This window comes from Mixophyes fleayi, chromosome 5 (assembly GCF_038048845.1).
Source record: "Mixophyes fleayi isolate aMixFle1 chromosome 5, aMixFle1.hap1, whole genome shotgun sequence".
Taxonomy (NCBI): domain Eukaryota; kingdom Metazoa; phylum Chordata; class Amphibia; order Anura; family Limnodynastidae; genus Mixophyes; species Mixophyes fleayi.
This window is the reverse complement of record NC_134406.1, coordinates 176,492,612-176,564,700: the sequence shown is the minus strand read 5'-3', so window position 1 is coordinate 176,564,700 and position 72,089 is coordinate 176,492,612. Positions and strand designations below refer to the sequence as shown.

Sequence of the window (72,089 nt, the reverse complement as noted above, 5' to 3'; positions counted from 1 at the left end):
AAATCGGTGAGTGAATCTTTACATGCAGAATGCTACAAATCACAAAGTAATATTTGATTCTGAACCACTGAATAGTATATTGCCATATTAATGATATTTAACCATTCTTTTGATGGATCTCCTGTTAGTTACGATCAATTTTCCGGCTACTAGAGTAGTGCTAGTCAATTTCATACACTTCAGGGGACTTATGGTGATCCCCTCTAAACTTCAAAAGGGCCGTACATGATCTTTAATCTCAGTAATAAGTTAAAACAATTATTCAAAGAAAGAGACACCTATCTGCGGAATTTGTGTTGCCTTACAAATAAACAATGATAATGACATCACAAACCTCCTACACCACACAGAAGCCTCACATCATAATTGCTGTTAACCTTTAGATGCAGAGCCGGATTTAGACATCATGGGCCCTAGGCAAGATACTGGTTTGGGGCCCCCTCCCTATAGTTTGTTAGCATAACATATACCCCTATCCAGGGGCTGGTTAGCAGACTTTAGCCTGGGGGGCCAAGCATACAGCATTGGCCCACAAGTAGCGGCCAATTTTTAAAGGGTTGTCTCAATGTCGGCCCTGGGAGGGCCCTCTTGGGACCGCTGGGCCCTAGGCAATTGCCTAGGTTGCCTAGTGGTAAATCCGGCCCTGTTTAGATGCTCAGTTTGGTTACATGTTGGCCTAGCCCCTGCCACTTCAATCTTACCTAAATATGAGCTGAAATATATTGTGCTGCTGTTAACATTCTAGTGATCCATTAGGCTACAGGTTGTTCTAGCCCCAGCTGCTATATCCTGTCTGTTGGTGTGTCCAGTTTTGAAGACCGATGAATAGTTACAGATATATTATTGCTCTTAATAGATAAATGAGACACCTGTTCATATGTATAACTAAAAGAGCATTAATTTTTGTATGTTATTAGCCACACCCTAGATTACTCCCCAGTGTAGAAATGACATATATTTCTATTATAAATGTATTGCATGGAGAGCTGTGCTGTCTTGGTATTTGCTCTCTACTTCCACTTAGGTGGCCTGGAGTTTATAACTTAAGCCACAAAGACAGCAGTATCTGGGAAAGATTCCCACCAAATGATGAGTCAAGTAAGTAAGGTTCAGTTTCATATAAGGATAATATGCAAATAAGTATCACACTTCAAAGCAGACTCCCTAGTCTTTAATTTTGGATTTAAAGCTACATCCATATGTTTTGAATAAAGACATGTCTTTCTTTATTTTTAAGAAAGGGTACATGTAAGTGGGATAGACATAGGGCATTATGGTATGTAGTAAAATATAGCGTTACGTCTCCTATATTGAAGATAAGCACAAGTCACAGTCATTTATCAGACTATGTTTCTCAGGCCTGAAAAACTTCTGCAATTATCCAATAGGATTAGACCATTATTCAACTAATCCCATTCCTAAAGGAAGGAGATGTATTATTATGAGTGCTTTAATATGTCTTTCATGCAAAATTGTAGCTTTTGTTCTGACTTGTTGAAAAAATATCTTGGGCTCAATAGAATATGAACCTATGGGGCATAGTGATGAGGTGGGGGCTAAGCTTCTGTTTTAGTGTGTGCTGGGAAGGGAATTGTAGTTTCACCTGCTCGTTTCTAATTGTCATGATTAGGTCAATTGATTTAACCTGGTCATGACATGTCATCTGGTGAAAAGAAAGATTTGCAGTATAGAATTACACAATCTGACACTTGGGACTTTGTTGGGTTCCAGCTGTTGCTAATGGGGAGATTAGATAGATGGATAGATAGATAGATAGATAGATAGATAGATAGATAGATAGATAGATAGATAGATAGATAGATAGATAGATAGATAGGAACATGACAGTAGATCGATAGATAGATATATGATAGATAGATAGATAGATAGATAGATAGATAGATATATGATAGATAGATAGATAGATAGATAGATAATAGATAGATAGATATTCTACTATTTTGTAGTATATGGGCTAGAATGGACGGTGTGTCCAACATTCTTATATTCCATGATTTTAAAGGTGATTTTCACAACCAAGTAATGAATTCGGCCACAGTCATTGCAATTGGAACACAAGAACAGGAACATACCACCGTGTACTAGGGGTAATGCTGCCGTATATGGTTATAGTCGCTTTCAGATATTCATGTAGATTACAAATTAATTGATCTATTGGCAGCCCTGCATTGAACAGCGAGAAGATTCACGGATGACGCATGGATTCATTACAATTAGATTTCATGCGTGATGGATATGTGCATCATAAAATCTTAAGGGTTTAATGTCAGAAGCTGTGGTTCAGACATTAGCCGTTGTATAGATGTGAATTCTATTGTAAATGGTCACTGTAAACATTAATGACTGGTAACAAAATAAATGGCAAATTATTAATTGGGAGGTTGATGAAACGCAGGATTCAGTGTATGGTTTGCAAAGTTTACATCTGTACAAATGTAATAATGCTCAATACTTGGTATACATTTGAAAATAAGGTGAACCTAAATACAATTTAGTAATCCAGTACAATTTCCTTGTATTACTAGTGAACATTTGGTATTTTATTTTAGACATTTTATGGATTTGGTAGCATTCAGCATTTTTAAAGAAAATAATGTCATGATTGTTGTTGCATATATAGTCTGCAAACGTTTTCATGATAACTTTATATTTTCTGCAGAAATTGCAAAACTTCCCAATGTATGCCAGAGATGCATATATTTGTGCTGTGGGATTTTATTGCTATGATTAAAGTGACATCATTATTCCTAGCAACTGTATGTTTTAGGCACAGTGTTTTTAGGAGTAATTTGTTAATTTGACTACCATATTAGCACCAATTAGAGGGGCTATTCCCGCGGTTTTTCTGTTAAAGTGAAAATGAATTAAAAGTGATACGATTTAGCATTACCGCAGTGGTGCCAATAAGAAATGGAGTCTGTGCTCTTGAGGGAGAGAAGGTTTTTTTCTTTTCAGTACAATTTATTATCAGACTGCTATGACATTACAAAGTTGATTTAACACCCACTAAGATCCATTTTAACACATGGACTGCCATCTAGTGGCCAGTTTTATTCTCTGCAAATTGTGATAGCACACTGAACTGAAATGTGTTAGAAGCACAGGATGAAGCTAGGATATGTATATATCTATATATAATATTTGCCGATACCACCTTGCAAAATTGTTCAAGCTGCTAAGGTTAATTGGGGAGTGATGATGAACAACACATTTGAGGTGCCATGTGATTAAGGTCAGAATCCTCTGTGCTTTAAATGGTTGTCCTGTTACTAAGACAAACTTCTTCCCTAGTTTGAGCTTTTTAGTAGAAAGAAAGATATCCATGATTTGTCTGTACTGTACACCATAAATGTTGTTTTTATATTTCTACCATGCTCCAGGACCTTACAGAGGTATATACAAAAGAATTGACAAACTTCTTATGCAGGTGTAGTCAAATGCTAGACTTTTGAGGTAATACATTGAACATATATTTAGCATCTTTAAAAATATATATATTTCTGTTTTTAGTTTTTGGATAGGGTGTTTAATATGTATGTTGATTCAGGGTGGTACTTTCTGAATCAGTGCCAAAAATCATATTTTAAATTCAGAATCTGCAGCAACAAGAGTTGATAAGGGCTAAAGACAGACAGATCAATTAAATGGTAATTGTAAACATCACTGATTGGTAGATAGATTGACTAATGAAAACCAAGCGATGACGCAGTGGTGTAGAGTGTGATGTCCTTGTCCAGATATAATACAATTAATACAATTAGAAGAGGGGCATGAAAATAGTCTCATTAGGGAAAGACACAGTTATCAGTCAACCAACTGGTCAGTTAAAAGTTTGTAACTATAAATGGTTGTGACCCAAAAAATATCAGTCAAGCATAACATATAAGCACGAGCTGGGTGCTCTTTCCGGTTAGATCTGCCGAATCTTCACTTGAAACACATTGATGTACTTTTGCACTGGTATTACAAATGAATTAACCTATACTAATCATTTCATAATAAGTTTGATACCAATAACCGCTTAATTTAGCCTATGATAATTTAATGGGGAAATACGAAAGAAAACTGGTATAACCTATGGCAAAAATGTTGTTCTATTTAAGCAGATTTTGTGATGGAAGTCTTCTCCTTCCTTTCCAAGCACTTCTTATTACTGATTTTTCTCCCTTCAAGATTAACGGATATAATTATCAAGTTTAGGATTAATCTGCATTCGGACACATTAGCACCTCTGCTCTGGACACCAAAGATAGCCTCCATACTCTGATCCACATAATCATATAGTCCATACTTACTAATTTTTTACTGTTTCCTTCTGAGAGATCCAGAAGGGAGGTGAAGTGTGAGTACAGAAGGGGGTGGGGAACGTCAAATCGTGAAAGCATCATTTGGCCAAAGAGGGGCCAAATTTACGTGATTCACTGTGAATCTCGTCATTGAGTCTCCCATCCTGCCCACTTTCCAAGGAAGTGGGCAGAATGTTCTGCTCTCACGGAAGTCCGGTTGACCTACCCAGAATTCAGGAGCCTCCCGGACATTCTGGGATAGTGGCCAAGTATTGTATACTCACAGAATAAATGTTATTTAAAGAACAAAAAGAGGGGCACACACAGTGCAGTGCAGCTTTTTTGTCTTTTGCCCTTTCCCCTTTTCTTTTCCCCTCCCCCTACACAGAAGCCTACAGAGCACCCGCAACCATCAGGACCCCTCACAACTATTCCTTATCCATCCACATCCACACAAAAAAGTTTAAGTAACACTACTTACTCTCACAGCCTGCCATGTATGTGTAAGCCTGTGTTAGAGCCTGCCAAGTATGTGTAAGTATGTAGTAGACACAATCGAAAAGTTAAAGTAGGTTCTAGGGCGCATAGAGGTATTGTGTATTGTGCCAAAGTGAACCAATATGTTGTTAGTAGCAGGAAATAAACTTTATTAACAATCATAGTTTGTTATAGCAAACATAAGTAATGGTTCTATTCAGAACGTGACTCAAAATGATAACTGGCAAGCTTAGATGACACAATTGACAGTGTAAATGTGTTCTGGTTCTGTAACGAGCTATGCCAATCATAAGCTGTACAGGATAAATAATTATGCACATATGAATAAAAGTGTTTGCATGGAATAAAGCAGTCCAAGTTGGAAAGTCTCATAGGATATAGTCTAAAGATTCACAATACTGTCTATTCAAATACAAGTAAATCCGGTAGAAGATGCCAAACAAAATATAGAGCATTCAATAGAAATTCAATAGCTTAATAATAGATAGTTCCAGACATTGAGGAAACTTGACCGTTCGAGTCAAATAAGTCCAGTTGTTAGTGTGGGAAATGGTTCCCAGTAACTCATGTTTGTAGGGTGATGCAGCTCGTGAGAGCTTTGGGGCTTCTCTCTTGTAGTACGGGCACTCCTTTCCTCTCCGAATGCGGGTGGTGTCCCTTGCTCGTGGGTCCTGTAGGAGACATGCAGTTCTGAAGGGGTGGTATGCGCAGTCTGCCTTGATGCTCGCCGGCTAGTCTGATGGTAGTGCCGCGACTAGTGTTGAGCAGCGTGTGTGTGTGCGGACAGTGGTTGAGTGAATGTAGCCGCTTCTGATGATCAGTATGAAGCTGATTGCAAGTTTGTGGGTATCGACAATAGTAAATAAATTATTATATCCAATAAATTTCGCTCCTCATAAGAGTCTGGACTTCCTCAGGGATGCATTTATGCAAACTGTTCGTCCATACCAGTATTTATATCAAATAGCACTGATTGCAGGTGTGGGTGGTTCATTGTTAATCAATGTAATTTGTGACATGGTGAAGCAGCTGGGTCCTATAGAGGCTCAGTTCCTGCTGCTGGCTTATCAGTCTTATAGTGGAAAGAACAGAGTTGCTTGTTTTCACACTGGCACAGTAGAAAGTTGTTATCAATGGTAGTTATTAATGGTCAAAATACTTTCACACAATATAATGAGGATAGGTTGCATTTAATAAGATCAGCAAATCTTCCATCAACCAGTAAACACTGGAATTGTATTGCACAATCTGCTGTGTTACAAAATGATATTTGCATAATAGGATGTGTGTGAATGGAGATAATGGCAAGATGTATTATGAAACAGCTGATGTGCATTCAAAAAGGTGTTTTTTTAATCTTAAACCCTGACCCCTAAAGGCCTTAATGTAGACTTCGATCTGGGCTATTTTCTGAATACCTGACATTAGCTACACTGCACAATTCAGTACCTATAAGGAGCGCCCATACTACAGGAGAGAAGCAACCTACAACCTACTTCACCTTTTCGATTGCATTTATCTCTGGAGGGTGGGGACTCTCCCCTTTTATCACACAGGTTCTACGAAGTGGCTGCAGATATATTCACAAGGAAGTGCGGCTTCACCCACAGCCACTGTTCAAGTCTGTGGTAGAGCCTGCCGTCATGTATCTGTAAGTCTGTGGTAGAGCCTGCCATCATCTATGTGTAAGTCTGTGGTAGAGCTTTCCATAATGTATGGGTAAGTCTTGTGTCAAAATCTGCCATGTATGTGTAAGTCTGTGTTAGAGCCTGTCATGTCTGTGTCAGAACCTGTCATGTCTGTGTCTGTGTTAGAGCCTGTCAATTTGAGCTTTACAGTTTGTGCTCAGCTTTTAGATTCTGTATGATCATGCTGTGATTTTCTTAGGTGTCAAAGAAGTAATGGAAGAGATGCAAAAATTATCAACACTCCTATGTACATTTACGTCCTGCTGGCGTCTAATGCATATCTGTCCATGGGGATAGCTCCCAGTGAAAGGTTAGCCTAATTCCTTATCTATTCCTGCTGCCTAAATTAAGAAAAGCCTAAAATACAGAGACTCAGGAGAAAACAAAGCTCACTAACTTCAGCAAATTTGCCCATGGCCTTTTGCAGGATAAGGAGAATCACAGCTCCCTCCTCCCATTATCAACCAATGACAAACAAGAACCTGGTAGGAAGTATTAAACCTATTTCCTGTTGATCTGATTGGAAGGTACAATCAATCCCAGCTCAGACACTGCCTTCATAATAAACTCCTTGCCAAGTCTTTCTTGTTGCAACGTCTGGCCCTAATGGAAGGTTTTTATTCTGTTTTGTTGCTCATTTGTTAATATGTATTAGAGTTGTTCACTGACCCCTGTGTTTTGGTTTTGGATTTGGATTAAGTTTGTGTTTTGGTTTTGGAAAAACCGCCCTCGAGTGTTTTGGTTTTGGTTTTAGATCTGTATTTTTTAGAAAAATTGCCAAAAATGATAAAATCACACAATTTTTCTCTTTTTTTTGTTCCTACACTAATATTACCCTCAATAACACTGATTTCCAGTCAATTTTGACCACCTCACAGGTCACAATATTATTTTCATACACACAGGCAGTTCATAGCACATGTAGGAAACATTGCCACACAGCAGTGGCAGAAAAAAAAGAAAAGTGGTGCAAGGTGGAATTGCCCTCCCACCCATCCTATTGAAAAGGACATGTACAGTTTAACAGTTTAACAAACTAAGAAATCCAGCGACAAGGCTGAAGTGCTTGATTTGCTTGGGCCCCAACAAAACAAGCTGCCAATAGCTTAGCTGCATTAAGCCTAACAGTGTTGTCAATGAACTCTACATTATTAAACCATGTCTGCTTGTGCTGCATCTTTAATCTCCTTCTCCTCTGTGGATACCTCCCTCTCGTCACTGAAGAACTGCCAAGCTTATGTAGGCACAGGAATGGATATTATAACTGGAGTGGCATAAGATCTGCTTCAGACAGACTGTGACATGGAACATGTAGGCAGCATGTAATCCATGATGTTGAAATACGCTGCATTGAACTGAGATTTAAACCAATATATAGACGCAGTTGAAGAGACTGTACTTAAGTTTAAACGTGACCCACCGGATGAGATCCCGGATTTAAGAAAGCTTGTACACAAGAGATATACTGCGCTTCAGAAGAATCATACAGAGGAGGCCCTGAGACAGGACGATATATATGTCCAGTTTAAAGAACAGCTAAGAGACCCGAGAAAACAAATGGGTGTGTCACGGGCCCCTGCAGATGAAACTTTGGAAGATGAAGAAGAGGAAATCACTGTCACCCAGAGTACTCCTATAACACAGTTGGAGATGGTGATCCATGTGAAAAACAAAGTATGTGGTCACACTTTAGAGAGAAAAGCAATTGAAAGGATGATTGAAAACAAACTTCAGAAGGGTAAATCTGTCAGGTGTCCAAAAATTGGCTGTGATCACTCTGACATAAGTATATCGGATCTTGTTCCAGGCAATGCACTAAAAAGAGCCATTGACATTCACAGCAAAAAGCAAGGTTATCACTGAGCTTCAAATCGGTGCCAATCCCAAACAAATTAAAATCAGGCAAGGTACCTTTGATGGAAAGTGCAGATTACAAACACTTTGTGCAATACTGATGAAACAGCAGCAAAGCGGACGGTTTGAGTATCGTATATACTCGTGTATAAGCCGAGTTTTTCAGCACATTTTTTATGCTGAAAAAGCCCCACACGGCTTATACACGAGTAAACTTACCTCTCCGGTCCCTCAGGTCTTAACTACCACAGTGGAAAGTATGTGCGTTCCACAGAGAGGAAGTTTGGCATTTGGAACGCAAACTTGCGTTCCAAATGACGAACTTCCTGTCTGTGGAACGCACATGCGTTCCACTGCGGAAGTGATAGTCTGAAGATCTCTCTCTCTTTCCTCGACTGCTGTATTGGCGGCTCTTATGTCTTGGGGGTGAGTTCGGAGCCAAACTCTCCTTCTTCTCTTTGGGGACACCCTGCTTATGATCGCTCCTTGTGTAGTGTCTTTTTAAGGGTCTTCAATACACCAGGGTAACCGGAATTTCCAGCTTGGTATGCCAACTGTTTAATCCCAGTAAGTAAGTAAAATCAATCTCTCTCTCAAAGAGATTTTGTGTACCTGTTCTCCAGTTGAGCCATGTTTCACCTTAATTTCAAGACATTTATAAACACTCATCACATGTAATAAACATCCATGAAAAACACATATCTGGCCATGCCAAGATTCAAAGGTCACAAGACAATTCATCAAGAATGACCCCTCTCTCTCCTCCACACCAGATTAACATTTACTGATAGTCTCTTATTAGCTTACAAACAGAGATTTAATAAAAAAATTGTGTATTTATCTAATGCATTGAAGCCACCCCCCAATATTTTTAGTTTTGAAATTTACCAGTAGCTGCTGCATTTCCCACCATAGGCTTATACTCGAGTCAATAAGTTTTCCCAGTTTTTTGTGGTAAAATTAGGTGCCTCGGCTTATATTCGGGTCGACTTATACTCGAGTATATACGGTAATACATATACACATCTATTTAGACATCCATTCTTATATTACTTCTGCAAGCAACGTTGTTCTTTGTTAATAAAACTGTTGTCTTTATACCGTTAAAATAGGAATAAATAATCCAGCAGGGCTGCCTACACAAAACGAGAAAGAAAAGGGATGTTGAAGCTATTCTTAATAAGGAGTCTCATCTCCCTAAGGAACAAGTTGGGTTCCTTCTTGAGAGTATTCTATTTGTGCTGGAACACAATTTCTTTTGGTCTGGGGGGTTTTGCTATGAACAGGTTCGCGGAACTGCTATGGGCGCAAAATTTGCGCCTATTTATGTGAACCTGTTTATGGCATACTGGGAGGAATTGTGTATTTGGGACAATAACCCCTTTCTTGATAAAATCCACTTTTGGCAACGTTATATAGATGATGTCATCTGTATCTGGAAGGGTGATAGGAAGGAATTCATCACCTATATTAACCAGAATTCATTGAATATCAATTTTACATATAATGCGAGTACAGAAATAGTGGAATTTTTGAATGTGGAGATTTATATTAGTGATGGTCAACTTAAAACTAGAACATTCCTAAAGCCTGTAGATTGTAATTCCTATATACCTAGATCTAGTAATCATCATAAGAATTGGTTAATTAATATCCCTAGGGGACAATTCATAAGATTAAGGCGAAATTGTACTGATCTAGAACAATATAATATTCAAGCCCCTATTTTAATTCAAAGATTTCTTGAAAGAGATTATGATAAGGATTTAATAGAGAAAGCTTGTATACAAGTCAGGAATACCAGAAGAGAGCAATTTTTAGAAAATTCAAACAAAAAAGGAATTGACAATACGCTTCAAACTAAGGAAGATAGTAAGATGCCATTTATCACCAAATACAGTAATGATTTTAGAAAGGTTGAAGGAATTTTTAGAAAGCATTGGCATATTCTCCTTGAAGATGCAAAGTTGAAAAATACCCTACCCTCTAGAACAGGCCTGTCCAACCTGCGGCCCTCCAGATGTTGTGAAACTACAAGTCCCAGCATGCCCTTCCAGCTATCAACAGGTTTTCGACTAGCAAAGCATGCTGGGGCTTGTAGTTTCACAACATCTGGAGGGCCGCAGGTTGGACAGGCCTGCTCTAGAACATACTTTGTTTACAAAAAGGCGGATAATTTGAGGAGACGATTAGTCAACAGTACGATACCCCACAAGAAATGGCAAAGAAAACGATGATGGTTTCTATTATTGTAATAGATGTGTTGCCTGTAAGACCAGTAAATGTCAGACTACTATAGCTATTAAACATTTCAAATCTAATATAACGGATGCTACCTATGACATTAAAGGTAAAATCACTTGTGATACCACAGGAGTTATTTACCTTTTGGAGTGCTCCTGTGGTAAACAATATATAGGTAGAACAATCAGAAAATTAGGAATTAGAGTAGTGGAACACCAAAGGAATATCAAATATCGAGTAGAGACTCATAGTGTTCCAGAACATTTCCTAGAATTCCATGATCACGATCCATCCAAGTTGAAATTTGTGGGGATATGTAAAGTGAGTAAATCCTGGCGGGGTGGTGATTTTATAAAGAAAATATCACAAGAAGAGACTAAATGGATTTTTTATCTAAAGACTCTTTTGCCCAATGGCCTTAATGTTGATTTCGATCTCCACACCTTTCTTTAATTTAATTGAATTTATATTTTTTATTTTCTTTTACAATCTTCCCTTTTCTTTCTTGTTTTGTGTAGGCATCCCTGCTGGCTTATTTATTCCTATTTTATAAATTTTTATTTTTATTTATATTTATTTTTAATATTTATTTTTTATTTACAGATTATGTTTTTTTCATTTTTATATTTATTTTTATTGTTATTTTTACTTTGATTGGTATTCATACTTATTTTCATTGGCTACATGTATGACTTGTTCTATATATATTTGTATATATATATATTTCACTGTTAGGTAGGCTACTGCTTTATGACTTCTGAGTCTGAAGGACATTAAACCACCATAGACCTTTCCCTCTAGTTATTATATCTATTAAAACGAGGGCGGTCCTTTAATGGAATCAATCAAGAGACTTTTATACCTTTTATAAAGAATGGTATCACTTTCCTCTGATTCATTTATACTACAGTCATTCACTATCCCTGAGGAAGCCCTATAGGGTGAAATGTGTATGAAAAATCTGTTAATTTATATAGTATTTCACTTTATTCATCATCAGCTATATGCTGAACTTTGCCGTACTGTTTTGCCAGTGCACTACAATTATCAGTTCATAGGTCCCGCGGCTGAAACTCCACTACTGTTATGTCAAAACAAGAGCAAGTGACAGGCGATTACAAGTTGAACAGCTGGTACATCAGCAATCCTTCTTTGCGCAAGTGCACATTGTTGAAGAGGACGGAGCGATTTCCGACACAAGTGTCCCCTGATCCAATGATAGGAGGTAATAAGTTGAATCGTCAGGACCTCTTCTGAGTCGAAAGTCCACCCTGCATTACTCTCTGTGGGTTACCTGGACATTATCCACTGCTCGTGGCTGCGAGGATCTACCCATATTTAAAAGTGTTTACAAACTCTCAGCATCCATTATACTTTGCATAGGCTTTATGCCAATCACGAGTTACCTGGACTTTGTTTGGTACACCTATTTGTACTTACGATGATAGACTGTGTCCTTTGTGTGGCATACAATTAGTGCCACAGTTTTGCGAGACTGTGACCTATTATCGATTGTGTACCCCATGTAGTTGTTTACTCTATCAGTTTATTTGCATTTTAGAGATGTAAGGCTATTTTCCTTATGTTGTATTACATTCACATGGGTTCTTGATACATTCATGTGGATGCTATTATATGATTGTTTATCTACGTCCGGAACTAATATATTTGTTTTTAAGGTACCATGTATTTTGGGTAGGTTTATTAAATAAATATTTGTACTCTACTGCTTACCCCTATTTTACTACATATTCATCTCATTTGCGCATGGGAATTTTAGTATCTTATACAGTTTCCTCTAATGCCTTACTGTTTTCTTCCAGCTGGGCTTTTACACATAAAAGTATTTGGGCACCACTTTTTGAGTCAGAATGACAAGGTCTTGCAAAGTCATGACTGACCTTACAAGAAGATGCCTCAGTGACAGTTGCAGAGCAACTAATATAGAAAGACGAAGGCCTGATTCTTTACTTGCCACTGCATGTGTAGAATGGCATGTTGGCAATTTTATTTTTTTCTGCAGTTAACTTTGCCTTGATTACAGCTATTTATTTCTTTACTGCTTTTTTATTTTGTTTTTTTAAATATTTTGTGTTTTTTACATTATTGTTTCCCTGACTTAAAAACACTATGCACTTTAACATAGACTTTAGCAGATGACGTAGAGGGATTACTATCATCATGACTCGTGCCAGCAGTTGCTTGGTGCTCCTGGTCTTCTGTGGACTGATGTGAATCCATTTTGATGACACAGTGCAATGTGACTGTAGACTTTAAGGACTCTGCCAGCCCTATTATTTCTGTTTTGGCGCTGACAATGAGCAATGGCACGTTGACTGTAGATTGGCATGAACATTGGCACCTCTCCTGTTTCTGTGCGAGATATAATAACACAGTACAATGTGACTGTAGACTTTTAAGAACACTGCCAGCCTTATTATTTCTCTTTCAGCGCTGACAATGAGCAATGGCACATAAACTGACAAGAACACTGGCACCTCTCCTGTTTCTGTGTGAGCTATAATAACACAGTACAATGTGACTGGAGACTTTTAAGAACACTGCCAGCCCTATTATTACTTTTTCACCACTGAACACTGCCACCTCTCCTCTTTCTGGGCGAGCTGTGGCACAGTAGTATGTGACTGGAGACTTTTAAGAACACTGCCAAACCTTCTCCTTAACTTACATTAATGATGCTGCCCAACTAGAGACTGCCAAGAACCCTGCAACACCTTCTGTGTCCCTCTGTGAAATGGCGCCAGATCTCAGTGGAGGGCGGTATTTCTAAAATCCAAAACTCACGAGTTCCGAGTTGGCTCAGTTTGGTACTTGAATCTCCAATGTTTGGGTCAGTTTTCGGGAAACATTTATACCTATATATATATATATATATATATATATATACAGTATATATATATATATATATATATATATATATATATATATAGATAGATATAGATATATAGATATATAATTGTATTGTAAATGAGAGTGGGTAGAATTTAATAGATTTTCCATCAAAACTAAAGAAATGGCGGCATAACACTATATATACACATATATGTGTGTATATATATATATATATATATATATATATATATATATATATATATATATATATATATATATATACACAGTTTTTGAAGTGGCCTGATATATAGTGTTATGCTGCCACTTCTTTAGTTTTGATGGAAAATCTATTAAATTCTACTCCCTTACATTTTCCATACCGCCACAATTCGACCACTAATTATATAAATAACAGATCATAAAAGTAACAGAAATGCACTACTGACGTTTTCTTCATGTCAGAAAAGGTTAAAAAAACATTTTAGTTTCTCTTTAGTATATGCTACAAAACTGCATAATGCCAACTATTGAGAGTTACAGTCAGTACACAGAATATTATAAAAACAAGGAAATTGTGAAGGACCTGTATTTTCAAGAAAATCTTTATATCATAATAAAACATGAGAAACAAACATCCAAAAAAAGACATTTTATTTTTTGTTTTTATTTCCGGAGTGATTTTTTTTGTACATTAATGTGAAAATAAAAAAGTTGATCTTATAAAATTAAAAATCAATAATGTACAATATTTACAGCTTTTTAGATCATTCTTCTATAATTCATTAATCATATACAGTGCTTAGTGATTGCCAGCTTTTGTATATTGCATGCAATACATACAATCAACATATTAATGGAAAACAATTAATATTTCTATTTACATTTGTATAGAAACACTTGGGCACTACTAGGAAAAGGCAACTCAACACAATAATCAGAGATGGATGCTTTTCCCCTTTAATTAAAACACAAAATCATGAATCCCTGTTATACAATGGCATGTTATTTAAAGCTTCTAAGGACAAGTACATTTCATTTTATAGTAAACACAATCTTGATCCATTCATATCAACAACAATAAAAAATAAAACATGGGAGGTAAATATTTTTGTGTTTTATGTCACATTCTTTTTTTCTTATATCAAAGGAGAACGGATTCACAAATACACCAATTTCACAAATTGAGAGTGTTTTTTAGATGAACTCCGTCATTTTAATGACACCAGTAATTAGATTCACTTACTTCCTGCTCTATGCTCTCCTGCAATGACCCTTGATGGGTGATGAATTAGGCTATGTCCTAATTGATCCTACTTACTTGCTCTGCCCACGGTGGTACTTTATATTAAAGCAATGGCACCTTGTTAGAATAAATGTGTAACACTTTACTGATGTCTGTGTCATAGATGTACTGTAAGCCAACCATGAATAGTATGGGCAGCACGGTGGCAAAGTGGTTAGCCCTTCTGCCTCACAGCGCTGGGGTCATGAGTTCAAATCCCCACTATGGCCTTACCTGTGTGGAGTTTGTATGTTCTCCCTGTGCTTGCGTGGGTTTCCTCCGGGTGCTCCGGTTTCCTCCCACACTCCAAAAAACATACCAGTAGGTTAATTGGCTGCTATCAAAAATTGACCCTAGTCTCTCCCTCTCTCTCTGTCTGTGTGTGTGTGTATGTTAGGCAATTTAGACTGTAAGCTCCACTGGGGCAGGGACTGATGTGAGTGAGTTCTCTGTACAGCACTGCGGAATCAGTGGCGCTATATAAATAAATGGTGATGATGATAGTCAATATTCTTAACTGAATTGGCAGAAAAGACTCATTAAAAATAGGCAGGCTCAAAATACCATTGAAAAAAAAAAGTCTACAATGAAACATTCAATATTACTAAACAAAACAAAAAGTTACTCCCTTTTTCATCTGACAATCACTACCACAATGAATCAATACAAATAAGCCACAGTCATTGCTTAGTCAATACTCAACAACAATATAGTCTGTGCCACTGTATATATTCTCATTTAGTCCAAAAAACTCACAATTCTGAATTGTACACCACAGTTTGCACAATATTATAACATCAACATTCCCATTTACATACACACACTTCAGCATGGTTATCTGTTCTTCAAGTACAAATTCACATTAAAAAAATCTGTATTTAAAAAAATAATAATAATAAGTCCAAGATAAAGTCTAATCTCTGACCGTTTACTCATAGCAATAGATTTTTGTCTTTTGTGATTCTGCTATGCAGTGCATTATGGGTCACATTTTGACTGAGGAATATCATGCATATGAGAGGGGTGCTTTTATAGGATACATGCAGATAAACCAATGGTTCTGGCAAGTAAAATAGAGGGTTAGTTTAAAGCAGCGCTCAAGCCTCCTGTTTGGATAAGCCATGCAGTTGAGATAAATTGAGAAATATCTTTATGACAAATGTCCTATACGGTCCATTGCACTGTTTAACATACATTTTATTTCAGTACAAGAGCTTACCATAATACAAAAATAGTACTATATCAGATAAGCTGGTGATTTGACATGTATTCTAATGAAAAAAAAATTAAAAGAAACAAATAGCAAGAATGTAGGGCCTGATACATTAAGGAGAGCAAAGCAAAAAAGGAGTACATTTGATCCTGGACAAACCATGTTACAATGCAAGGGGTGCAAATTTGTTTATTATTTTGCACATAAGTTAAATACTGACTGCTTTTTGATGTTGCACACAAATACTCGATAGCTTTATTTTACACTGAAATTTAAAGATGAACTAAGACATGCCGTACCCCGACTATAAATCTTTACCCACATTTTAAATGTACCCCCCCTCCAATATAACATGGTTTTGCCCAAGTGCAAAGTTACTACTTTATTATGCATTGCTCTCGTTAATGACTCAAGCCCATAGTATTTTGTGTCCATGGCTCTAAATCTATACATACACTACAATGTAAATGCTGACACAGGCTTTTTGATATCTGACAATCTTCATCAAACACCTATCATGTGTTTAATACCACTGAAGCCACTGGAATATCCTGTTTTTCTTCAGGGTCTACAAAGTACAGTAATGTTACATCTGCCTACACTCAGTGGTCGAAGGTGGCAGGTATATGGTGGTATGCCATACCGCCACTTCACCTACTGCCTCTGTAAAAACTCACATTCCATTCTCTTACATTTTTCATACCGCCGCTTCTAAATTTCCATTTTCACCACTGCTTACACTAGTATTACATAAGTTTAACCTTGTGGTATAATGTACTATGGCGGAGGCTCTAGCCCTGTAACTCATAGTCAACAAGAATGGTGCTTGGCACAGAACGTGAATGCTGTGCTTTTCCGTCGGTTCATCCCGCAGCGCCAGTTCTGCTTACCAAAAGTGGATAAGAGGTGAAATGCTGGCATACTGACACATACATGAAAATGTAATAAGTCTGTGTAAAGAGCAATTCACCTGCAAGGTATCTATTTTCCATGTTTGTAGATTGTGAATAGCGGTAAAATGTGTTGAGGTGCCGAAAATCTGTGGAATAAAGGGATTGATATTTTTGGAGAAAGTCACAAAATAGTTGAAAAAAAGGACTCAAATAATGATGGAATTAGCATTAACACTGCATATTACAAAAAATTTTAGGCACATTTTAAACATAGATATAGGTATTTCTTAGAATGCTCAAAAATGACAATGTCCCAATACTGCCAACATTCTTATCAAAATTGCAACCACTGCATATTCACAAAATATAGCCCACATTCTTCTACTTATGTGTGTCTATGTTTCCTTTCCATTTCATTACCATTTTAGAATGTGGAAGAGAAAATGATGAGTTTCCAGAGGAAAGTCACCGACAGTAAGTGGATCATTTTTGGATGTTTATATTATATATATTAGAAAATCTGAATAAAGGGGAAAGGAGTTTTACTAAAACAGATTGGGATTTATAAGAACAAATTGAATGGACAAAGAAAATGTAGCAGCAATCGCTGACAAAATATTATTGTCCCCCAGTATTCATCCCCCATGTAGGAGAACTAACCCAGATCCCATTGTTCGGAAAATACCCCTACACGCCATCCAATCTTGATAATTGACATCCCTCCATATTTAAAGTCATTCAAATTAACATAACTGAGGTACAAGCCGGGGAGGTAATCTGTAATCTCATCAATTAAAAAGTGGCTCTTCTGCCGGGCATGGGGGTAAAATATTTTTTTAAGGAATTTTCCTTTAACTTTATACCATCTAGTTATCACATCACAAGGCAGTTATCTTATGCTTGCACATGTCTTGTGTGATTTATATGGTAGTTTACAAAATAAAGGTAATATTTTCAAATAATTATTATATGTTTTTTCAGTGGTATTCATATTAGTTCAAAGAACTGTCCTAACCAAAGGCTGAACAAGCGAACTGTGGGCTCCGATGCCGGGAGCCGAGGAGGAGGGAAACGGGGCTCCCGACCCTCTGCATCTTCCAAACAACAGGGCCCATTATTTCCATGGGCCCCGATGCTTGGCACCTGCCGCACCAATGGTAGTTCCGCCACTGGCCCCGACTCTGAAATGCGTTATTTATAGATACAGTGAGAAATGCCATTATGCAGAATGGTGAAGCAGAATGGGAACTCAAAGATTGTAGCAACAGAAATCCACACCACTACAAATTATATCTGTATCTTCTTTGCCCATTTGTAACCGATAATCTTCATGACAGCAATTGACTGAGTAAGATGTTGCTGAGCCATATGTTGGATTGCATTAAATAATGCAATTTAACTGGGTGTATCCATCCCTTTTAAGATTTGAAATAAAGAAAAAAACAATATGTCTCTCTATAACAAAACCAGATAAAGGAGTATTTTATATATTATATGTATTATATATAATTATATTATGCATTAAATGTCAAACACCTTCACGTCTAAATTTTAGATAATTATTTTTTCATAACAAAAAGTATAACTACTTAAAGGGCTGTTTACTTGCTATTTTGTGCAATAATATATTTGCAACACATTTCTTAGTACAGCCTGCTTAAGTTCTCCGTCTTCCACCTTTCATAGAGAATACAAGTTTGAGGGTTTGTTCACACATGTGATCTGCGATATTGGGTAAACCTCCTGAAAATGAACGCGTACTTTAGAAGTGTTTTTGTAGATGATTTTCCATGCTTTTTTTTTGCATTGCACCTTTACCAATACTATTTATAGTACAAGTAGGGCACATTAATAAATGAGAAATAGGTCATGTGACACAGTGTCAAAGTGTTATAATACAATGTTGGGAATGTGCCAATAAGAAGCAGTTCATCCTATTATTAATGTGGTTTCCAAGTATTATTTCTTGGTTCAAAAGCTTGTTAACAGTGGATAGGTGTACTTGAAAATATAAGAAAGCATATGCTTGAAATTTGAAAAGATCTAATTTAAAATCATAATAATAATAATAATAATACAAATAATAATATATAATAAAGAACTGTGAGGGACAGGTATTGTGGGAATCAGCTTTTTGTATTTGACAGGGGTAGTTTTAAGCCAGAGAGAAAAGAGAGAGGGCAGCTATGGGAGGCATGCAGTTAGCATTGCCGCCTCACAATACTGTAGCAACTGGTTTGATTCCGACCAGGGCCCCTCTCACAGTTCAAAAACATACCAGTAGTTTAATTGGCTTCTTATAAAATGGACTGTAGTGTATGTTTGTGTGGTAGGGAAGTTATACTGTAAGCCCCAATAGGGTAGGGACTGAAATTAATGAGTCAATTTTATTTTGAAAGGACTGCGCAATATGGCGGCACTATACCAAACTTGCCTACTTTGGAGATCTCCAGTCCGGGAGGCGAGATCTCCCTGCTGCCTCCTGGGGGTGAATCACGGGCCTGACTCATTAAGGATCTTAACTTGAGAAACTTCTTATTTCAGTCTCCTGGACAAAACCATGTTCCAATGCAAGGGGTGCAAATTAGTATTTTTGTTTTGCACATAAGTCAAATACTGACTGTTTTTTCATGTAGCACGCAAATATCAACTTTAAATTTCAGTGTACAAATAAGCTATCAAGTATTTGTGTGCTACATGAAAAAACAGTATTTAACTTATGTGCAAAACAAAATACTAATTTGCACCCCTTGCATAGTAACATGGTTTTGTCCAGGAGACTGAAATAAAAAGTTTCTCAAGTTAAGATCCTTAATGAATCAGGCCCCTGGTCTTTAGGTCCCACACCTTAGTTAAACCATACCAATTTTGATATATTACAGCAGGGGGTGGGGCCAGGATGCCACAATTAGCCCCACACCCACCCACTTCACCAACGAAGAGGCCAGGATTCGGGAGGTTGCCCTGCTTTCTCAGGAATCTGGGAGAACTCCCAAAAATTGGGAGTCTCCCAGACGTTCCGGGAGAGTTGGCAATTATGCACTATACAAATCAATGATAATAAATAATAATAATCTTTAATTGTCTGACGAGGTCCGCAGAACTCAGGATATCTATCCAACTATCCAACCACGAGTAGCGATAAGAGAAAAAACAAGAATTGCATATCATAAAATTTTGCATCAAATTCAAAACTGAAATGAGATTTTCAATTAAGCTTAATATAAAAAACAGGAAAATTCTGAGAACTCTGAGAGAAACTCTATATAATGACATTTAAAATCTATTACAAAACATCTGGTTTCAATTCTGTTCTGGAATTATATTTACAATCTGAAATAAAATGGGAAGGAGACAGCAGTAATTCCCAAAGTAACATTGCCTGCAAAAAACTTTTTTTTCATTGACAGCAAATATAGGAGCAATGTGAAGAAATGGATAATAGGAACTTCAATGTAGAACCATCAAGTTACCTAATTTTCCCAGATAAAAATGACCCTTTACCAGGGGCGCACGTAGGATTTTTAAGGGGGGGACCACCCCCCCCCCCAAAAATAGAGAGAGAGCTAATGCGCAGCCTCTCCATTTTGGCGGCACTGCACTGAAAAGCAGCCGCGGCGCTGTCAAAGAAGTGTCCGCGGCGGTGCTGTATTGTTTATAATACAGCACCGTCGCGGACGCTTGTTTGACAGCGCCGCGGCTGCTGTATAGTACAGTGCCGCTATGTAGGGACACTGTTCTTCGCGGAGGTAAGGGGTTTGTGGAGACCCAGAAACCCCCCCTGCGTGCTCCCCTCTTTACTTACGCAGCAATGGAAAGAATATGGGTTTGTACAAAGAGTACTAAAAATAGGGTTAACAAATTAAACATTCTGGGGAGTTGACTTTTCTATTCAAGTCAACTTGTTTTAGTTTAAATATACCATCTACAACTAGAAGTAGTACAAGAAAGCAGGAATTTTTATACAAGTATTTAGAGACGTTTAAGGGAGAATATACAATTAGGGCTCAGAAAGCCAAATATCACTGTGATATATTGAAAGCAAGGGAGGGCTGGCAAATTTTAGCCTGAGGGGCAAGACTCGACTCAGCAGCTTATTTTACAGGGAAAAAATGCAGTTGGCCCTGTGACCCAGCCCAAGGTAGCCCACTAAGGGACCGGCCCGGGGGTCAGATGCCCCCTTACCCCCAGCCCTATTTGCCTCTGATTGAAAGTGCAGAACGCTCATCTGCAAATGCTCCTTTGTTTTATATTACAGTACATAACTAGAGTGGATCTATATTATTGCTCATAAGGGGGCTCATCTAGAGGAGGACGTATATGCGATCAAGATGCACATAAAAAAGCGCACTTACATGCATATGTTGAGTGGAATGCAGCACCAGACACGTCTAGCTCAAAAACATAAGCAATAAATATGAAAGTGGCATTACCATATTTGTTCACAAGAAAGAATACGGTCTTGTCAGTCTTATCAATAAATGCGAAAGTGGCATGTTCCAAATGAAATGTAATTAAATACAAACACAAATTAAATATAAACATCTGTTGTTTTCCCATTTGAAAGTCAAATGTGAATCTTCTTTCCTGCAGTAGTCCAAATTCCAAATGTACCTGTCAGTTAAACAATGAGAATAGACAGGCGTGACTTCATATATTAATACCACTCAAGGGGTCAATACACAATGAGCCAATTAGAAGAGAATAGCTAGTGCTGCCGATAGTTATCATCATTGCATATTGTTGCACCAGCCCTTCAGCACCTGCAAGATATAAAACTCCTAAGAAGCATATCTACGGATGCAACTATATCTATCTGTGTCACAATTATGTGAATACACCCTTACTGTACTATGCCAGCCTGACTCTGTCTACCACTGTTCTGCCTCTCCTTGTGTAAGGAGACGCAAGACTACAATATGCAAAAAGTATATATACAGAGGATTGCATATACATCTTAGACGTGCTGTATGGAACTGCATACATTCAACTCTAAATTAGCCCCATGGGTGCAGATTCAATTCTGCGCAAGGTGCCGCTGAATATCGTCTTGATGCTCAGATGAGCATTTTGGCAGCTATTAGGGAAATCTCTGCTCATTTTTCTGTGCACCTCTATGGGACGCGAGGGAAATTGAGTGGAGATTTCTGTAAAAACTCTGACAGAACAGTCCGCGGAGACACATTGTGTCACCTTGCGCTGAATTGAATCTGCCCAATAGTGTCAGCCTCTTGTAGGAAGCCCAACATCTCAAAACAGATTGATCATTGTGAAACACCCAGGAAAATAAGGATTAGAATACATGTCATAGATTAGAACTTGTTAGGGATAAGTAGCTTTCACATGTACACATATTAGTCTATGGAATCACTAAAACTCTACTTCATTCCCAAATATAATGATTCTGTTTTCTCAATATGGCGAATCAAAGCAGTAGAGGTTGATACTACTTTTGGTCACCTAGCTGCATCATGCAATAGAAATGAACTGACGAATCTTATTATATCACCATGCTATGTGTAAATGTATGCACTTAGTTAATCAAGAGACATAGTAGCCCATTTTTTTTTTTTAAACTTTTGGTAAAGCAGTTGCTAATTAAGTAAAAACCACTGTGTGTGGTAACTGGGAATTATTTCTCAATTTAGAAAGGATTATTAGCCGAATTGCAATGCAGCCTCATCAATCATTGACATTTTATCTTCTAACACTGTTAGTTTAATATTCTGTCACTGAGTGAAATACATAAAAAAATGATTAACAAAACACAAAGAAAAGTAACCATTTGGCACATAAAACACTCTATCCATTGCCTCCTCTATGTTCTACGGCAATGGCATTTTACCATGCTTTCTCAAGCCATGATTCAGCTCTTCCATTCATACATATCTTCTGTTGATAAATTATTTCAACACTGTGCTATAGTGGAATCTTCAGAAGAGCACTGAATACCGTTGCCACGGAGCCATTCTCCAAGAACTATATGACTAGAACAGTTTTGCAAGGTGCTCCTTCCCGCAGGATTGTAGAAGGTGTCACACCTTGCCTTTGACTGAGGCACGTGAGGTGCTAGGCAGTTCATTAGTGCAACAGCTTAGCAATCGGAAGCCACTTTTCTTATCAGAGATTAAGTTCCCCTTAAATCTCATCCGTTCTGCAAGGGGTCTCTTGAAAACAATAGCTTACAGTTTTATGTAATGTGTAGTGGTTCTCACTACAACACTACATGCATTCTAAGATATGTGCATTTACTTTCCTCCGTAACAATTACACACCATTTGCAAACAGTTCTTCACCTGCTTCCACTAACAATGTCTCATAGTGTAGCAAGGACACGTGAAAAGGAGATGATTATTGTCAGTACTGTTTGTCCAACTCCAAATACCAATGCTTCTAGAGGTGCCATGTTCTTTCCCGCTACTTGGTAAATCCCTGCAACTGCTGCACCTGTAACAAGAGAAAGTCGTAACTAAAATAAAATAAAAATTAAATATTATGAAAATAAATTAATAATGATACAAACAAAGTTGCGCTTTATCTCTTAACATGGACATGTCTGATAATCTAAATCTAGACTATTTCTTCAATAAGTGCTTAATTTTTTGGGTAATTCATCTATTTCACTCATATCTTTTGACTCTGAGATTGGATATCAAAAAGTGAAAACAAGATGGAGTTTAAAAATGTAACTAGAAACTGCCTTATTTGATGCATAATGTCCAGACCTTTTATGTGACATTGTGAACGGAAGTGTCAACTTCTAAAATCAGGGAAATATCTGTAGCCCACAATGTGGGTGTGGTCATGTCAAAGTTAATTGGAGTTGCATGTCTTGTTGCAATTTTATTTGAATCCATAGTTTAATCCATGTAACATCATGTTATACGTAGGCCTTCAACTACACTGGTTGCCCTGTGCCACAGATGCAGATGGATGAATGGCACACTGAAGGAAAATGAAGAACACAATCTGTAAACAGAGGAAAAATATGGTACATGAACTTGCAATAGGTGATGATACCAAAGTATTGGATCATGCTGATGTACTGTTAAAGAACGATCCTCACAAAGTGACGAGACTGTAGACTTCCCTACACTTTCTCAGTGTGTTGGGGACACCCGCCTGACTCTTCCTGCTGGGCGGGTCCCATTGCCTAGCAATAGGACACTCTCTCTCACCCCGGCACCCACCGGGCGCATGCTCAATAGGCGTCATGTTCCGATGCTAGGCAACAGGACGCTCTCTGGTTCAGGTGTCAGCAGTCAGGCCATACTCCTCCCTGTTTATAGCAGGAGCACTAGGGTGCCAGAGTATTAGGTCAAATCCTAGCTCCAGCATTCTCCCTGCCTGTTCCACTTACCTGTATCCTGTTCCCTTGCTGTAGTGTACTTGGCTCCAGACTCGGCTTTCCCTTTGGATTGTGATTTGCCTCATAGTGACCTTTCTGGTTCTGACTCCTGGCTAACCCTGATCATTCTCTGGAAACCCCTTTTGTAACTCACATCCCGGCTGGTTTTGACGTGGATCATTTGACTGCTATAACTTCCCCTACCACATCGCTAGTGACTGTATCAGAGAACTGCGACCTGCACACCCCTTGCAGCCAAGTCCATACTCCTTTGCGGGGTCCCTGGTGAACACCAGGGGTGCGTAAGACTCTGCACCTCCTCGTTCAGTTGCGCTAATACCAAGAAGTGGCCTCATCCGGTTCTCTGTTCGTGACACTTAGGCCTGATTTTGCGTAATGATTCGAACATATGCGTAAATCTATGGCTGCATAACTGCAGTCTTCAAGGTGTATTTTGATTTGCAGGTATCTTAAGATTCAGACAACTCAAAGACAGTGTATAGATGTGGCTGCATCAAGGCCGCATTAAAAATATACTAGTCATCATTAACCTGATGATGATGACTGCCATATCTATACTGCATTACAAAAGCAAAATAAATACATCAAAAGAATATGTGTGCCCCCCCGCTCCCCCAAATAAGTAACCAGGGCCAGTGCTATAGCCTGGGCTGGTTACCACAAAAACAGGGATTGCAAACACATGTTCCTGCATACGCATCCATCATCACTATCACTCAGTGCTTACATCTGCCCTGTAGCTGGTGCAAATGCTACGACTAAAAATCACACACCTTAGAGATGGCCAAAGCTTGAATCGGATGCTGCTGATAGCGCTCAACCATGGCACGCCCTTACTGTACATTGACTACGTGCATAAGCCCCTGCTGCTCCCCATTCTGCCCTTCAGATCACAGACAGTCATAAGTGTTAGTTACGTGCGATCATGAATTGAGTTCTTTGGAGTATGTTTCTGTTTCACGCATGCGCAGACGGAAAAAAACGCAAAATATGTCACGTATCGGCCCTTAATTAATCATGCCCTCATTGTCCAATAGGCTGTGCATCTTTTAATCATCAAAAATCCGGACTATCCATTGAAAATAGAGACTGTTAGAAGGTATGCATTTATTTAATTAGCTCCAAGTTACTAAAGCTGGAAAATAAACAACCAAGAATAAGACATTCTGTCCTGATTAAACTGGTTTGTATACAGCTGACAGTTATGACAAGTGGTTCTGTGTAAGCGTGTATCATTAGACAACTGCTCTATGCATGATATTAACACAAGGTATGACAGCTTTATGCCACTCACCTTCACCTGCACCCATCCACCCCCCCCCCCCCCCCAAAAAAAAATGTTGAAAATACTGATAAGTGATAATATTGATAATTATTTAATTATTTCCCTCAATATTATTAAGTCATATATTTCAAAATTCTAACTTTAATGAAAGGTATTGCTGTAGTAAAATAAAATAGGAACCCTCATGAGAAATACGATGTGGCAGGAATATGTACTTTGGAATTGAAAGATTACAGAGGGAAATAAGTGTTGCTTAATTCTATTTATTTTTAGAAAAGTACTGAGCGTTCAGGGGATTATTTTTTAGCTAATATATGAGTCACCCAGCTCAAGATGAAGATGGAGCGTGGATGTGAGCTTCACAGTAACAAGAAAATGAAAGTGAGGTTTTGGGGGATTTCAATACCGGTATGCAGCAATATAAAATGATACTTAAGGGCAGATTCAATGCGCTAAATATCCACGCGAGGGGTCAATGGAATGGCCACGAGCAACGTTGCGCAAATATTTTGAAACAGAAGTAATGCTGATTTTTACTCGTGCCCCATAGAAATGCGAGCAAAACTCAGTGTTACTTTTTACCGTAGTAACGGTAAAAAAAGCGCGTCCGCAATGTTCTTAAGCACATCGTGGGTAATTGAACTGTAGCCAACTATCAACCAATAATATACAGATCCCTATGTTTGCTACTCTAAAAACTAGAATTGCAGAGTTAAAAATAAGACACAGTTTAGTGTTAAGGTGGTAAAAGCAAGACAGGGTTATTTATGAAGGTGGCACATTGAATCTATGTATACGTGGAATCAAAAGTAGAACCATTAGCACAATAGAGATGAGCAACACTTTTTAAAACTATTCAATGGATTATTCGCCTCATTGGCCATGAAATGTATAATGTCTTGCTGGCAGAAATTCTCCATAAGTGGCCAAATGAGTGTTCTCGTTCTTTCCCCAACCACATTGCAAATTTCCAAATACAGTGTGGAACGGCATTCTGTAGAATGGTGATGAAAAGGAGAATGCGAAGACTTAATTTCCAGAACTTCACAGCTCTACGAAGGAGCCTGTTCCTCAGCAAATAGAGTTCGGATTTGTCTATACATTACCTGGAGTGCGCCAAAAGTGTGATTTTCCATTAAAGTGCAACATAGAGGAGAGAAACTGTTCCCATTGAAAGTATAGCATGAGATCTGTAGACCGCCAACTGTGAGCTGGTGCAAAACTAAGGTTTTTTGTGGAGTGGATATTGCCATGCGGCCCTCCATACAGCAAGGAACACCCCTAAAAATGCACCCTGTCCTATAATCTGGACCTTTGTTGTGGGAGCAAGGTAATTCCATTGTGGTTGTTAAGCTATTCGTAAAATGTATACTGTTGTTTGTTTTTCTTTTTCTTTTTGTTTTTCTGTTCATGTCTGTCTACAAAACCAAATAAAAACTGTTTTCAAAAACAAAATGCACCCTGTCCAGTCCTTTATATCATAATCTCATTCCACTGAAGAATATCAAAATTCTGCACTTCACAGATTGGCTGTAGTTTTTGCTATACCAGCAGGCAGACTTTGGTTACATATATGACTGGTATTAAATATCAAATTTGGAAATCTACCAGGAATAACTGATAGTCCACTGATGACTATTGACTCCCTATATTTGATCCGAGTTACTTACATAAGATGGCACATGCTGCCTCAACATAAGGCGATTTGCCCATACTGCAAAGCGTGTGGTTCGTAAACAACCCCCGGGCATGATACTAATTAGACAGAAATTGATTGGATTATTATTAGGCATGTTGGATATGCAGTCAGAAGAAGAGCGCATGTTACCACTATTGGCACGTGCTTGCAGTCATCTTCGGACTTTCCTCATTGCCCCGCGTGATGGCAGAAGACATCAGACTGTTTGGCCTGAGCAATGAATGGCCAAATCTCATCCACTCTGGCCACATACATGTGTGATCAAACTGGACTCTGAATTTCTTGCTCAGCTCATGTATATATATATATATATATATATATATATATATATATATTTGTTTGACCTCTATAAACTCAAAAACTGACATAGCTAGTGAGAGCTAAGGATGTAATGAATAATTTGATGTTATTATTTTTTATTTTATTTTATTCCCCTTGTTATTTCTTGATTTCATATTGGCATCTCACGAAGGCATGGATAGGCTAATACAACTTTCCAATATCACTGCAGATTACCACCTAATGAAACAGAGGACCCTGTAAATGTTGGCACTTAACCTGCCGACATGAAAATATTGGCAGGCTACATGCCGATGCTTGCAGTGTGTAGACAAGTGGACAATGTCTACAGTGTGAGTGGCGACATTCACAGTATCACTAATCCCAATGCCGACATTAAAAGACCAATGCCGCCGAGTCCGGCGGCTATACCCCAGACCAGGCGACATTGGTCTTTTAATGTTGGCATTGGGATTGGCAAGATTGTGAATGTTGCCAATCACACTGACAACATTGTCCACCTGTCTACATACTGCAAGAGTCAGCATTATTGGCTATCATTATCATACAGAAGGAAGTACAGTTTTTTTCAGGCATACTGACATCTAGATTCACTTAAAATCACTTTCAATATGGAAGAACATACTCATCATGTTCTCATCAGGACAATGCCAGCAACATAACACTTACTAGTTATCATTGCTCCGGTGACAGAAGCTAGGAACCCAATGCTGACCAAGACCACACATATCAGTCTCCCCTGCTTGTGCCTCTGCAGCATAACAAACATCAGAACTCCCGCTGCTCCATGGACAAAGAGAGAGGAGAAGAGGCCCCATAGGAAGACCCAGTACCACATCTCTGAAAGGCAAACAAAGGCAAGAAAAGTATTAAACATTTCCTCCATCAATGGATGAGTGTGTGTGTGTGTGTGTGTGTGTATATGTGTATGTATTTATATATATATATATATATATATATATATAAATATATATATATATATATATATATATATATATATATATAGTAAACAGTATAGATGTGAAACCAATTGGCGCTTCACTGTATATCTGATATAAACAAAAGCAATTTTCATATGAAAGTAAGTCCCAAATGTACATGTGACAGCACCACTTCAAAGAACTGGTAGGTCAGTCCAGAATGAAAGTAGGTATGACAAATAAATATGAAGTAGGCACCTTCTTTGTATAGATGTATTCTAAAATATGCGTACCAGAATGCTGATAATAAAAGGGACTTCAAGCATGAAAGTAGTATCAGACTCTCCAGCCAGAGCATCTCTGTAGCATGATAAGAAAATGGTATCTCAGACCCTCCAGTCAGCACAAATGGCAGAATCTCAGAGATGCTCTGGCTGGAGGGTCTGATACTACTTTCATGCTTGCCGTTTTTATGCACATATATTTTCAAGACTGGTTTTTGTGCTGACTGAAGGGTCTGAGTTATTGTTTCCCTTTTATGTTACATTGTCCCAGGATTCCGGTTATTATGCCGGCTGGAGGGTCTGAAATATAACTATATATCTTTTTTATACTCATCATTTTTATACTCATCTCTTGTTTTGTGGCATGAGATATACATATGCTTGAATGCATTATTGGCATCTAAATTTGCAATATAGATGCACCTTGTTGGGAGTTTTATGAGAGACTATTAAATTCATCTTTTATATGAAGCACACATTTATTGTCATCTTTACAAATCTAAGGAATATCTGGAAAAAGTTTTTCGAGACAAGCTTTATTACATCATACTTCTGGTACGCATACTAACCATTGGAAATGTTTATTTAGAGAAATGTCTCATATGTGTATTTGAAGATAATGCACTATTGTGCGGTTATGTCTGTTAAGCCTTTGGCATCTATGTAATCACGGATCTAACATCCAGAGGGAGTACCTGCTGAGAGATCCAGTGCCAGCGTCAACTGACACAGATAAACATATATTTATATCTTTTTGGTACGCATATTCATTATAGTATCTTATGAAGGAATTTTTCCACCTTTTAAAGGGTATCACACTATGTTGTGTTTTTCCAGTGGCGGATCCAGGGGGGGGGGGGGGCGATAGGGGCGATCGCCCCCCCTAGCAGACACTTGCTGCCGACGGCTGCACACTATGTGCAGATCCGTCCAGCCGTGACAGGCAGGGACAGTGTGCTGCCCGGCTGCTCTGACTGTGTTTAAAACACAATCAGAGCAGCCGGGCAGCACACTGTCCCTGCCTGTCACGGCTGGACGGACCTGCACATAGTGTGCAGCCGTCGGCAGCCTAAGATTTTAGAAAGGGTATAGTACTTTTCTAGATCCGCCCCTGTGTTTTTCTCCTTTATTTTCTGTGAGCACCTGATCTCCCAAGATATCTCCAAAAGGACATCTAGAAGAACCATCTATATCTTTGAAGTGCCTTTTATTATCAGCATTCTGGTACGCATATTTTAGAATACAGCTATACAAAGAAGGTGCCTACTTCATATTTATTTGTCGTGTGTATATATATATATATATATATATATATATATATACACAGATAGATCAGGGGCAGTAAATATATTGTATACATTCTCTTGAAGATACTTTAATGCCAGCAACAATTAGCTGTCAACATTTTTTAACAGATTTCACATAAATTGCACAATATATGTATTATTCCTGGCAAGTGACTCATCTTCTGTGTTATGACATTCAGCCTATTCCATACAAATTTAAATCAGGAATGGCAGCTCATCAACACGATTACATTTAAGTGATAACAGAGCTATTAAAATAACGAATGTGCTTTAAAAGTGCTTCAGTCATGTGTATAGTTTTATGTTGGGCTGAGAGTGCAACATTAAAGTTGAACTCATTGGCTCATTAGTCTATTAAATTGGCTTAAAACAAAAATGGACTAAAAGTCACTTAAAAACTTTCCAAATCATATTATATGATCATTTCTACCGTTTGAAAGTCATTTTAAAATGTATTCTAATGAGGAAAGATGTTGTGGTTTAACTGCAATAATGAAGTCATTTTTAGATAGAATTTATAGAAATGCTATAGTTTAAGTTAAGAATAAATACAAAAAAAAACAAGACAAAATGATATTCCATAATGAAAGCAGCTTTCGCAGTTGAAAGGAAAAAAAACACAAAACAAAACAAAATATGTATTGTCCAAATTGCTATTTTTTCAGGAAAACATATGCAGGTTTGCGCTGCATAACAGATTCTCACTAGACTAAACTGTTTATTCTTTTTATTTCCAGAACATTCTGTTTAGAAGGAATGCCGAAGAGAAGTGATTATTCTAAACAGAAATGCTACATAAAGGTATGGGTCAAAATCAAAGTCCTAGGTAACTCTCAAATACAAAAGACACAACAGGGCGAAACAGAAATCAGAGTCAGTATACGGGTCATGATCAGGGCAGGCAGTTCAAAATCAGTAAAACATACTGAGGTCGAGGTCATTAAGAGAACCCAGGCCGGCGCTCCCATTAGGCAAGGTTAGGCACTTGCCTAGGGCGCCGGGCTCTGGAGGGCGCCACAGAATAATAAAAGACTTTAAAACTGTGCGGCGACCGCTGACCATACCTGTCATGGCCGCCGCACAGCATCAGATGCACCGGGAGGGGGGAAGAGGCTATTTTGTCACCACCGCCGCCTCTCTGCTCCGTCTCCTCCCCTCCACTTACTAGTGTCAGTGAGTGGAGGGGAGGAGACGGAGCAGAGAGGCGGCGGTGGTGAGACAAGGTAAGGAGAGGAGGGAGGAGGGAGGAGGGCGGCGATTTTTGCGGGGGGGGGGGGGGTGGGGGGCGCCGCTTTTTTAAAAATGCCTAGGGCGCCGTAGACCCTAGCACTGGCCCTGAGAGAACCTAAGACAATCTGGTGCAGATCGGCTCAAAGGAAAACAAATATATAGTGTGTACCATCCAGTGACTATTATAATGTAAATGAAACCCCTATTCCACTTAAAAAGGTCCCAAAAATTTTTTTTAGTGTAAGTAAACTGCAATGGTAGTCCTCTGTGATCACTTCTTAAAACTGTGAGAATCTCCAACAGTACTCAAAAGAAAATAAATAATAATGTTCTCTGTAAAAGTAAAATGCACAAACACTCTTAGGTTAGGTACATACTACAGGGTTTTCATCTGATTATTGGGCCAAACACCCAATAAACGACTGTTCTGCCCGATACTTTATCACTATGTACACTGCAACAATGAGCGATTGTCGTTCCAAAGCTCATCGTATCGTTTCATTTGATTTTCAAACTGAACTGAGAATCTCATTCAGCAATTGAACAATGTTGTTCCAATTCTGCAGTGTGTATGCACTCACAATCAGGATCTCCATAGAGTTATGATCTTTTCAGTCGATGGTTATGACATCTGAATGTCAATCTTGTAAAACGTGTATACTGTGTACACATGAACCCGCATGCTGATTGGGACTTTTTTTTTTATCAATCGTTGGTAAAACCGTTATAGATAACACATTGGGAGGAAATTTCTGTAGTGTGTACCTAGTCTTACTCCCGCCTATAAGGTGTGAGAGAAGTTTCTACATCACACTTTTCGAGCTCCACAAAGCAATTGTTTTAAGAATATCCAGGGGTCGAGGACAAGCCAGGTAAGGGACAATAAGACAGAACGATGCACAAGCCCAAATAAATTCCAACGCAACAGAGTGATGCTCCCACATTGCACTGAGTGCCTAATGAAAATGAGGAGCATCTTTATAACAAGCACCCATTTCAGCTGGCACACCTAAAAAGAGCTGCTGCCAGCTGGTTGTGCCCTAACGAAGGAAGAACAGTGGATGATGGAAAGACAAATACAGATTCCTTGTTTGCACAACATTTCTAATTCACTAAATAAAGTAACCCAGGGAGGTTTTAGAATAAAGGTTATGACTAGTTTCAAATTATTGTTCATTGTCACAGGTAAGACTTTGGGAGGCTTATTACAAGAATAAAATGATGGGGGATGAGAGGTTTGAAAAAAGGACATAAGCTCACCCGGGAAAACAAGTTGTGCAATCCATAATAAATATGTCAACAAAGAAAGCCACTCATTGGTCTTTACGTCTCAAGTTTTAAAAATAAATAAACAACTTAGCTCTTAGATGGATATCAGTAGGTGACATTTCAGAGAGAACTTCTCCTTTCTCAAACCACATCATTCATCCTGTCCCCCTGCTATTTAAAGTATAAGTCACACCCCTAGCTTTAAATTAATCAACTAACATGTTAGAGTCAAAATACTTTATTTGAATACCAAAAAGATTATACAAACAACTACTAGTAGCATGGCCCAAGTACACTAGCTCTCCCAAAGGGGTATATTAAAAGTATTAAAAATATTACATGCAGCACCTACCTGGATTGTTTTAAATCTCTCAACACAGAGCGCCTGTCACAGCTGGGTCTGACATATCAAATCAGGCTAGCAAATACATCGTAGAGAGCCTGTCACAGCTTGATCTCACATACCAAGTCTTTAACCAATTGTAGACCTCTCCTCAGTTACAAAAGATTACATGACCTAAAAGACCTTCTACTTCAGCCGACGAGGGGAGCCTTTAATATGAGTGGTACAGATTTGCCAACTACACATGTAGATCACTGACATCAGGAACATGTTTTATTGATCCAATGACGGATAAGAAATATCCCCTGAAGCATTTGATGTTGTGTACAACTATATTTTTAGTATATGCGGTTACTTGTCCATCCGAAGGTTTATATAGGCAAAACAGAACATACTTTACGTGAGCGCAGGGCCATGCTTAGGCCATCAATGAATAGGGCACTTTGGCAGGGCGTAAGTGCTCAACCATTTGCTGATCACTGGGCTAAATCTAAGCACAAATTTGCTGACTTGAAATACATGGCAATAGACCATGTCCCTATCCCTAACAGGAGAGCTGATAGAAAAAAATCTGTTGCTTATATTAGAAGCGAAATGGAAAATAAAAGTTGATAGTTTATCCCCCAATGGATTGAATGAGCAGTTGGCTCTACACTGCTTTTAATGATAGGGATTTGTGACTTAATTCCCTTTACAGAATGGCCTGCACTACTTTTGTACATTTAAACATGTTTGAGCTGTAATCTCTGCTATACACCAGATATATATACCATCAAGCTATGTTTTGGTTTGAACTATTTGATATTTTAGTAGCACCAATTTGTGTGACCATGGAGTTTGACAAATAATATGCTTTTAAATTTCACTATACATAGCCAGACCCATTTATGGCATTAACTTTATATTTATCTTTTTACTTCTATAAAAGGTTGGTATGCCTCTGCATTGGCTAAGCAACATCTTTTAATACTGTGTTATAAGATGTCATCCTGTACCTGCAGCTGCTTATGCAGCCTGTAGCACATAGCATTAAGCTACTTTACACTGCACAGCCTGACTTGGTAGGTGAGATCAAGCTGTGACAGGCTCTCTGTGCTGAGAGATTTCAAACAGGTGGGTGCTGCATGTAATATTCTTAATACTTTTAATATACCCCTATGGAAGAGTTTGTGTACTTGGGTCATGCTAATAGTAGTTGTTTGTATAATCTTTTTGGCATTCAAATTAAATATTTATTTTTATTGACACATTACTTAATAAATTTCAGGCTAGGGTTGTGGCTTATACTTTAAATAGCAGGGGGACAGGATAGATTACGTGGTTTGAGAAAGCAGAACTTCTCTCCGAAACGTCACCTACTGATATCCAACTAAAAGCTAAGTAGTTTCTTTATTTTGAAAACATTCCATGTAAGTGAGTGACTTTCTTTGTTGATTTAGCTTTGGTCACACTGAACAATGAAAACAGACAGGACTTTATATTTGACACTCCTCCCACAGCCATAGTTTGATGAGCAGGTGACACTCCCATCTTCCCTTTAAAAGGGAGTTTTCATCAGATGCTCTGCTGATTGCTCTTACTGCAGACACACCCTGTCAGCCCGATGTCTCTGTGGGAAAAATACACTATCAAACCATGTCGGTTAAATTAGACTTTTAAATATTATTTTGTTACACATACAATACTGTGCAAAAGTTTTAGGCATGTGCAACAAAAATGCTTAAAAGTAAGCACGGTGGCCTAGTGGTTAGCACTTCTGCCTCACAGCACTGGGGTCATGAGTTCAATTCCCGTCCATGGCCTTATCTGTGAAGAGTTTGTATGTTCTCCCCGTGTTTGCGTGGGTTTCCTCCGGGTGCTCCGGTTTCCTCCCACACTCCAAAAACATACTGGTAGATTAATTGGCTGCTAACAAATTGACCCTAGTCTCTGTCTGTGTGTGTGTGTTAGGGAATTTAGACTGTAAGCTCCAATGGGGCAGGGACTGATGTGAGTGAGTTCTCTGTACAGCGCTGCAGAATCAGTGGCGCTATATAAATAAATGGTGATGATGATGGTGATGATGAATGCTTTCAAAAATAGAAGTGCTAATAGTTTATTTTTATCAATTAACAAAATGCAAAGTGAATGAACAGAATAGAAATCTAAAGCTGGGTACACACTACACAGTTTTCATCCAATAATCGGCTAAATCAGCCGACATACGACCGCTCGTTCAAAAGTCGGGTCAGTGTGTGCAGTGACACGATGGTCGAAAGTCTGCCCAAATGGACGATTGTCGCCTCATTTGGTTGGTCGTACCGTTTAATATTTTCGTTCCAATCTTGTTTCCGCTGTGTAGTGTGTATAAACTTCCGACCGATCCACAACAGTGAGTACGAAATTACAGTCATTGCTCACGACAAGATGGCTGTAAAAAGTCGCTAAAGGGACGTCCGCTCTTCCCTTTATCGTCCTAAAGAAGGCTAGTGTGTATGCAGTCCATGGACCGAGCGATCGGAACATTGATCGCATATAAAATCGCTCGGCATAAAAAGTTGGTTGAAATTTCTGTAGTGTGTACCCAGCTTAAATCAAATCAATATTTGGGGTGAATACCCTTTGCCTTCAAAACAGCATCAATTCTTCTAGGTGCACTTGCACACAGTTTTTGATGGAACTCGGCAGGAAGGTTATTCCTAACATCTTGGAGAACTAACCACAGATCTTCGGTGGATGTAGACTTGCTCAAATCCTTCTGTCTCTTCATGTAATCCCAGAGAGAATGAATGATGTTAAGATCAGGGCTCTGTGGGGGCCATATCATCACTTCCAGGACTCTTTGTTCTTCTTTATGCTGAAGCTAGTTCTTAATGACTTTGGCTGTATGTTTGGGGCCGTTGTCCTACTGCAGTATATAGTTGGAGCCAATCAGACGCCTCCCTGATGGTATTGCATGATGGATAAGTACCTGCCTGTACTTCTCAGCATTGAGGACATCATTAATCCTGACCAAACTCATAACTCCATTTGCTGAAATGCAGCCCCAAACTAGCAAGGAACCTCCACCATGCTTCACTGTTGCCTGCAGACACTATTGTACAGCTCTCCAGCCCTTCGGCAAAAAAATGCCTTCTGTTACAGCAAAATATTTGACTCATCCATCCAGAGCACCTGCTGCCAGTTCTCTGCACCCCAGTTCCTATGTTTTCGTGGGTAGTTGAGTCGCTTGGCCTTGTTTCTACATCGAAGGTTCGGCTTTTTGGACGCATTTCTCCAGAATACCACTTCTGGACAGACTTCTCTTGAACAGTAAATGGGTGTACCTGAGTCCCTCTGGATTTTTCCAGTTCTGTGCTGAACATCTTTTGATTTTAAAGGGCAGTAAGCATGATGTGTCTTTCATCTGATGCACTAACTTTCCTTGGCCAACCACTGCGTCTACGATCCTCAATGTTGTCTGTTTCTTTGTGCTTCTTCAAAAGAGCTTGAACAGCACATCTTGAATCCCAGTCTACTTTTAAATATTTGCCTTTGAGAGACCTTGCAGATGTAATATAACTACCTTGTCTCTTATTGCTGTGCTCAGTCTTGTATTGGTGTATGATCTGTGACCTGAAACTGTCTTCCACGACCTCAGATTTACAGCAGAGTTTGGCTGTTCCTCACCCAGCTTCCTACCCAGCCATTTCTGTTTCAGTTAATGACTGTGTTTCAACCTACATATGAAAATGATGATCATTATCCCCTGTTTGGTTTGATTGGTTAATCATACGCCTGACTAAACTCCTATAAAATCCCTGAGTGCAAGTGTACATAGAAGAATTGATGCTGTTTTGAAGGTTGGTCACAACAAATGTTGATTTGATTTAGTTTTGTCTTCTGTTCATTCACTTTGCATTTTGCTAATTGATAAAAATAAACTAGCACTTCTATTTTTGAAAGCATTCTTACTTTGCAGCATTGTTTCCACACATGCCTATAACTTTTGTATGTCTTCCACTCGATTATCTTTAAACTAGGTGCACTGCTGATATTTTTGTAAAGAGAAAATTGAGATGAAAGGAAAGTGTTGACTTGTTCAATAACTTTGAAAGGGTCAATGAAACATGGAGAAAACTAATAGAAGGTATTTTCAATTTGATATTCATTACACAAAGTCAAACTTTGCTTCCATGTTTCAGGGTTGCTTGAGTAACAGATCTTCAACTGGCTTGCAAATGGCTTTGTGGACTTTAGACCAGACAGGAGATTGGTTATGTTAAAATTGGACACCAGAATATCATAAAATGAAGGAAATGGATCTGGATGTATGAGTACCATATACAATGAGACTGGAAATTTTATCTAAGTTGATATAACGTGTAGTCATTAAAATTTTTAACTCATGATGACTATACCTATATACACTGTGTGACATTTATCGACCTGATCATAGTCAAAACCCTGCAGTACTTTATTTGGATCAGTCTAAACTCCAGATGACGCCAAAATAACCTGTAAATGTTCAAGAAGACATTATACAAATTTGCATAAATACCAATGTCTCCTAGTTACTACAGTACTGTTATGGCATTTTGCCACTTAACAATCTGGAGAAAATATTTAAATATCATCCAAGATAACACAACTATACAGAAGACAAAGAAAAGTTTAATTAACAAAATTTGTAAATACTGCTGGCCCATTACAGAATTGTATCACAAGATAATCAGAATTCCCATCACAAATATTGAAAGCTGTTTTCCATTTATCTCAATCTTTTATCTGGATTAAATAATAAGCTCCGTGTAAGTAGAGTTTTGTGAAAACTGAAGCTCCACGAACACAATTACAAAGTTCAGATTAAAAGGAAGAGGATAACCTTTTATTGCAATTTTGTTCAATTATAGTCTATACAAAGTGGGAGAGTTTGATATTTGTCCTCAACAATGAACCCTTCACTGGTAGAAAGAATGGCTTTTTAAATGAAACATTTGTTCAGATTTCTTTAATATATTCTGTCATAGCTCCTGTTTTGGGAATAGATAATGGGTACTTTTGACACTTAGAAGAGGTACCAGACAGTTATAGATTATAACCTATACATTGTACACTTGTGAGCAGGACCCTTTGTTCCACTTTATTTCTTAATATAATGTTTACTTGTATTACTGTATTTGTTCCCAAATGTATAGTGCTGCTGCTACATACATAAATGTTAATAAATAAAAAGGTAGATGGCAAAACCATAGGGATGTTTAGGTGCAATGGTCTTAATATTGAAATTAAAAGAACCTACTCCAAGTAGGAGGTGCAGCACAAGGGCCATTAGGAAACTAATTGTCCACCATGGCAATCCCGACAGCAGAATACTTCTGAAGGCAGGCCAAGAATTTATGCAGATTTTCTAATGTGTTCCCTCTCTAGGTTACATTCTCTGAACTGTAGATCAACCTTACTGATCAAATCATAAAGATATGCTGGGAGGTTGTGAGATTTCAACAAACCTGAAGACATTTTGAGAGGCCTAGCAAGAAGGCGACAACTAAAATCTCTTTGTTCCAACCAAATTCTGAGACTACGGTTTTAAGCTTTATGGCATCTTATGCTCATTGTACGTTTTCTGAAACTAAAAAGGCTGGTAATTACAGAATTTTTATCATTAATATTATCGTAAATTTGTAAGGCACCACAGTGTCGTACAGTAGGGAAAATAGTACATACATAAAACAGGGACATACAAGGTAGACAAAATAAATGCAGACATGAAAACAAAGGGTATTAAGGACCCTGCTCATTAGAGAGCTTACATTCTAAATGGAAGAGGGCACAGCTGAAACAAGTGGAGCGAGTGTGGCTCAGAGTGGAGATTGGGACAGTTGTGAGGTTGCATTAGTGTGAATAGTGTTATCGAGGATAAGGTCACCAGAAAGGTCCAATCATCAAAGACTATATGAAATGCAGAGATATAGCCAGAATGATTGTATATGATAGGACCATTATTTTCACACAAAGTAGAGGTCCAGGCAATGTGATATCAAGGAGATAATGGAAGCTACTTTAACCTGTTCAGAAACTAAACTCACAGATTCAAAATTAATTGAGCATTAGTTAAAAAAGCCCTACAGGCCTGTGGATCCCCCTTGTAACAGTGTAATAATGCACATGTTAAGTATGGATTATGCAGGAACAGGCATAGTGGGTGATGAAACTGTATTGAACAAGCACTTGAAACAAAAATGACAGAGTGAGGAGCCAATGAGACCTGAAGCACTATCATGTGACTGTCTTATATGAAGAGCATTCATGTAAGATCTTGGAGAAACTGTATTGTTTGGTCTTGTCTGTATTCTTGCATCTTAACTTGCTCAAAGAGATCCTGTAAATCTGTGGCTGGTAGTGTAATACCAGCAATGTCTCGAGCCTCAGCAACCTAATGAATTGCCCTAGATCATAAAGTCACTATCAAGCAAGTACCTGATATTGGCTCAATCTGTGGTACAAAGTCTAGTGGATCCCTGGTTTTCACCAGAGACATCTGCAAAGAAGTGATGGATTTCACTGCAGGTAACCCACAGGTTACATTCCCCAGAACTAGTCTCACTAGGCATAAAGTAGGACAAGACAGGAAGCAAAGTCAATAAATAGGCCAAAGTCATGTGTGTAGCAATGGTTAAAAATCAGTAAAACAGACTGGTGTCCTGGATAAAAGCAAGTGAGGATGAGGGATGAAAACAAGCCTGGGCAAAAATAACTGCCAATACAACTTGCTTATCAGGCAACAAACAATAGATTGAGCTAAATTGATAAGCAACTGATTTCGCGAGCTTATGCCAAACACATGCTCACACATCAGGAGTGGAGTCTTAATGGAGTATCTAGATCATAAGCACATATATAAGTCCATATATATATATATATATATATATCTATCTATCTAATATATATAAACCTAGCAGCGTGTTAGTCTGTGTGTGAAAAAAAACAAAACAAGCTGCAGTGCCACTTGCTGGGCAGAGTTATACACTGACCTACTAAATTCTTAGCATTATCTAATATCTACTATATAAAAGCCTAGTGGCGTGTGTGTGGAAAAAAAAAACAAGCTGCAGCGCCACCTGCTGGGCGAAGTTATACACTGACCTACTAAATTCTTAGTGTGTGTGGGAAAAAACTCAGAAAGGGCTGAAATTTGGTATACTAAGATGTTTAATTTGTTAATTTATTTGTTAATTGTTAAAAGTGTTTATAAAGATTTAAAAAAAAAAAAAAATATATATATATATATATTTCTTGAAGGAGAAGTGACAGTTGGGAGTGGTTGGTGGTTGCCGGGGGTGACAGAGCGAGAGGAGTGTGATACTCAGGACCGCTGAGAGAGATCCCTGTGTCTGGATTAGAGATGGTCACTGACCCCCGTGTTTTGGTTTTGGATTCGGTTTTGGATCTGGATTACCGTCGTGTTTTGGTTTTGGTTTTGGTTTTGCAAAACCGCCATTGCGTGTTTTGGTTTTGGTTTTGGTTTTGTTTGGTTTTGTTTTGCTATTTTTTGGGAAAATCCATGTTTTTGGGCCTAAATTAACCCAATTTAGTGCTCCAACTGTTTTAGAGACAAGTAATCTAATTGTTGAGGTAATAAATCATCCAAAAAAACAGTTTAATTCTTCGTTGGTAGGCCTATTCTACACACAAAACAGATTGTCTTCCTCTCCATCTATGCATATTGGCAATGCAGCCATCGTCTTTGAATGTATATTACACCCTACACTTATAGTTAAATATGTAAAGAAATGGAAAAAGCCAGTTTGCTTTCTGTCTCTCAAGGCCCCCCTCCACTTGTATAAAATAGCAAAAAATTCAGCCATTATAGACTGTACAATATTAATTGACATGGAGAAAGCCAGTTTGGTTTCTGTCTCTCTAGGCCCCCCTCCACTTGTATAAAATACTAAAAAATTCAGCCATTATAGACTGTACAATATTAATTGACATGGAGAAAGACAGTTTGGGGTCACTCTGTCTCTCTAGGCCCCCCTCCACTTGTATAAAATACCAAAAAATTCAGCCATTATAGACTGTACAATATTAATTGACATGGAGAAAGCCAGTTTGGTTTCTGTCTCTCTAGCCCCCCCTCCACTTGTATAAAATACTAAAAAATTCAGCCATTATAGACTGTACAATATAAATTGAAATGGACAAAGGCAGTTTGGTATCTGTCTGCATCAGATCCTCTCTCCACTAGGAGTAAAATAGAAAACTATTCAGCCGTTATATAATCTAGAATATAAATAGAAATTGAGAAAGGCAATTTGGTATCTGTCTGCATCATAATCATCAACATCATCATTAGCGCCCTCGTCGCCTACACAAATCTCCCCCTCATCCTCTTCTAATTCCAAAGTGGCATCCTCAATTTGGGTATCACCGGCTACACTCGGGCTATTAAGGCACACATCAGCAGAATGCTCACGATTAGACATCCCACTGTTGGATGGACTCTCCACAGGGATTGTTGTCATTTGTGAATCAGAGCAAATATTCTCCTGTAATGCCTCACTGGTATCTTGCAGCTCAGCTTTGACGCGTAACAGTAGTTGTGCACCAATTGTAGGCTGGGTAACTTTTTGGGATCTGCCACTAATAGCCAAAGGTGAAGGCCTCATTCTCTCTTTGCCACTGCGTGTGTAGAATGGCATGCTTGCAATTTTTTTTTTATCGTCACTTAACTTTTGCTCAGTTACACTTCGTTTTCGCTTCAATACAGTAAATTTTTTTTTGGTTTTTGTTTTTTGCACTAATTTGAAAACACTCTGTTGTTTGACATCGCCTTGGCCAGATGACGTACTGGGAACACTAACATCAGGACTGGTGACAGAACCTGGTTGCTCATTTAGATCATATGTGGACTGCTTTGAATCCATTGCGTAGATACTGCTGACAGATATGACTTTTGACAGCCAGAAATATTAATGCACAATTAGGGAGGACACCCCAAAAACACTGAGGAGTGCTAAAAATTATTGAGTAGATACTGCTGACAGATATGACTTTTGACAGCCAGAAATATTAATGCACAATTAGGGAGGACACCCCAAAAACACTGAGGAGTGCTAAAAATTATTGAGTAGATACTGCTGACAGATATGACTTTTGACAGCCAGAAATATTAATGCACAATTAGGGAGGACACCCCAAAAACACTGAGGAGTGCTAAAAATTATTGAGTAGATACTGCTGACAGATATGACTTTTGACAGCCAGAAATATTAATGCACAATTAGGGAGGACACCCCAAAAACACTGAGGAGTGCTAAAAATTATTGAGTAGATACTGCTGACAGATATGACTTTTGACAGCCAGAAATATTAATGCACAATTAGGGAGGACACCCCAAAAACACTGAGGAGTGCTAAAAATTATTGAGTAGATACTGCTGACAGATATGACTTTTGACAGCCAGAAATATTAATGCACAATTAGGGAGGACACCCCAAAAACACTGAGGAGTGCTAAAAATTATTGAGTAGATACTGCTGACAGATATGACTTTTGACAGCCAGAAATATTAATGCACAATTAGGGAGGACACCCCAAAAACACTGAGGAGTGCTAAAAATTATTGAGTAGATACTGCTGACAGATATGACTTTTGACAGCCAGAAATATTAATGCACAATTAGGGAGGACACCCCAAAAACACTGAGGAGTGCTAAAAATTATTGAGTAGATACTGCTGACAGATATGACTTTTGACAGCCAGAAATATTAATGCACAATTAGGGAGGACACCCCAAAAACACTGAGGAGTGCTAAAAATTATTGAGTAGATACTGCTGACAGATATGACTTTTGACAGCCAGAAATATTAATGCACAATTAGGGAGGACACCCCAAAAACACTGAGGAGTGCTAAAAATTATTGAGTAGATACTGCTGACAGATATGACTTTTGACAGCCAGAAATATTAATGCACAATTAGGGAGGACACCCCAAAAACACTGAGGAGTGCTAAAAATTATTGAGTAGATACTGCTGACAGATATGACTTTTGACAGCCAGAAATATTAATGCACAATTATGGGGGACACCCCAAAAACACTGAGGTGTGCTAAAATTTATTGAGTAGATACTGCTGACAGATATGACTTTTGACAGCCAGAAATATTAATGCACAATTAGGGAGGACACCCCAAAAACACAGAGGAGTGCTAAAATTTATTGAGTAGATACTGCTGACAGATATGACTTTTGACAGCCAGAAATATTAATGCACAATTAGAGAGGACACCCCAAAAACACTGAGGAGTGCTTAAAATTATTGAGTAGATACTGCTGACAGATATGACTTTTGACAGCCAGAAATATTAATGCACAATTAGGGAGGACACCCCAAAAACACAGAGGAGTGCTAAAATTTATTGAGTAGATACTGCTGACAGATATGACTTTTGACAGCCAGAAATATTAATGCACAATTAGAGAGGACACCCCAAAAACACTGAGGAGTGCTTAAAATTATTGAGTAGATACTGCTGACAGATATGACTTTTGACAGCCAGAAATATTAATGCACAATTAGAGAGGACACCCCAAAAACACTGAGGAGTGCTTAAAATTATTGAGTAGATACTGCTGACAGATATGACTTTTGACAGCCAGAAATATTAATGCACAATTAGAGAGGACACCCCAAAAACACTGAGGAGTGCTAACATTTATTGAGTAGATACTGCTGACAGATATGACTTTTGACAGCCAGAAATATTAATGCACAATTATGGGGGACAACCCAAAAGCGCTGGGGAGTGCCAAATATGAAGAAAAAATAATAAACCTCTATCCTCCTCTCTGCACTAGCGATTTTGGTTAGAGCAATTGCAAGAACAATATTGTATTCTTTCTCTGTCCCTGCTCTAATTAGCCTATGACTACACCCTGCTCTCTCCCTCTGTCAAATGGCGATGGATTGCTGTGGAGGCGTGTATTTATAAAGTTGAAGTATCGCGAGAACCGAGTCCCGAGATCCGACGACGTCACAATGACGTTCGGCCTCGATTTGGATTCGGAATTGGCGGGAGAGTACCGAGCTGCTCAGCTCGGTACTCGGATACCCAAAGTTCGGGTGGGTTCGGTTCTCGGAGAACCGGACCCGCCCATCTCTAGTCTGGATAGACATCTGGATAGATGTGGCGATAAAGATGAAGGATGAGGTGATGGAGAAAAATGATGAGGTGGTGACATGTGGACCAAACCACGTTAAAAAGGGCGCTTACGTCGGGAAGTAACGCTCTTCCCCTGAGGAGGCCTGGGCTAGCCCCAAATGCATGACAAGAACCTTTTTAACACCTTAAGTAGCTTAATTTGACTAGAATGCACAAGTATCATGCATGGGTTAACTTGTATAAAAGTAAAAGCCTAGCGGCGTGTGTTAGTGTGAGTGGAAAAAACTATTTTCTCAGAAAGGGCTCATCCAATTGACCTGAAATTTGGTACACTGACATTATTTGACAAAAAAATTAGAATAGTGAAGTCAGTTAACTTCCATCATCCCCCCTTCCCCCCGTGGGAGGGGTAGTAAAGGCTATATTTACGAGTTGAGGGCTCAAACTCATTTTCGTGAGGTAATTTTACCTCATGAACACACATTAAAAAAAGGGCGCTTGCGTCGGGAAGTAATGCTCTTCCCCTGAGGAGGCCTGGGCTAGGCCCAAATGCATGACAAGAACCTTTTTAAGATCTTAAGTAGCTTGATTTGACTAGAATGCATGAGTATCATGCACGGGTTAACTTGTATAAATATATATATATATATCTAATATATATAAGCCTAGCGGCGTGTGTTAGTGTGTGTGTGGAAAAAACTATTTTCTCAGAAAGGGCTCATCCAATTGACCTGAAATTTGGTATACTGACATTATTTGACAAAAAGATTATAATAGTGAAGTCAGTTAACTTCCATCATCTCCCCTTCCCCCCGTGGGAGGGGTAGTAAAGGCTAAATTTACCAGTTGAGGGCTTAAACTCTTGACCGTGTAGGTATTAATTTACCAGAGCCTGTGTTTGGTCATGGACAATTGTATGTCGCATTTTCACGAGAACGGAGAAGCAGTGATGTGAAAGTGCAGGTTATGAATACTGCCCTTCAAGATAGACTGATTGAGCACAGCGATAAGGTGTTTAGCAGAAACGTTGTGTATCGAGAGGTTTTAGAACAGTAAAACGATGGAGATTAAGGATGTGGCGATGAAGATGAAGGTATCATGCACGGGTTAACTTGTGTATATATATATATATATATATATATATATATATATATATGTGTGTGTGTATATATATATATATATATATATATATATATATATATACATAAAACTATGGGGGCCAAGGTGTTGCACATGACTGGGAACCTTAGAGTGATAAATTTGGAACTCCAGTGGTCCTAGTATAATGATCCCTAAGGTCCATCACTGAAATAGTAAAAGAAAAAAATTATAAATTTATAATTAATAATATTAAACAATAAATGAAATCAATCATCTGTTTTCATCATCTTTAAATAAACAGCAACCTGTTTAAATTACAAAAGCGTTGTTGCTTAACATCCACATTAACACCGCTGAACACCTTTAGTAACATCAGAAGGTATAACCAACACCTATAACCTCTTTTGCGCCTCCATGAGCAATGGAATAAGAAGCTTTACACACAAAAGTCACACAGAGATTAAAGACAGCCATTAGGTCCCTTCACTCTCCCGATTGAATGAAACGGTACACAACACTAAACTAAGCAGTAGTTTAGCAAAAAAAAACATGGTGTGCTACATGAAAAAACAGGCAGTATTTAACTTATGTGCCAAACAGAATACTAATTTGCACCCCTTGCATTGTAACATGGTTTTGTCCAGGAGACTGAAATAAGAAGTTTCTCAAGTTAAGATCCTTAATGAATCAGGCCCCAGGAGAGGAACAACCATTTTTTAAGCTGGGACCAGGAAAGATAGTTGTGTGATCCCGGGTCACCGGCAGAGTAAGGTGAGTGCGCGGTGGATACAGCAGGCCCATGAAAATGTTATTTCGTTTAGGAGTCCAGACCACCATTATTTAAGAGTAAGGGGGGATCACGGTTAGGACCCCAACAATCAGGAGGCACCAGATGGGTACATCCCAGGTCCTGGGATGCCCCCATCATATGGAAAATGGGTGCATAGTGGCTGCAACTAGAGCCAGTGTAGAGAAAGAGAGGGGAAGAGCCCCACCAGTACCTAAAGACCCACAGTAAGGTAACTAGCAGGGGAACCCCCGCCTTCGGGTGTACCCCAGAAGATTGTCTGGCTGCTGTGAACTGTGTCGGCGCCATGGGGTAACAGGCAGTGTAACAGTCTGTAGAGCCACTTCCAACTGGTATTCCCATGAACTAACTCCACTGAAAAGTACCCAATACCGAGGGGGGGGGGGGTCGTTGCACAGTGCGGCTATTTGGGAGTGTAGACTGCATGACAGTGGAGTCCCTGGATGAGTGGATGGTTGTACACCACTAAAGGAGAGTCCCTGGATATTGGGATTCAGGTCTTAGAAGAACTGTGATGTGACAGCCTGCATGCCTGTGAACTGGGTGGGCTGAGAAACCTGTGTGATGAAGCCTGTATGTTTGTGGCACTACTGCTCCCAAGAGCGACAGCTGGCATGTAACTGAATGAATTGAAACACGCTGATAACCCCTAAAAGACTGTGCGGAAACGTGAGGAGATAATAGAGCATTAACATCTGCTAAAGCATTGTGCAGGAGGAGACTGGCATTTATTTGTGAATATCCGTGCAACTGGAGGAAGAAAGGTGTTGAAAGAAAGTTTATATTTTATGATTTTCTTTAGATAACCTGCCACCCAAATTTATACACCACGCTACGACACTAGTGTCCGTTCACATGTTGAATTGTGTTAAACTGCCATGAATTCGGAGGGGGTGGGGGGTGGGTTTGGGTCTAATTTGCCTGTACCCAACAGCTCACAGGAACAATAAGGACCATTTGTAGCTGCAGCTTAGGCCACCAGGGGGACCTTCACAAATATAGGGAAAAATGAAACAGGGAGGGTCCTCTCTACCTTATGTCTAATATATGTCCACTGTCCGTCTACCTCGTACATCCCTTGTCAGGTCTTTTGCGGTAATTTGTGAGTGCTATGCTGTAATTATTTGTGTATGGCACATTCTCTATTTAAACTTGATGTTGCTATCTTGCATAGCTGTCTTCCTGTGTTAGTATGTTGACTGTATTCATGCTTCTGTTCATGCTTAGTGTACTAATGTATGTCATTTTTGTATGATTGCCTGAAGCTATGAAATCAATGGCGCCCTATAAATAATTACTGATGATGATGATAAAAAATCCTTTGCATTACAGTTATGCTCGCTACATCTGAATTAAACATCTAGTTAACCCTTAATACAGTAGAAAAGCTGAAAAGCTTACATCTTGTTTTTCAGCCATAAGGGAACACTGAAATGAATAACATGAAAAATGTGACCTGGAACTGACACAGAGAATTGTTGTCACTGCATCATTCGCTCCTTACTAAGTATAAAAGAGATGTATTATACAGTTCCTAAAATTAAGAAACACATGTCCATTCCAACCACACGGTGATGTGAGAATCTTGTCTCAGGCGGTAAAGGTTCAAACCTTGCCATCCAACTCACAGCATAGTTTCCCTCCCTGATCTATAGCTCTTTTTACAGTGGCTGTTTCCACTTTCCGCATATACTGACCACATGAGGAAGGTGACAGACCAATCCTTGTGCATTTCCCCATGCAACAACTGTGTGGGGAAAGAGATGACTGACACTGGGAAAGCAGGTACTGTAGAAAGAGGGGGGAATGTGCACTGGTATTGGGGAATGAGGAGGAGCGGACTGCAAGTGAGGGCCTCTAAATTTACCTTCAGTTGCTCATTTCAACCTTTTTCTGTCGGCTGCTGCCACCACAAGTCTCCAGATATAACAGTATTTTCCAACAAAAAAACAAAAAAAAAATTAAATAAAGTGTGTATGGTTTTTTTTTAAATCCAGTATTTTTATTGAAATTTTTTAAGTTATAAACATACTAAACAACAAAAAGAAAAGAAAAACAATCGCATACATATCGGAATTAAATGACGGAATTTACAAGATTACATTAAAGCATAATAATAATAAATGTGCTATATTCATTCAGGATCATACATCGTAAATGCTTATACATAAGTATGTTACACATGCAGGGTTTATTACATGGACTCAGATACTTATTATAAGAACTGCGGTAGCCATACATTTAAGTAGATAGAGCATCTGTACTAGATGACATAGGATAGAATGGAGACTCTAACCATCTGTACCATATATTCTCAAATTCCTTCAGAGCCTGTCTGCTAGTATAAACAAATCTCTCGTGCCTTGTGGTGGTATTGACCAGTGCCTTCCAATTTTTAACCGTGGGACTCGTCGGGGCCAACCACAGCCTCGCTATACAGACCTTAGCCAACATCAATAACTGTGAAATGTACATTTTTGTCAGTTTATTAACTTTCCCCTTCAATCGGAGCCCAAAGAGACAAGTGGCCGGTGAACTAAGAGACACTTCAATTCCAGTAACCTGAATACATCTCCTGATCCTTCGCCAGAAGATTTGTATACATGAACACTCCCATAGAAGGTGCCAAAGTTAGCATTGATCGAATTGCATTTCGGACAGTTAGGGGTAGCATCCGGGCGAAATTTTGCCAATCTAATAGGGGTAAAGTAGGCCCTGTGTAAGATAAACACCTGTATTTGTTGAAATTTTAATGATGAAGTATAACCTTTAGTACTGTCTGTAACCATTTTCCACTCCTTGTCTGATAAAGGGCCAATATCTATTTCCCACTGATTCCTCAAACCATCCAAATCATCTGCAGTGGATTCATACAGAAGACATGAATACATTCGAGAGATCAGACCTCTATAACCCAAGGCCTGTAATTGTTTCCTCAGTGGATCCACCCCAAACACCAAAGTCTCCCCTTTAAATTGTGTGTTTAGGGCGTGTCGTAACTGAAGGTAAGAATAAAACATTGTTCTGGGTACAGAGAATTCCCAAACCAACTGTTCGAAGGATTTAAGTACATTTGTATCATAAAGCTGACCTACCGACACCACACCCAACCGAGACCACTCCCTGGCCCTCTTCACTGTATTCAACTTCACAAATTTCTTTGCCCCCCAGATAGGAGTATATGGATCAATGTCAGTTTGTTTCATTATTTTATTACAGATTGTCCAAATCTTAACTGCCTGAATCAGGAGCGGAGGAGCCCGCATACCAAGCCGCCCCGCCAGCAGTGACTGTAAGGGAGTGTGATTAGAATTAAATTGGTGTACCAACACCCAATGTAGCTCATGGTAATCGGGGTCCGAAACCCATGCCTTAAGGTGGACCAATTGAGAGGCAAAATAATATAATTTCAAGTTAGGAAGTGCAAATCCACCAGAAGATCTGGATCTATACAGCGAGCTGAGCTTGACCTTAGCCCTTCCCCCTCCCCAAACCAATGAAATCAAATAGCTATCAATGCATCGGAAAATGGAGGGTGGAATATATACAGGTGACTGCTGGAGTATATATAAAAACTTTGGCTGCACCATCATCTTAATTAAATTTACCCTACCGGAGATAGAAAGTGGGAGCTTCTTCCATACATGAGTTTTTTCTTTAATGTATTTGATCTGGGGCCGCAAATTAAGTTCTACATATTCAGCGGGGGTATTAGAGATCCATATTCCCAAGTATTTGAATTTTGATGCCCATTTTAACTGTAAGCCTTCTAGCATTGTCACGGGACACTCCCATCCCAGAGGCAACACGCTAGATTTATCCCAATTAATCTTTAGGCCGGAAAAAAACCCAAATCCATCAACCACCCGCAGCAAATGTTTTAGGGAAGTGTCGTGATCTGAAAGGAACAACAGCATATCATCTGCATATAATGCCACCTTATCCTCTCTGTGCTCTGATCTAAGTCCCACAATTTCTCTATCATGCCGGATCTTACAGGCCAGCGGCTTTATTGCTAATGCAAACAGGGCCGGATACAACGGACATCCCTGTCTAGTACCCCACTCTAATTGAAATTGTTGAGAAAGATGCCCATTGACACAGACCACGCGCCACTGGATGTGAATACAAAAGTTTAACCCATTTTAAAAATTCCGGGCCCACTCCAAATCGGGACAATACCGCCCACAGGTATGGCCACTCCACCGAGTCAAACACCTTGGCTGCGTCCAAGGACACCACAACTTCGCTCTCAGAAGAGGATGACCGCACCTGCAGGAGAGTATACAGCCTTCTAAGATTGATAGACGTGGACTTGCCCGGCATAAATCCCGTCTGATCCGGATGAATTAATTCCAGCACCACTCTACTTAACCTCAAAGCCAGTAATTTTGCTAGAATCTTAACATCATTTGACAAAAGTGAAATCGGGCGGTAGGACTCAGGGTACAACAAATCTTTCCCTGACTTAGGCAGCACCACCACTATTGCCTCTGCCATTGAAGGGGAAAGAGCGCCAGTCTCACCCAGCTCGCTGAATGTATCCAACAACCTAGACACAAAAAAGGGCCGGTGTTTTTTTATATAATTCAATTGGGATTCCATCTACTCCAGGGGCTTTACCATTAGGGAATGACATAATAGCTATATCAATCTCTTCAAGAGTAAAGGGTGAGTCCAAAAACTCCCTACTATCATCTGAGAGGACAGGAAGGGAGATACCATTCAAATACCGCTGTAACGTATCCATGTCATATCTGACCTGTGACTTATATGTATTAGTGTAATATTTATGAAATACCTCAACAATATCAGGCATCAGATACCTCTTAACCCCACTGTCATCACAGATAACCGGTACTGCTGCATCTGCCCTCTCCGCTCTTGTCAAATAAGCCAGGAAGCTACCATTTCTATCGTCCTCTGCATATCGTACATGCTTAGAAAACAGAAATTTACGTTTGGATTTCTCAAATACATACTCTACCCACTCTCTCTGGGCCAACTGCCATGTTCCCCTTGCAACCTCAGTTTTGTCCGCAATGTATTTTCTCTAATATCTGTTCTTTTTGTCTGGACGACTTTTTAATTTCAGCTATGCCAGCAATTAATGTACCCCTTAGGAAAGCCTTAAAAGCGTCCCAAACTATAGGTGGCCTTGCTGTTACCAGATTATCTACAAAGAAGCCTTCCCACTGTGTCACCAAAGTCGCTCCTGTACCCATCAAGGAGAGCCAGAAGGGATTTAATTTCCAAAAGGACTGGCCTCTATCAATTGCAAAATCAATAGATAGGCAGAGGGTCAAGTGGTCAGAAATATCCCTAGCCCTATATTCCACGCTCCTTACCAGCGGTACCAGAGAGTGTGACAGTTTATGTACCAATATAGAGACCCCTCGAGAATAAGTCGTGTACGTAGAGTGGTATGCCCTACCTACCCATGCTTTTTTAAGGGCGAGTATTCTATCACCGTGTAAGTGAGTCTCCAATAGACAAACAATATCAGGATCATTTTTTCTAATTTGTCTTAGTACAAGAGAACGTTTCACAGCATTATTTAGGCCCCACACATTCCAGGAGAGAATTTTCAGCTCCTTATCAGATGTACCAGAATACATATAATAGTAGTCCCTCTTATCTCACTACCCCGCATCCCACACCCCTGCAGAGCATACATTGACATACTTATAAGCACATATAATCCTTGTCTATATATTTGCGATAACATTAAAACTACCCACAACTTAAATAACTTTAATACTAAACCCATACCCCCACCCTGTATACTCCACCCAACTTAAGTATACCTTAAACCCTACATAAAATTACCTTAAGATATTCAGCAGGCCAGCACACTACCAAAAAAGGTCACCCGCCAACTCGCAAAATACCAGAAGATAGAGGAAGGAAAAGGAAGGAAGGAAAAGGGGCGAATTGAGACAAGAGAGGAAAAGAACGGCCTTAAAGCCATGGGCTCTCCAGCCCATTACATTTTTTTTTATTTTTTTTTACAGTGGACCTTTCAATATTAGTTTGAAAATCACAGACCCCACCTGAGCGAAATACATTTTTTTTTTTTTTTGTACCACAGAAGAGAAATTACATTATGTATAGCAAATACCATGCATAATATCAATGACAAATCAGCAATGTCCAAAGGACTATCAGGAGAGACATAAAAAAGTACTCATCCAGCATCAGCGTCCAGCAGCAGCTAGGCGGTCCACCCAAATTGCAGCCTCTCGGGGAGTATCAAAAAAGGATGTACGGCCCTCCGAAACCACTCTCAACCGGGCAGGGAAAATCATGGCATATGGGATCTGTAAATCTCTCAATCTTCTCTTCACCGGAATGAATTGAGCCCTGTTCTTTTGTACATCCAGAGCGAAATCAGGATACATTGCTACTCGCTGACCATTGTATTCCACTGAACCTTTCTGCCTAGCCAAGCGTAGAATGGTATCTCGGTCACGATAGTGCAACAATTTGGCTATGAAGGTGCGTGGGGGGGCTCCAGGAGAGGGTGCTTGAGTTGGAATACGGTGGGCCCGCTCCACTGCGAATTGTGCTGTAAATGAATCTGTACCAAACAGTTGGATTAACCATTTTTCCAAGAAGGATTCTGGGGAGACACCTTCTGCCTTCTCAGGCAATCCAACCAACCGAATGTTGCTGCGACGCAAACGCCCCTCCATATCTGTAATCTTTTGTTTAAACAGAGAGGCTTGCGACTCCAGACTCTCCAACCGGCCCGCAACTGGTGCAGAAGTGTCCTCCAATGTAGACACACGTGTCTCCACTTCACCCACTCTCTCCCTGATTTTTTGCACGTCTTGCCGGAGAAGAGAGAGGTCCACCTGCACCTCTCCGATTTTATCCGTAACACGCTTTTTAGATGCCCCAATGGCCTCCAGGACCTGCTGTAATGTAACTTCAGGGTCCACCAGTGGAGCCGACAAAGGGGGGGTAACGGGATGTGATGCATCTCCTGAACCAGAGGCTGTAGTGGAGGAGCGAGCAAAGCGGTCCAATTTTCCCGCTGCGGTGGACTGGTTATGTTTGCCCATAATTTCACAGGAAAGATGGGATGATATTTATCCTATAAGCTTATATGCAACCCTGTAACCTGTATAGCTTTAATTACATATAGGTGTACAGCTCAGATTGTATTGCTAGCAGTGCATTGTAGCCAGTTATCTTCACAGAGAAAGGTATATCTCCTCCAACAACACTGATAATGATAATCAAATAAGTCCAGAGCCCAATTCAGTTACTCCTCACTTGTACAAGGATATAAATGTACCTGTATTAGATGGATATCACAGGCTGTGTTCACCTAGGCCAGTATGTGGTATTACAGAGGCGCTATGTCCCAGCAGTCATCAACTGCCACAGACTGCCTGTAGTATTCCTCTACCCAGATGCTCAACTCTTTCTCTCCTAGTCTCGGGTAAAATGGCAAGAGCACTATCAAAACAGGTACACTATGTACAGCAACTATTCGGATGCACAGTTTTGGGTCCAAAAGTTTCTTTATTCCACTATAACGGAGATCAACAGGATATCTGGGATGGAGAGCTCGTAACTGTGCTTGCTACTCCATGCTCGTCCAGGCCACGCCCCCAAAGTGTGTATGTTTAATGCATATTTTTCACAATATACAGCATGCCATTGTGGTTGATTCATGATTAGCATTTAAGTCTACATAGACTGACCACCATTGTTCTGTTCCAATCTGTCCGTGCAGCAGATTAGTAAGGAGCATACCGATTTAAGCTGGACAGTGCCGATATGAGAGGAAAGCCCCGCTGTGCAGGTTATTTGGATGATTCAGGGACAGTTGAGAGATATGTCCCCCTTCAATGCCACATATACCAGCAGAGCATTGAATGGGTGTTATTAGTGCAGGGGATGTAAGGCAGAGGGCGGTCCAGTACTAGACACGCCTCTGAGGGGACGTGACCTGCCCCAATGTGACATGACACACCTCCTTCTGAGAAGCAGCTGTAAGCATACGTTTATTGATTAGTAATCCATTGGTGATTAGGGGGGCAACCATAGCTCTATTGACTCCCATGTACAGAGAATGATACACCTCTTAACCATACTTACCCCCGGGACAGGGGGCGTGACTGGAGGGTGGGAGGGGGCGGGACGAGGCCAATCGCGTCATTTTGGCCCCGCCCCCCGTGAAAACGTAATTCACGTCGCGGGGGCGGGGCCAAAATGACGCGATTGGCCTCGTCCCACCCCCTCCCGCCGTCCAAAATGGCGTGATTCACCGAGAATCGCGTCAAATGACGCAATTCTCGGTGAGATTGGGATGCGGGAGAAATGCCAGCTTGCCCGGGAGCCCGGGAGACTGACCCGAATTTCGGGAGTCTCCCGGACTTTCCGGGAGAGTTGGCATGTATGCTCTTAACTGTGTACAGGTTTTATTTAAAGGTTGGTCTAAATACTATCTCCTGTTATAAAACTTTCTGCCAAATTCTGAAATGAATTTCAACTTTTTTTTACATATTTAGGTTAAGCAGATGTTTTGTTATTTTCAACTGCAGATTAACTGTGCCCTGAACCTATATCAAAAAGAGTGGGTACATGTCTGAAAATGTTTAACTCCCTTCCAGAAGAACCTAGAAAGTTGAAATATGACACACTGATAGCTCTTAGGTGGTAACTGACATGAAAAATCTGAAACATTTTGATTGCAGCCTACGTTTGAGCATCCTCAATCCTCACATTCAGAGTGAGGTGTAACGGCGAGGTAGGCTGGTCATGTGACTGACTTACATCATAAATAGCCTCTGTGATGTCACTCAGCTTTGCTACAAAAGTCACTGCTTGGTATAGAAGAGTCAGTGTGAGCTGTATATTATACACAAATTGTTTATTGCTGTGTCTGCTGAATGAACATCTCCCAGTCAAAGGTAAGTTTATTTTAACTTAAATATTATGTGAAAATAATGTTAAACAAATTGATCACAAATTTAGCAATATGTTTGAAAATATAGTTTAACACCTTCTCCCTGAAGGGAAAACTAGCAAATTATTAAGCTGAAACACCTGTGTCAGTTTTGTCAAGAAAATTTGTTTTTATTTATTTACACTACCCTAGCAAGTTGTATGTATTTTTGGGGACAGATGCAGTCCCAATTTGAGGGCTTTTTTCAGCCACCCTGATAGAGACAGCTTTGTTTCATTCCATGGAAAAGTTGTCGGAGATTCTGTCCACTGCTGCTCTCAAAGTCATGGCAATGAGGGGGTTTCAAAAATGCTGGGCACAAACCAGGGGGGTCCATACCCCCAGCATACAATGGTCATGCCCCCGTCCAGCTGCCGTGAGATCAATGTTATGAGGTATGCAGATAAGGGTGTTTTTGGTATTACAGTTGTTGGAATATATTTTATTATGGGCAGCAAATGAAAAAGGGGGAAATACAGTTTTTTGTGATTCTTCCCTTGGCTATTTTCACGATATTAACCAATGTAAAATATACACCAATAAGTTTCCAGGGATATCAAATATGTGAGATTCCTCAGCTCTCCCTGTCCCCAGGATAAACTGTGAAATGCAGGCAGGTTGAGCTATAACAGTGGACAAGGCTGATCAAGTGACTGATCTACATCATAATCAGGCTTTGTGATGTCACTCATCTTTGGTAAAAAAAAAAAAAGTCACTGCTTGGCAGGGCCGGATTAACCATAGGGCTAACTGGGCTACAGCCCAGGGGCCTATGGCATCCAGGGGGCCCTTGAAAGTGCTCAGCAGCAGTTTTGATCAGTCGGGGGCGGGGGCGCCCCCGGCGCGATCAGTGCTGCTGAGCACTTTCACTGCGGTCCCTCTCCGGCGTGCTGTAGTCTCCTTACTGAGGAGATCTCGTGAGTCTCACTCTCACGAGATCTCCTCAGTAAAGAGTGTACAGCGCTTCGGGGAGGAGGAGGTAAGTGCGGGGGGGAGGGGGGGGGCGCTGGCTGCTCGGATCATGGGGGGGGGGCCCTCACGGGGGAATGGAGGCCCCCTTAGCCCAGGGGCCTCCATTCCCTTAATCCAGCCCTGCTGCTTGGTATAGAAGAGTCAGCTGAGTATGAGCTTTATGTTATACACACACATATACACACACATTGTTTATTACTGTGATTGTGTCTGCTGATATCACATCTCACAGTCTAAAGCTGTGCACATTACAGAAAATTACTGCAGATACGATTTCTGTAACAATTTTACCAACGACTGAAAGTCCCGATGAGTCATGTGTACACACCTACATGATTTACCTTAAGATTTGAGCTCTTCATCTCTCTTAACCATCTGTTGAAAAGACCGTGACTCTGCACACTCTATAGAGATCTGCCTACACTGCTGGTCGTGAGTGCATACACACTTCCATATTTGCTCTACATTGTTCCATCGTTAATAGCGATTTTTTTGTCCGTTTATAACATGAAATCAAACAGTACGATGTACTTTGTTACAATAAAATATGTACAGTTTTGCCTCAGGCGCAAGATAACAATACTTTGTTAGGGGACTTGCTCCCCAAGCTTCTGCAACATCTTGTTTGTCTTGTCACTCACCTAAGCTGTATCATTTTTCAATAAAAACTGATTGTACAAATATAAATATAAATATAATATATAATTATAATATAATATAATATATGTATTATAATATAAATATAATATATATGTTCGTGGGAGCGTGCACACTAATGCAATATCGAGCCCAACATGTGATTGGCATGATAATTGGTGATTATAGTCTGCACCCAGCTTTAGGTAAGCTTATTTTAACCAAAATATTATTTGAAAATAATGTTGAAAAAAATCTATCACATATTTATCAATATGTATGAAAATATAGTTTAACACCTTTATCCCTAAGGGAAAACTTGCAAATTATCAGGCTTAAACAGCTGTGCCAAGAATACTTTTTTTTACACTACCCTAGTAAGTTGTATATATTTTCAAGGACAAATAAGACATTCTGTTGGTATCATAGTTGAGTAAATATTTTTTTAGGGCATTATATGAAAAGGGAAGAAAATGTACTTGTTTGTCATTCTTCCTTTGGCTGTTTTTTTTCTCTTAAAGGAACTGAAATTCTGTTTATGAAATATATGTTTATGAAAAAAAGATTGTTTCATATACAAATAGTCCTTCACACTATCCAGCTGGACAAAGTAATTATTTTTAATACATTGGTTCAAGTACGGGGTCCCCCTGACGATTTCATCACTAGCAACCAAATCATGACCCCCCCGGTCATGAATTGGTTGCTGGTGGTGTGATGAAATGGCTGAGGAGTTGTTGAAATGGATGACAGGAGGTCATGATCTCTGTATTGTGTGGCATTCATGATGATACTCTCTATTGTGTAGTGGTCACCAATATGAGCTCTGTATTGTGTAATAGTCACCAGAAGCTCCCTGTATAGCATAGTGGTCACCAGGACTATCCCTGTATAGTGTAGTTATCACCAGGATGATCCCTGTATAGTGTAGTGATCCCCCGGATGATCCTTGTATAGTGTAGTGGTCACCAGGATGATCTCTGTATAGTGTAGTGATCACCAGGATGATCCCTGTATAGTGCAGTGGTCACCAGGATGATCTGTGTATAGTGTAGAGGTCACCAGGATGATCTCTGTATAGTGTAGTGATCACCAGGATGATCCCTGTATAGTGTAGTGGTCACCAGGATGATCTGTGTATAGTGTAGAGGTCACCAGGATGATCCCTGTATAGTGTAGTGGTCACCAGGATGATCTCTGTATAGTGTAGTGGTCACCAGGATGATCTCTGTATAGTGTAGTGGTCACCAGGATGATCCCTGTATAGTGTAGTGATCACCAGGATGATCCCTGTATAGTGTAGTGGTCACCTGGATGATCCCTGTATAGTGTAGTGGTCACCAGGATGATCCCTGTATAGTGTAGTGGTCACCAGGATGATCCCTCTATAGTGTAGTGGTCGGCAAGATGTTCTCTGTGGTCTCAGCGGTCACTAATATGCTAAATACTAGTCATATGGGGCTGAAGTTAGTATTTGATTATAGCTCTATGACTACAAATTTTTATGTATGTCTAAATATGCCTGTGTTAGGGGGTAGTTTTATCTGCCCATAATGGAGTGTTGTGTTTGAACTAAAAAGCCTAATCATTCAGTGTTTATTCAAATTTTGAATTATACATTTTTTGCACATTTTCAAAACAGGATCCCAACATTCCAGAAGACAACTAGACAAAAACAAAGCTGCAAGAACAAGCAAGAGAAAACAGCAAGAATAGGTAAGAGAGAACAGCACAATCTGTCTAAATTTCAATGCTGGAGAATACTCCTGAATTTTGCTTTAATGAATTTGGGGGGGCGCTATGAGTGTATTAGCCTAGAACCAGGCCCTGCACATGTTGTATGTGTATTTCCTTTTCTCTGTCAGCTTGGTAAATATATTTAAAAAAAATCAAGTTCTAGGCTCTTTGTCAGCCATGGAATTCCCCTCATATAGGGGAATTTCGATAACACATGTAATATGTGTACAGAATGCATAAATGTAATATATTAATAGTTTGGTTAAACTGAATGTTAAAGCAACCCGCCAAAATCCTGCTCTTGTCAGTAGGACACCCTATTGCTATTTATATATGAGCAGGGTGCCACCATAAGTAAGCTAAGGTCAACATCTAAATACTCAGGATGGCAGTACAGGAAGAGCATAAATAAATTATTTTTGCATAAAGAGCTGTAAAAATGATGTCACCATAACATATAGTTATAGTTAGATAACAAACAATTTTCAAGAGACTTCACCCTCTAATAAAAACTAAACCTTTGTAAATTATTATATTACAAAATGGTTTATGTTTTATAGTATTAATTCATAACTCCCAATCTTTGGACTTTTCAAACCAAAACAGTGAGTGTGCCAGCACGCACATGAGATAGGGGCATAGTCACTCCGCGCGGGGTGTGACCATGTCACGTTGGGGGTGCCACTTTACTGGGAACATGCCAAACACTTCCAAAGCCTTGGGCCTCAACCCACTTCTCCCCCACCCTTTCAGTGCCGCTTGCCCCTGTCCATTACACATCTCTGTACTCTGTAGGCGGAACAAAAATCCTGACTGCCGGGACAAATCAGGGCTGTTCTGCCAAGATCAGGACACTTGGGAGGTATGTCAATTGCTTTATTGTGATATCTACTATAATTAAAATGCATCTACCCAGTGGTCGAAGTGGAAATTTAGAAGTGGTGGTATCGAAAAAGTAATTGAATGGAATTTGATAGTTTCACCATGAAAGCACTAGGAGAAGTAGTGGTATGGTATACCAGCCCACTTTGTCCACTGCATCTACCTAAACAGAAGATTTAGTCATAACCTATTACACTATAAAAAGGATCATCATAACAAAGAAATATATATATATAAGCACTTTTACTTACTAAATAAATCAGTATTAATGTTACTAATTAAATCAGTTATAGTGTTCAATAATGTGAAATTTTACACAATAAAATATATTTTTATGATAGTTCTCCATGAGAAAAGTACATTGTGATATATTAATTAAACACTTTAGTTACCATGTCTATGGCAGGCAACAACAATACTTCCATTTTAGTCCATCCACCTAAGGTTGTGGTGTGACAGAAATATGAAAATATAGTTTATTTTAAATATTTATAATAACATGAGTTATTAAAATAAGAACTCCAGACGCCCAAACTGAACAGCAGTCCTTGCGCTAGCCTTAGCAATCATTGATTCTCCCATACCCACGACCCTAAGCATGTCTTGCTGCTGCTACCTTTTCCAGACTAATTCTGCTCACAAACTCCTCCGACATATATTAGCGCTGCTACATGCCAAATTGCTGCCTCCTGGAAAAGCCCAACACCACCAAACGGTCTGTTGTCGGATCTGGCACACATACCAGATGGAACACATTACTAGCATACTGAGGGGCTCCTCCGTGTCTTTCTATAAAGTCTGGTCCCCATGGGCCTCATATCAGAACCAACTTTTACTTCAGTTCTGATAGAAATCGTGCGTGGAATGGAACCACTAGACAAGTTTAATTCTCTCCTGCCTGATGCGTGATTTTTTCATCTCCCACCCCTCCTCCCATCCCCTCTCCCTTCCTCTTCTTCCTTCCAATATCTTACTCCACCCCCCCACCCTATAGTTCAAAATATTAACAATGACATCTTATTAGCACCAGATAGATGTACAGTTATCTTCCAACTGCAAAAGAACTGTGAGAGAGTGTTTTGCAAAACACCATGTCCAAAAATGTTTACAATCTTACTGTTGTACCTCTCAAGATTTTGTAATGTTTTTTCAGTATAAGATGTCTCTAATAAAAAGTATTAAACAGGGTTGTAAAAATTCCTAAAATCTTTTTTTATTAATTTTCCACAACTGATTGGATGAGGTGTAAGCAAAACTGGACTCCAATGTCCAATGATTCAGTAAATTATCCCCGGTAAAGTAGTATGAAAAATACTTAAGTACTATCTGGGCACTAATACTGTAAAATAAGAGGCTTTGCAGTGAATATACTCAGTGACTGTGATACAAGACTGAAATGTCTAATAATATGTAAGAAGCAGGTCAGTGCTGATTAATAGAATCCAAGATAAAGTACTCCTTACTCAAGTTAGTGTCGGGTGCACGTCTGTTTAGGCTTGCAAAGGCCTCCACACCTGCTACTGCAATCTCAGACAATATGTAAGTATAGGAGACCACTAGACAGAAATAGAGAAACCAGAAATAAAGCAAGTGATTTTTATTGATTAAGGACAAAGTAATATATACAGTAATAGGACATTTGTGTACTATTGTGATCTGTTGAAAAAATATTTTTTAAACACGAAGTCATTGTATGCGATATTGATTGGTCTGGATATGGTACGGATGGCCTAGAGCTCACATGAAAATGAAATGGTATTCACACTGTTAGTGAATTTTTACTTGTTCTCTAATAAATGAAAATGACTTAATCTGCTGTCAGTTTCTCTATTTTTAACTAGCACACCTATACTTATATATTGTAATACAAGATTGTGTCACAATGTATCACCATAAGTAGTAACCCCAAAAATCACACCCGCTGAGATAAGTTTTACATATAAGAGTCCTAGAACATGTTGCAAACCACAGACAAACGAAGTGGTGAATGTTAATTAAACTGGAGCAAAGACCATACTTTGTAAGCAGGGACTGTGCAAACAAACAACAAGAACCCTTACATAATTCCAATGTGTCCCAATTACCAAGAGACAAGTGAAAGAGATAAAGTCATAGCCATGGACCCTAAAAATGCCAAGTTTCTCATTGTCAGATTGAGACAGTGCTGTTCCGTTACTATTTATTATGTTGTAAGAACAGATATCTTACTCCTATCTGTTCTTACAACATTAGTGTAGAATTAGAGTAACAGAAAGGTAGGAAGAATGTAACCTATTGTACATGCCTGTCAGGTATGGTCTGATATGTCTTTTAACATCACTTTGATTTTTCTTTTACTTTTATTTGGAGCTTCAGTTTATTGCAGAGAGGAGGGTGAGGGAGGAAATACAGTTTTAAGTAAACAATGGATGATGTGAGTCACCCTCTAATCGTCATACCATATGTTTCATCAATAAAAAAAACACCATTTCTAGCAAGAATATTACCACTGCCTAATGTGGACATTGTTCACTACTTTAATTAATAAAACAGTGTATCGTACTGACTGCGTCGTGGTCCAGGTCTAGAGGCAGGGTATAGTAATCCCTGCTTACAGTAATACATTTGAATTTGACACTCACCGGTCAGGGTCCTCAGCACTGTCCCGTGTGCCCATAGGCTCAGTACTTGCTGCACTGACAGGTTGATCATTGACAGGTCCTCCTTCTCCGCCTTCATCCTCTTGCCCTAGCTGGTCCTCAGCTAACAGGGTGCTGGAGGAAGAGGGAGAGGTGTGAGTCCCGGGGCTCCCAGAAAGCTGCTGCTCCTCCTCCTCCAGCAGCAGCACAAGGAGTTCAAGCAGTAAAAGGCCAAGCAAGGATGGCCTGGGTATAAGCGGAGGACGCAGCTGGACTGGGGAAGAAAAGCAGCTTCGCAAGGGAGACATTGAGGAAGAGGACTGCTGCTGCAAGGCAACCCCGAGCCTTGCCCGACTAGCTCTAGCAGACAGCCAGCTAAGCGCTACCGCTGTAGGCAGCGACCAGCCACAAACCTTCCAGTGTTATGTGTGCGCCGCACAGAGCTAAGCAGCCAACCTGCATCCTCCGCCACCATCATCACCATCATCTGTCCCCTCCTTCCTCAGATCATCATCACCCGAGTCACCATCATCATCCTGGAGGTGGAGACTCTGGATCTACAGCACAAAGAGACGTGCACTGGAAGGTGTAGGAGACAGAGAACATCCAGTTGTGTCTGTGCTGATTATCAACAGCCCTTTATTTATTCTTTACAGTATTTTACATAAATGCCTTCACCTGTATTGACAACTCATTCAAGTATTTCTCATCTCGTTTGTATCCTAATGGAGCCTTCTCGCATTGTTTCGTTTGTTTTTTACATAGCAATATCAATAGTACATATGAAAACGTCCACCTGCTATATATTATAGGGATTTTCATAACTGTAACTGTTACCTTTTTAATTGTTATAGTGCCATAAGCTTTAGTATAAGGAATGTAGACTATAAGCTTTAATGGGGCAGAGACTGATGTGAATAGTATTCTCTGTATAGCACTGCATAACATGACAAGGTGATCTAAATAAATAATAATAATATCCCATAGTGTTCTTAGTTTATTATTACTAATATGTATACATTGGTGACATGGTGACTCATTGCTTAGCATTGCAGTCTCACTGCTGGGGCCATTTATTCTATTTCCCCCCATGTTTGCATAGATTTGTATTTAGAAGAGAATTCATGTGTAAGGCAATATATTGGCAATATATAAATAAAGGTTAATAAGTAAATAAATAATATCCTTGTCTCCTTTGCAGAGAAATAACTTTAGGAAAGAAAATTCCTTGCCACCTTTTACATCATTCTTTGTGCCTATGTTGATTTTGTATCATCTATTTAAGACAATTAATCCTTTCAGTAGTTCCCAAAACTGTTTCTGGTACCTAAAAATAATTATTTCATCTAATATAAGTATAATGTAAATATTAGTGTTTTGATGATTTTTGGACTAGCATGAAAATAATTGCTTTTACATGCTTAAAACATTTAAATAGGTATTGGACCCATTGGAATGAAAATCACTAGTATTTGTACTGCCGCACGAGTGAGAGCATTAGCACTGCCGCACATTGTTAATGTTGCTACCTGCTTCATTTATGTGTGTTCACCGCAAGTGCAAGCGTCGCCTGGCATGTCAGATGTGATCACGTTGGATGTGCAGTGTGACTGGCATTTAAGGCAATGTCAGTGGGTAATGGCCCTATATCAGCCTTTGATGTTTTGAACATTATGGGCGGAATTCAATTGACCATGTTTTTTTTTTACACCACGTTAAGTCATTTTAACGCTGTTTTCACTCATTTTAGAGCCGGTTAACTTAACCCAATATTCAATTACATTTTTAACGCAGCATGTTTTTTGCACAAACTGTCATATCGCGGACAAGTAGAAGATCCATTGAAAGTATGGGGAGGGAGGGAGGGAGGGAGAAGCGTTAAAAGCTATTCAATTGGTTTTTAAGGCTGCCCGATAAACTGTCAAATCTCCAGTTTTATCTCGCACCTCTCACGGCTGTGCAAAAAATTTAAAACATAAGAAAACTATTTGAAATCATGTAATAATGTAAAATAAAAGATAAATTATGTTTATCAGTAATGCATAACATGAAAAAGATGATTTTCTTTTACAAAAAGCATGTAAAAAAAAATCATTAAAATAATAAACACACTAATCACTAATTTATGTATGTTATATGTACTATTATGTATGTACTAATGTGTTTTTTTCATGGTATAGATTATTGTATAGTAAAAAAAAGTAAAATAAAAAAATAAAGTACTCTATGTAGATATTATAATAGAAAGGTTGTGTAATGCAATAAAATGTATGCCAATGCATTTTTTTTTATTATAGATGACCGTATTAAACCCTCCTTTGTTCCACATGGTGGGAGGTATATGTAGCAAGTGAGCGACTTTTTGTGTGTTTTTAGCAGAGAGTCTTCTTTTACAGAAATCAGGCTCTAGGGTGTAGCTGTAATGAGACTTTGTAGACAGGCAAAACAGAGCACCTGTTCTTCTAGGAAAGGTGGGAGGTGTGAGACTTAGGGGAAGGAAGACATGAGTTTACCTCTGTCAATCAGGTTAGAGCTGGGGAGGAGCAATCAATGCTTGACAATCTGGACAATCTATTAGAGAGTTGAATTGCGTTATATTAGTGCTAGCGATTAAAAAAATAAATTTTCTATGCATACACAGTCATCATCACTAGTAATTGGCGTTAACCTGTAGCTGGTGCAAGTGTTACAACTGAAATACACGTAACCTTGAGATGTGCAAAGCTTGAATCAGATGATGCTTTGTGTGCTTGAGCTTGGCGCACCCTTATTGTACATTGACTACTTTATTAGCCCATTTCGCCAATGAAATAGGCTGTACTAAGGGACCTTTGCGCTCAAAGGTGAATTGGACATTGCTTTCTTCTCTGGCATATGGTCTGGTTTTGGAAATGGACAGAGTAATTGGGACTGAGTTATTAAGGAAAGTAAAGCAAAACAAGGAGTAAATGTTCTTCGGGACAAACCATATTACCATGCAAGGGGTGCAAATTAGTTTTCTATTTTGCACTTAAGTTAAATATTGGCTGTGTTTTCATGTAGCACACAAATACTTGATAGCTTTCTTTTTATACTGAAATTTAAACTTGATCTAGGACATGCCCTACCCAAACTATAAATCTGTCCCAACATTTTAAATTCACCTCCCCTTCCAAAGCAACATGATTTTGCCCAGGTACAAAGTTACTCCTTTTTTATGCTTTACTCTCCTTAATGACTCAGTCCCATTGTGTTTATAATACTCAAGGAATCAACACTTATGCTCCTTGATGAATCAGGTCCCCCATGTACAAATGGGTGCCCATATTGTATAAACAAAAAATATATACTCTGCAATCACCAAATATACAATTAATGTGTTCTAACTACTTTTCTATATTAAAAATAGGGAATGTTAGTTCCACATATTGCAGTATTTGTTAAGCTGACCAACTTACACCAGTCTTCCCATTCTAGACAGTCCTAACATGATCAAATGCTATGCTTTTCATCTGAGTTGAAACTTACCAACACATATCTTTTAAAAGCAATTCTTTCCCAAGCACGAGCAGCCATGGGACACATGGGGACTCACTTTACACTTTACCCAAGTTGGAATGAATTAATGTTTAGATCTTCATGAAATATATTTATATGACTCCGGCGCCATTGAGCTATAACACATGCACCAATGACATTGATAAACAACATATCCCAGCCAGGGCCGCCAAGAGGAATTTCAGGTCCTACTGCAGCAACTTATTGGGGTCTCTTATATAGCTGTTGAAGGTGGCATGTCCGCACCAGGTTGGTTGCTCCTCCCACTGCACAGACAGGCCATAGCTCCCCCCCCCCTCTCAGCACCCCTGCTCCCTATGCGCAGTGCAGAGAGGAGAAGGGAGAAGTTGTGCCCTGCAGAGAGACCTGCCTGGAAAGAGCAGGATAAAGAGGCCCCAAAATGATGGTCCGGAGCTAGATCTGAAGGGAAAGAGAGAGAGAGAATGTGAGTGGAGCTGTGGAGCTGATATAGGAGATCCAGAGAAAGAGGAGAAAAATAGAGTGGTTGTACTGGATCAATGAGATGGAGCCAGCACTTAACATTTGGGACACCACACAGATTCAGGAGGAGCCCAGCAGGAGCAAGGGTGGAGAGACTTCAATGAGTTATGAACTGAGATATTGCCAGTAGGGTGAAGATTAAAGAGATAGTAAGATTAGCATAGATGAACCTGTGCTGCTATGTGTCAATACAATTAATATTGACTGAGATATTGCCAATAGGGTGAAGAGTTAATAATATAGGGCAATACCCCTGAAGAATATTGCATTTGTTATTTCTTGAACAACTTGTTTGTGGCACTACAGGTGCAAAAACAAACAAACAGTGGGGAGAGCTATAGCAGGCGGCCATCTTGCTAGAGTCAGAGAGAGACAGATAATTGCATACAGTTTGTGAACATTTAATAGTAAATATTTTAGCCATCTATTTTGAGATGGCAAGATATAATGTGCTCCAACACAAGAAACATAATTGTCACATGCTGTTTGGTAGTGTTGTGAGCTCTAGGTGAATTGCATATATTCAGCAGTGTAAGGTAATAAGTGTGTGCATATAAGTAAAGATATATACCCAGTTTAAGCAAATTATATTTTGTGCTGATGTTTATTGTTATAATATTTTCATACAAAATGCAAAAAAGTAAGAGAGTGGCTTTTACACTATTTCATGGCTCTGTACATACTGTATGTTAGTGGTAGGTAGGGCGTTCCCTGAGTATCTCTCTGGTGTGCGTGGCCTGGACATTCCCCAATAACCCACGTTTGAAGATTCAGCTAGAGGCACTGTCAGCTTAAAAAAAGTTGAAAGAGTCTGTTATATGTTTATATACACACCATTGCCATGGTGGGGGAAAGGGGGGTGGTACATATAAATATATACACTGTATGGACATAAGTATTTCCCCAACCTGTTGAATTGAGGTGTTTCAATCAGACCCGTTGCCAGAAGTGTATAAAATCAAGCACCTAGACATGCAGTCTCTGTAAGTGATATTATTAGAAAGTGGAAGCATTTAGGAACAGCAGCAACTCAGCCACGAAGCGGAATACCGTGTAAAATAACAGAGCGGGCTCAACGACTGCTAAGGTGCATGTTGCGTAAAAGTCACTAACGCTCTATTGATTCCATAAGAGAAGAATTCTGAACTTCCACTGACATTAATGTAAGCACAAAAACTGTGCTGCGGGAGCTTAATGGAATGAGTTTCCATGGCCGAGCAGTTGCATGCAAGCCTGACATCACCAAGACCAATGTCAAGCATCAGATAGAGTGGTGTAAAGCACACCGACATTGGACTGTGGAGCAGTGGAAACGTGTTTTGTAGAGTGACGAATCATGCTTCTCTGTTTGGCAGTCAGATGGGAAAGTCTGGGTTTGGCGAATGCCAGTAGAACGTTACCTGTCTGACTGCATTATGCCAACTGTGAAGTTTGGTGAAGGAGGCATAATGGTATGGGGCTGTTTTTCAGGGTTTGGGCTAGGCCCCTTTTCTCCAGTCATTTTGGACAATGCTATGCTTCCAACTTTGTGGCAGCAGTTTGGGGAAGGCCCTTTTCTATTCCAACATGACTGTGCCCCAGTGCACAAAGAAAGGACTACAAAGGCATGGTTTGATGAGTTCGGTGTGGAAAGACTTGACTGGCCTGCACAGAGCCCTGACCTCAACCCTATTGAAGACCGTTGGCATGAACTGTATCATAGATTCGGAGCCAGGCCTCCTCGTTCAAAATCAGAGCCTGACCTCATAGATGCTATACAAATTCCCACAGAAACACTCCAATATGTTGTGAAAAGCCTTCCTAGAAGAGTGGAAGCTGTTATGCAAAAGTAGGAGCAACTTTATATTAAAGTATATGTATTTGAATACATATACTTGAATGTCATTACAGTCCTTGTTGGTGTAATGGTCAAGTTTCCGAATACTTTTATATATACACACACATATATTTTGTGACACAAGCACACTGCATGTGATGCGCACATACACACACACCTTCTTGCTTTTTACTATGCTTTTTATTGTCTGGTTGACAAAGTAATTAATAATGTTATTAATTTTATGTTCATAAATTTGCACACACTTTCTTGTGACCCTAATGTTAAATAGCAGAGACAAGCTCCCTAGACACTGGTCACTGCATAAAAAAAAAAGACAGGTTTAATTTGTTTACACTCCTTCCACAGCCGTAACTTGATGAACAGATGATACTCCCACCTTGCCTTTAAAAGGGAGTTCTTGACAGGTGTTCTGTTGTAGATACACCCTGTCAGCCTGTTGATAGCTGTGGAAAAGATTCTTTTAAAGCCACTTAAAAATATTCAAGTTAAATCAATCTCTTTACTATTATTTTGTCACACTTATGTCCTCCACTTGTATCTCATTAACCTAGGTGGACTGCTGTAAATCTACAGCCTTGCTCTGCAGATTGACAGCTAATATGTAATTTGTCTCTTAGGAACCTGTGGAAAACCAATCCCTTTGTCACATATTCCTTCCCCTAGCGTCGCCAAGTAGGGGGGCATGGACATTGCAAGGAATGCAAATTTTGTGACAATGCATCTGCATTTTTTATGCAGAATCCTGGGTCTATGTTTTACTGAGAACCTGAAAGGATGCAGTGCCAAGGACCAGCGGGTTGCTTTGGCATTTAAATCACTATGTCCTCTAAATAAGCGGCTGCATAAAATATATGGAGTCGTAGCAATTTATCCATGGGCTTCTGGAAGGTGGCAGGTGCGCCGTGCAACCCAAAGGGTAGGACTTTACATTGGAAGAGACCATCAGGGATGGAAAATGAGGTCTTTGATTTGGCTAAGGAAGTCAGGGGAACTTGCCAATACCTCTTTGTTAGGTCAAGAGCAGTCAGACAGTACTGCCAGCTTGTCACTCAACGGACTGTGAGTGCCACTTCCAGTGTATTCAGGAACCGTGGCCGTCCGCCATCCTGAGGGTCTGCGCATGTGCAGCCCTTATCAAACTTTCAGTACCTGTTGCTTTTAATTGATTGGATGATCAGGCAACCCTCCCTATTTAAACCACCTGTGATCATTAACTGGTTGCCTGATCTTGGAGTCTCATTCCCCATGAGCCTCTGAAGGTGTTCCTGTGTTCCTCGTGTATTCAGCTCCTGCTGATTCCTGTTCACTTCAACTCTCCTGTGTTCATCGTGTCTGCACTCAGCTGATTCCTATCCGCTGCCTCCGTTACTTCTACAGAGTTCCTGTTCACTTCAACTCTCCTGTGTTCATCGTGTCTGCACTCAGCTGATTCCTATCCGCTGCCTCCGTTACTACTACAGAGTTCCTGATCGTCTCAACTCTCCTGGGTTTATCGTGTCAGCGCTCCGCTGCCTCCACCTCTACTACTGGATACCAGACAGCCTAAACTCTCCCGTGTTCTTCATGTTTCCAGTTCCACTTACTACTGCTTCCTGAGTATTGCTTCGTTTATTCTGGATAACCTGCCGTGCGCTGCACCAACCTGACTACCGCTTCCACCCTCCAGTGGTCTCTCCTCCTGCCGGCCTTCAGCCGTTCAGGTATCCCTGCACGTCTCTCTGACAGCCTGCTCTCCTGAACCGCGGTATGCATACTTTCCATTGACTGTGCTTGTGTATTGCATATCCATCTGGACTGAGTTGTGTTCTCCTCCGGAGCCTCCTATCCACTGAAGCTATTGTTACCATTGACTTTGTTTCCTATTGCCTGGATAGTTATTGTGATTTTGTATACTTAAGCAGTGCTTGTCAGTTATCGTTGTATTGTGGATATCATTGTGGGATCAAGTTCTGTGTGCCCCGTGTATACTCTGCTTTACATTCATCTCCTCGTGCCCCTCCTCACATATATATAGCAGTGGTACAACTTGCTGACGCAGACCACTGACTCCTGTTCCCTGTGACACCAGTTTCAAGTATCCTCTCACATAAGCAGTGGTACAACTTGCTATACGCAGACCACTGACTTCCCTGTTACCTACCTTCACCTGGATTCCATTCCTTTGCCTAGACAGCGGTACAACTTGCTATACGCAGACCGCTGACTCTCACTACCTCCTCGCTACTCCTGGACATTCCACCTCACTATAGCAGTGGTACAACTTGCTATACGCAGACCACTGACTTTCCTCACGTTCCCTTGTCCATCTGGTTCCTCGTGTACATTCATCTACTCATTACCAGTTGCTGCTAGTCATAGACTTTCCTCGAGCATTCTCTCACCATCTGCTGTTTTTCCTGTTCCGTTGTCACCCTGCTACCAGAGAACCATAGTACCAACTATATTACTCTGGTAAGTCCATCATCTGGTGATATCCTGGGCAAAGACTCCTAGTGCCCGTGACACAGCTAGATTTTCTACCAGTTTAGCCACACGTGGCAACGGATAGACATCGAACTCGGATACGCTGTTTAGCTGCCTAAAATCATTACAGAGTCTAATACTCCCATTGGGTTTTGAGAAAAGCACAATAGTGCTGTTCCACTCACTAGTGGATTCCTCAATCACGTCCAACTGGACCATCTTCTCAATCTCCCTTCTCACGTCAGCCCGTCTGGCTTCAGGAATGCGGTACGGCTTCTGCTTTACAACAACTCCCGGTGACAGAGTGACATCATTAAGTTTAGTTAAAGTAGTGCAACCAGGAATGGGAAAGAAGACATCCCTGTTCCGGCATATCATTTCCTCAGTCTGTTGTTTCTGCCTAACAGACAAAGCTGGCTCTAAGGGAACTTCAGACTTTTCAAAGACCGTACTCACTATTGGAGAAGAGGTGTCCCTCCATTCTCCTCCCCAATTGTTGGACCTTGTAATTGACAGGACCAACAGCCTCTAGGACTCCATATGGACCTTGCCAGTTGGCGAAAATTTGCTTTCATGGGTTGGGACAAGAACTAGGACCTTGTCCCCAGGCTTGAAAGGTTGATCTACAGCACTTTTATCATAGCTTCTCTTTTGCCATTCATGAGCTTATTTTACGTGTTGTTGTACAGTGGGCCTTATCTTTCCCAACCTCTTATACATTTGGGACACAAATTGTACCAAATTTGGCTCCTTGGGGCCTTGCTGCTCCCTTCCTTCAACATATCCAAGATACCCATGGGTTGTCTCCCAAACAATAACGCAAAGTGACTAAGCCCTGTTGAGGCTTGAGATACCTCATGGATGGCAAACATCAAATATGAAATAAGAGGAATAGCTATGGTGCTGGACTTTATGTTCCATAAAAGAACTGCCTCTGGATATCGGGTTGCATAGTCAAGGACCACTAGTATACAATGGTGTCCATAAGCAGAATTCTCCAGTGACCCCACAAGGTCCATAACAATATGTTGAAAGGGCACTTGTACTATTAGTGTTGGTATAAGAGGTGCCCTGTACTTGCGTTTGGGACAAGTTCCCGGACAAATGTGACATGACTGGCAATATCTTTTCACTGCCATGTGTACACAGAGCCAGTAAAATCTAAGCAGAACTCGTTCCCATGTTTCTTCATTCCCCAGGTGCTCCCCACAGACATGTGTATGTGCTGCTTTTAACACTAGGGGTGTCACACCTTAGAATTTGTCTGTACCCAGAATGGGTCATGTATCTGGAGCTGCACTGGTTTCTACGGGAACAAAGCTGTCTGGCCTGATTATGTTCTTTCCCTCTCATGCGAAAGGACATAATAAGTGCAGGTGGTGGTTGCTGAGAGTTCAGGAGATTGCTAAGTATGAGTGGCACAGGAGACTGGCAAGAAGTCAAGAGTAGCAAGATTAGCAAAGAAGACCGGACTGAAACCGAAATGCTGGACTGGAATGCTGGACCCGGAATGCTGAGACCGAAATGGTACCAGAATGTTGGAACCGGAATGCTGAAATCGTAACAGAACCTGAATGTTTAAACTGGGACTGGAATGGAACATGAATGCTGTAACCGAAACAAAACCAGAATGGAACCATAATGCAGGCTGCACTTTCTGGGCAGAAGGAATTGAGTAGACTGCAGACTGCTAGAAACCAGGTTGGCGTCTGAGTAATCAACGTTGCACTGGCAACAGGTTAGGGCTCCAGGAAGCCCTTTTATGGTAACTGCTATTCGCTGATTGGAGGCTGCGGTCAGCTGAGGTGAAGTAGCACTCTGACTGGCTGAGAGGAATCAGATGCTTGGATCCAAGATGGCAGTGCCCATGCACTTGTTTTGGAGGGGTCTCCTTTGTGGAGACAATGTGGGCAGCATCCTGCAGAGAGATCTGAGACCAGCAGAGCCTTTGGACCGCAGGGGCAGCTTAGAAAGACAGTGGAGTGGTAAGTAACAGGACCTGAGAGTCTGGTGCGTAACAAGGGGTACATGAACCTGAGGAACCATTAAGTATTCTACCTTTTCCT

The 72,089-nt window shown here is 39.8% G+C and overlaps 1 protein-coding gene across 1 annotated transcript; it reads right to left on the bottom strand.

Moving 5' to 3' along the window:
* Window positions 1-19,887: 19,887 nt before the first annotated feature.
* TMEM170B (transmembrane protein 170B) lies at window positions 19,888-62,171 on the bottom strand. Its single transcript, XM_075213074.1, has 4 exons — window positions 62,096-62,171; window positions 61,686-61,817; window positions 28,155-28,325; window positions 19,888-23,279 (listed from the first exon to the last, which is right to left on the bottom strand). The coding sequence occupies exons 2-4, from the start codon at window positions 61,780-61,782 to the stop codon at window positions 23,149-23,151; spliced, it is 399 nt and encodes a 132-aa protein (XP_075069175.1). The 5' UTR covers window positions 61,783-61,817; window positions 62,096-62,171; the 3' UTR covers window positions 19,888-23,148.
* Between the last annotated feature and the right edge of the window lie 9,918 nt (window positions 62,172-72,089).

What these genes read in the sequence shown, in the direction of transcription:
- TMEM170B (XM_075213074.1), bottom strand. Translation starts at nt 61,782, where the DNA reads ATGAAGGCGGAGAAGGAGGACCTGTCAATGATCAACCTGTCAGTGCAG. An exon ending in AGTGCTGAGGACCCTGACCG is followed by an intron (nt 28,326 to 61,685) that starts GTGAGTGTCAAA and finishes TTTGCCTTTCAG; the next exon opens with AGATGTGGTACTGGGTCTTC. An exon ending in CACCGGAGCAATGATAACTA is followed by an intron (nt 23,280 to 28,154) that starts GTAAGTGTTATG and finishes CTCTTGTTACAG; the next exon opens with GTGCAGCAGTTGCAGGGATT.